The sequence below is a fragment of the Rhyacophila brunnea genome, unplaced genomic scaffold, assembly GCF_057557595.1.
Source record: "Rhyacophila brunnea isolate RB1 unplaced genomic scaffold, BYU_Rbru_1.0 scaffold_20, whole genome shotgun sequence".
Classification (NCBI taxonomy): Eukaryota; Metazoa; Arthropoda; class Insecta; order Trichoptera; family Rhyacophilidae; genus Rhyacophila; species Rhyacophila brunnea.
Genome location: NW_028232860.1, coordinates 10513550 through 10585638, shown reverse-complemented (window position 1 = coordinate 10585638; position 72089 = coordinate 10513550). Strand labels below are relative to the sequence as shown.

Below are 72089 nucleotides of genomic sequence, written 5' to 3'. Positions count from 1 at the left end.
ACGAGTGCATTCGAAAAGTTTCTTGGAAGATTTTATTAGTTGTTTTAAAGACAACCCATCGTTGTGGAAGACGACCAGCCCACTATACAAGAATCGTGATGCCAAGTCCTTGGCGTATGCGGAACTTTTGGAGATTTTAATCAAGGTGGAGCCGCAGGCAAGGGTCGACGATGTTAAAAAGAAAATACAGACATTGAGGTCGGGTTACAGAAAGGAGAGAAATAAAGTAAGGACATCATATCGAAGCGGAGCCGGCACAGACGCAGTTTATCTACCCAAACTGTGGTACTATAAAAATTTGGAGTTCTTGAACGACCAAATGGAAGGTACGTAGGAATGCTTTAAAGCTATTTATTATACACGTGCAGATTTTGAAATTGTCGTACCTAGCTCTGAAAGTGACATCGCATTAGATTAGCTACTATTAAGCAATTAAAACATACAGCTATGAATCATTTCTAGTCACAATAAAATTTCTTATTCTTTGCCGAGGTAGGTAATAAATAATAATAATATATAGGTACGAGGGAATGCTTTAAAGCTATTTATTATACACGTGCAGACTATGACATTGTCGTATCTCTGAAAGTGACATCGCATTAGATTAGCTACTATTAAGCAATTAAAACATACAGCTATGAATCATTTCTAGTCACAATAAAATTATTTATTCTTTGCTGAGGTAGGTAAGAAATAATAATATATAGGTATGATCATGGCGGTGGAAGCGCGGCTTATTGAGTCGTGGTCGGGTCCCAGGTTCAAATCCTGGGTCTGACAAGTACACATTGAATTTCAATTTGTGTATGAGTCAGAGTATGGACCTAATATGTTGAGCAAGTGGCTGACATCCATTTCTCGTAAAAACAAAATCTGTCAATACAAACCTCCACTCCGTGGAGGTCCATATTATGATCGGACATGGTCGAAAGAAGAAGAAAAGAAATGATCATAAAATCAAAAATCGCTCGAGTTAGGTTCCTTCAGAGACAATCAATAAATCGTCAATCATCAATCAAAATTAATGGTACAGTTTGGTTATGAGGAATACAGCGGAAAACACATTTTGAAAATACCCGATATACTGGATTACACCAATTATACCAATATCAATATTAACCGTATGAAGGAATGGGTACTTAGGGGAGAGATAATAAAAAACAAGTTTGAGTATTATGTTGTATTTTAACAATTTACATTTTGTTTTACAGAATCGAGCTCAATATCCAGCATGGTGGACGATTTGGAAAACATGTCTCCTGATGAGAGTTACTCCAACTCGTTAAACAACGAAGATTGTATTGAGGTAAAACATTTTAACTAAATTGTTACATTGGTTTAATTTATCTATTGCTTATCATACTTTCTTGCCATGTGACAACCCCGATAGTATTAAAATATTTTTTTGGTGCAGGTATTTTTAATCTGCCTTCGTCTAAACGTTTGAAAAAATCAGATTTTCTCAGTACGCCTCCATCAGAAATACGTCCATTTGTTCCAACATCAACATAAATAAATTCATAATTAGCATTTGCAATCGCCATCAAAACAATGCTGTGGAAATGTTTGTAATTATAAAAGTGGGAGCCGGCGCCTGCAGGTGGCACGATTGCAATGTGTTTCCCATCAACTGCGCCCAGGCAATTTGGAAATTGCCATTTACTATTAAATTCTTCTGCAATCGTCTCCATTTCTTCGTGCGTATCAGGGAACTGCAACAAAAAATAATCAACATTTTATTTACAGATAGAATATTCGCCTTCAACATCCACGTTGTCGACTACTCCAAGGTCGAATCTCAATAGAGCACCAGAACCCCCATCGTTCAAACGAAAAAAATCGAATGATAGCGCCAACAAAGTGTTAGAATTAATCACCGACAAACTAAGCAAGACTGAAGATGAATTTGATGTTTTTGGCAAAATGATGGCCATGAAACTACGATCGATGTCACAGGGACAAAGATTGCTGGCCGAGAAGCTGATGCATGAAGTTGCCTTTATGGGACAAAGTGACAAAATAATGCCAGCAACTACTGTTCATACTCAACCAGTTTATCGTATATTAAGCAAAAATGTACAAAAGCCGGTATAATAAATTAATGTTTTTTGTATGAATAAATATCTTGTAAAAATATTTGTTTTTTTGTTTGTTTTTATGCCTATAAACCTTAGCTTAAGCGATACAACAAATGGTAAGTATTTGAGCTATGTTAGCAAACCTATATTATTATGTGGCCTCATTTAGAAATCAAATTCCATGCTTGCTTTTCGAAGAATATGACTAGTATTACAATACATTCAACAGGAATAATTAAGCAGCTTGCTTACAGCCTATATGGAGAGTCCTGGCTAGGTACAGCATTCTAATGGTCTATTGAATATTTAGCATGTCAACGATGGCCTTATTTGTGACTATATATATACCTATCTCAAATGCATCTTGTCTGCCATTCTTATGATGTTGCCGTCTATGATTTATATAGGTAAAACAATCCACTAAACGTTCACTTTATAAGACCAACCAATGTCTACTTGTTAATGATATATTTGTAAATTTGCCCAACTTTATTAGATGACGTATAATATAATACACACCTTGAAATATTCTCCTTTCAAAACGTCAATGATGACTTGGCAAGTTTCGGGAATTATCTTGCCCAGAGTTTGTCTTCCAATCGCAGTTCTATAATGCAAGTCAGTGAATGTTCCGCCGGCAGCCAAAAATCGCAGGGTTGCACATAATCTATCATGAGGAGAAATAGCTTCCCTCATCATAGTATTTTTTTTTTAAATAAATGGGGAGACCAAATTATACAGTTCTGTGTATACATCCTCCGACATTCGCAAATAATTGCGGAAATCGCTCGGTTGCAAACGCAATTCTCGTATTAAATTTGTGTGGGATAATGTCGTTCGTTTCCTTATCCAATGTTTCACCCAGTATTTGTGTACCCTTTGCTTCGTTATTACATTATCTGCCACCCAATAACCCAAAAAACATAAAACGTCGGTATCATTTAACGCCATCACGATTTAACTGTCAGATATACGTATATTATCTATGCTGTCAAAGTCGACTGTTTTACTCGTCAAATTAATTATATACTCGTTTCGTTGAACGTCTGTTGGCCAGTAGCAGAACGTAGAAAAATCTGAAGACTTATTGTCGTCGGACTTTTGGGACTATGTACGACATAAAACAGGTATAGTACGCCTAAAATACTATAATTTTGAAAAATCGGAAAAATAGTTGCTAATAGAAGAAAAACAACGCCAAAATAATCCCCATGTCTCAAAAAAGGTGACGTTAATTACTTAACTTAGCGATTACCAAACTGGGAGGCACGAAGTGTTGCAAAGGGATGCGCGAAAATTTTAACACAATTAATGTAGCCACAGGTTTGCAGTTTGCAAATGCATAGTTTATAAAATGGCCGGTAGTTATAAACTATACAAAAAACAGTCCTATAAAAGGTTGTTAGCAAACCTTTCTGCAAATATGGAGACTAATCTTATAATCCCTCACTTCTATACTAATGTGAAGCGCAGTGGCGCACCCAAGATTTAATATTGGGGGGGGCCAAGGAGGTGAATGTAAATTAGTCCCATAGGCTCTTTTTCTTCTTCACAGCTTAATTTCTCGTTTATCGGTCTTTTGTCTATTGCACTCGGTGTACCTATACCATGGTCCCCACATCCTGAAACGGGCCCTCAGGCTAGGATATTTGGCGGGCCCCCTACATATCGCTTAGATTAAATGTAGTGTGAAACACTACATTAACGTTTTTCAAATTGTGTTTTAGTTAAATTTAAGGGTACTTATACAGTGAATTATTGACGATTTTTAATACATCTACTTTAATAATGGGGCTGTCGAGTATCGACACATAATAATCAAAAAATATATTGCACAATTATATAAGTAATTGAAAATATTCATGGCCATGAAGTGTAATAGCGCAATAATGTATACTTTTTTATAGCGCATAATGTATACTTTTTTTACTATTAAAGCTAATTTATGATGTGTGTTTATCTCACTTATCTGGTCAACCCGACACGCCAGGCCCCCAGGCTAGAGCCCTGTCAGCCCTCCCCTTGCCATGACCTACACCAATCCGGAATTCGGGTAGACACCGAGAATTTTTTGACATTTCCCTTAGGTATTGGGTTTCTAAAAAAACCTGACATTAGTGTTTCGAAATTTTTGTGTTAGAAAATAAAATCTAAGAAAATTTTCTAAAAAGGGTGCTGGAGAATCATTACAAATCATTTTTTTGCCGTGTTTTTATTTGTCAAAGCCCAAAGGTATAGTTTATTGTCTTTCAATGTCAATGTTTAAAATCATTCTGATAATTTTCATGTTTGGGGGGTGCCAGGGTCTCTTGCTCCCCCCCCCCCTGGGTGCGCCACTGGTGTACAACACTCCGGAATTCGGGTGGACACCTTGAAATTTCCATTAGAGATTGAGTTTCTAAAAAAACCCGACATTAGTGTTTCGAATTTTTTTTGTTAGAAATTAAAATCTAAGAAATTTTTCTAAAGAGGGTGCTGGAGAATTTCAAATCATTTTTTTGCCGTGTTTTTATTTGTCTAATCTATTGGCTTTCAATTTCAATGTTTTTGGGGGGGGGCAAGGGGCCTTGGGTGCGCCACTGGTGAAGCGCAATGGCTATCTCGTAAAAAAATGAAATAAAAGGGTCAAATTAATCATTATGTTGAAATTTGAGGCAAATTAGTTTAGGAACGATAATTTTGTTGTTAAACTTGTCTATTTAGTTGGAATTTAAAAAAAATTGAGTGAATAAATCAATCCAAGGACCATTCACTGATTTAAAACGACTAATTCATAAAAAAATGGAGCTTATGAAATCAAATGACAAAAAACGAAGTTCTTCATGTCTCCACTTTTAAATGATTTCTATGCCAGATATATTGAAGCAAACAAAAAACTATTTATTGAGTTCTTGGTTAGTTTGCTAATGTACTTTTCACATTATTTTATTAAAAGTAAAAAAAATCGCCTATGGCGCTGCTTTGTTTCGGAACTATTAAATATTTTAAATATGTGGTTGAAAAATCCTGACCCGGGGGTCCGCTTCAGGATGTGGGGTCCATGATAGAATCCATTTGTCAATGAATAAGATGAATTTGGATTGACTACTATTGAAATTGACTGTGCAAATAAACAAGCACATTCGTCAAAAGTTAATATAATATTATTTGTAAAACCTTGTTTATTTTTTTTTCATTTTTGTATTCGTAAGTAGGTACATTGTTGACTATTTAAAATGTGTCTGTATTATTTAATGAAATAAGGGGGGGGGAGGCGCCTAGATTGATTTTTTTAAAAGGGAAGCGGAGTAACATAAAGTTTGGAAACCACTGACTTAACATTTGAATTTTGTCTAAAAAAAACGAAACGTTAATAATTACCGTTCATGGATATTTTGTTTAAAAAAACAAAAACAAGACGTTAATTCTTCTTCTTCTTTAGCCATATCCGCCCCTTAACTGGAGCGTATGGACACCACGCGGCGCCTCCAAGAATCCCTGTCACTCGCCAGTCTTCTTGCTTCGTTCCAGGTCAAACCAGCATCCCGTAGCTCCACCGTATACATTCTGTAGATCGTATTTAGCGGCTTTCCAGGTCGCCGGAATCCGGTCGGCTTGAAGAACAGGCAAGTCAGGTTAAAGTTCTCTTCTGGTATCCGCAGCACGTGGCCGAGCCAGGTCCAACATCGCCTCTTCACTTTCAGCGTGATAAAAGGCTGCTTGGTGCGTTCTCTTATCTCCTCGTTGCTCCTAAAGTTATACCATCGCACACCGAGTACTGGTCGCAAACATCTGTTTTCAGGGCGGTTCTCGTGGTGAAGTTGGTAAGGCGCTCGCCTTCCACCCGAGAGTTCCTGGGTTCGATTCCCGGTTGTGACAAAAACATTTATGTGTTTTTCTCAAAGCCTGGGTGTTTGTGATTGTTCAAAAATTACTAACAACAACCACCTTGTACGAAAAAGCAAGGACATGGTTATTAATAATTCTAAAAAAAAAAACATCTGTTTTCGAAGCTCAGTATACGGTTGCTCTGAACCTTCGTAAGGTGCCATGATTCGCTACCGTAAAGCAGCATCGTCAGAATGCAAGCGTCGAATAGGCGGCATTTGGTTTTGACCGAGTACAATTGTGAGTCCCAGACATTTCACATCGAGTTGAATGTTGCTCCAGCCATTCCTATTCGGATAGCAAGCTCTTTCTGCAAAATGCTATCACCCGTGATGTGTACCCCCAGGTACTTGAAGCTGTCAACGCTCTCAATATTTTGTCCATCGCTAATCAGAGGGAAATCTGGATCAGGACAGGTGCTATTGCACAAGACATTGGTTTTCTTCGCGTTGATTTTCAAACCAACGCGAGAGGAATTGTTATGCAACCTGTCGATTGTCTCTTGAATGCCCTCGATTGAGTTGTCGAATAGGACAGCATCATCGGCGTATTCCAGGTCGCATAGCTTCACCGTGGGGGTAACGGGTATGCCTCGGTCGGGTGGTATTGACTTCCGTAGTATGAAGTCAAAGAGAATGATAAAGAGGAATGGTGCAAGGACACAACTCTGTTTGACTCCAGTCATGACCCCGAACCATTCCGTGACAGTGTCTCCAATTCTGACACAGCATTCGCTATTCTTGTGCAGGCTTTTGATTATGGCAATGATCCTGGGAGGGATCCCATATGCTCCCAGTATCATCCAGAGGGAGGGGCGGTGCGAACTGTCGAAAGCCTTCTCATAATCCACAAAGCAGCAAGCCATCGGACTGTTCAGCTCATGGCTCTGCTGGAGAAGACATCGAAGGTTGTGGATTTGGTCTGCACACGCTCGACCAGGTAGAAACCCGGCTTGGTTTTTCCTGAGGACGTGAATTATTGGGTCTTTTATTATCATCAGAATGATGTTTGCCAAAATCTTTCCCGGAACACTGAGTAGCGTAATGGCTCGGTAATTTTTGCAGCTTAGAGGGTTTTTTAAGAAGTGCGATGATTTCGCCGTTCACCCAGTACCTTGGGCAGCGCTCTTCTTCCCACACCTTTGTCATCAGATGAAACATAGGGTGCAGGATTGCGCTTAAGCTGTTCTTGAGGAATTCAGGATGAATCCTGTCTCCCCCCGGTGCATTTCCATTCTTGAGCCTTGAGTTTCACAGCCGATTTTATCTCGGTGTGCGTGGGCGGGCAATCGGAAATATCGGTCGCTCGAGGAATGTCCAAAAGTAAAGCTCCCACAGATATGTCAAAGGGATCCAAAGGGGGTCAGACTCTTTTGCTCCACTGGGACCACGAATGGCTCCGGGAGTCGGTGGTCGCCTGCCGCAGACTTCGCGGGTGATTCGGAAGAGTTTCCTGGTGTCATTTATGCTTGCTGCCACCTCTGCCGCTTCAATTTGCCGGTTCATAAAATTGCGCTTGTCCAACCACACGGATCATTTGACTACCCTGTTTTGGGTCTGATACTCAGTCCGGGGGTCCTCGGTTCGGTCGGGGTCTGTCTCCTCGTCTCTCAGGGCTTTCAGCCTGGCTCGTTCACCAATTTCATCCCACGTTTCGTCAGACATCCATTTTGGCTGCTCACTCCTTTGGTACCAAGGACGGTACAAGCCGACGACACAATCGCACTCTTTATGAGGCTCCAGTCCTCCTCAATGAGGTCGGATTCAGATTTGTGCCGCTCGTAGATACGATCTACACTATCTCGTACAGCAGTTTTAAAGTCGATCCGAATTCTTCGGCGTCGGAGCTTCTCAACGTCAATTCGTTCGCGCTTTGGAGGCCTCGCCTGGCGACTGAGTTTTACTCGGATGTTTCCAATAAGTAACTCATGATCGCTATGGATATCGGCGCCTCTGTAAGTACGCACGCCAAGAAGTTCCTTTCGGTGCTTCAAGCTGTACAAGAAGTGGTCAATCTACGTCCTCGTGCGTCCATCAGGAGACGTCCACGTATATTTGTGAATGTCTTTGTGGGGAAAAACAGTGCCTCCGCTTGCGAGCTCGTTCAGAGTGGCGAATTCTACGAGCCGCTCACCATTATCGTTGGGGTCACCGAGGCCGTGTCGTCCCATCACCGTGGGGCCAAGCACCGGGTCTGCTCCTACTCTTGCATTATAATCCCCCAAAGTGGCGCACCCAGGATTTAATATTGGGGGGGGCCCAAGGAGGAGAATGTAAATTAGTCCCATATGATCTTTTTCTTCTTCACAGCCTAATTTCTCGTTGTCTATTGCACTCGGTGTACCTACACCATAGTTCCCACATCCTAAAACGGGCCCTCAGGCTAGGATATTTGGCGGGCCCCCTACCTACCGCTAAGATTAAAGGCAGTGTGAAACACTTTTAACGTTTTTCAAATTGTGTTTTAGTTCAAATTAAGGGTACTTATACAGTGAATTATTGTCGATTTTCAATACATCCACTTTAATAATGGAGCTGTCGGCGTATCCGTAGCTGGAGTATCGACACATAATAATCAAAAAATATATTGCACAATTATATAAGTAATTGAAAGTGTTCATGGTCATGAAGTATAATAGCGGCGTAGGCAACTTTTTTTACTATTAAAGCCATTATGATGTGTGTTTATCTCACTTATCTGGTCAACCCGACACGCCGGGCCCCAGGCTAGAGCCCTGTCAGCCCTCCCCATCCATGACCTACACCACTCCGGAATTCGGGTGGATACTGAGAATTTTTTGACAGTTCCATTAGGGATTGGGTTTCTAAAAAAACCTGACATTAGTGTTTTGAAATTTTTGTGTTAGAAATTAAAATCTAAGAAATTGTTCTAAAAAGGGTGCTGGAGAATTTCAAATCATTTTTTTGCCGTGTTTTTATTTGTCTAATCTATTGGCTTTCAATTTCAATGTTTTTGGGGGGGGGCTAAGGCCCCTTGGCCCCCCCCTGGGTGCGCCACTGATCCCCCATTACAATCACGCAGTCTCTTCGGGGGATGGCCGCGTGGAGGAATCGTAAAAAGCATCCTTTATCTGCGCATCGGCATCCTCAGTGGGGGCGTAGCACTGAAAGACGGTCAAGGAGCTACCAGGCGTTTTGAAGGAGGCACGTATCAGTCTCTCCGAGATTGGTTCCCATTTCACGAGGCAACGGGCCGCTCTCTTTGACATCAATACTGCCACTCCCTGGCGATGGTATTGCTCCTGACCTGAGTAGACAATAGAGTAACCCTCAATCAACTTTCTCCCGGCTCCTTTCCAGCGCACTTCGCTCAGCCCTAGGATGTCCACACCGTAGGTGTGCATGATGCGTGTGGCGTGCAGGTCCTTTCCGGGGGTACGCAGGGTGCGAACATTATATGTCCCAATGCGCATACTCGAGTTGTTAGAGAGGATTACTCTAGCTGTTTCATTGTCCATTTCCATGCAAGGTCGTCGTTTTACAGAACCGGTTGTCGTCCGAGGCTGCTGTGTAGGTGTTTTATTAATCTGTTTCGTTTAAGGAGGCAAGGTGATTAGCCCAGCGCTCCCAAGGCCTGAGCCACGAGGGCCCTGAAGGTCGGCTCGACCAGGTTTTTCTGTCGGGGATTTCCTTCCCTTAGCCAGAGGGCCAGTTTTATGGCGCCGGTCACTCACCCTTCGCCCCCTGCTGTTAGCTACAGCTTACGCTGCATTGCCCGGAAGTCGCCGCGGGGAGGCCAGCATATGGGACTTGCTGGCAGTTTGGCATTTCCCAACTTTTGCTATGAACACATCTACTGGCGCCAATGTGTTCACTTGGGGCCGACCAGCCGTTGATTACAAGCGTTTAATTTTTTGAAAATGCAGAAAATTATTGGTCACTCAACGCGTACTATATTGGCACTGTACTATAATTCCACTTTCAAAATATGGCAACACTATGTAGCTGTCAAAAATCAAAATTTGACGTAAACATACCCAAATGAATACGAAAATAGTTTTTGCTTAGAATAAATCGAATGTTCAAGAATACAGACTGCAAATAATTTTACTTGGACCGGGAATTGAAAAACCGAACGGTGAGAAACGATTTCCAGCGGTTGTTTTGTTGGGTAACTGTACTATCGTAGTTTATTTTCTCTACGTTTATTAGTGTACGATTGCTTTAATACAATAGTTTTATAAAACAAATTGTGTTTGTTATTCATGATATATAATTGGTGCATTAAATGATGGTAATAAAATTCATCAATAATTAATTGGTTTGCTTCTACAATCTAATATATAAAAATCAATATTTATTTGTTTGTTTCGTTTGTTTGTTTGTTCGTATTTTATGCGCTGCCAAACCGTTCATCCGATTGCGATAAAACTTTGTCAACTTATTGCTTGCACTTGCGCGAAGAGTATAGGCTATATCTTATATATAAAAATGAATGTCTGTCTGTCTGTCCCGTATGCGTTCCTATATCACTCATCCGATTGCGATGAAATTTTGGTAAGTGGTTGTATGCACACCCGCGAAGGTTTCTGAATTAAAAAAATCATCATCTTCTTCTTCTTCTTCATTCTATTTTCTTTTATTAGTATGGTTCCTATACCATTCATCCGATTGCGACGAAATTTTCATCAGTTATTGTACGTACACCCGCAAAGGTTTCTAAATCAGAAAACTACCTTCTTCTTCTTCTTCATTATATCTTTTTTTATTCGTATGGTTCCTATACCATTCATCCGATTGCGATGAAACCTTCGTCAGTTGTTGTGGTAACACCCGCAAAGGTTTCTGAATTAGTACAACCATCTTCTTCTTCTTCATTCTATCTTCTTTTATTCGTACGGTCCCTATACCATTCATCCGATTACGATGAAACTTTCGTTAGTGGTTGTGCCAACACCCGCGAAGGTTTCTGAATTAGTACAACCATCTTCTTCTTCTTCATTATATCTTCTTTTATTCGTATGGTTCCTATACCATTCATCCGATTGCTATGAAACCTTCGTCAGTTGTTGTGGTACACCTGAATTAGTACAACCATCTTCTTCTTCTATTCTATATTCTTCTATTCGTATGCGTTCCTATTCCATTCATCCGACTGCAATAAAACTTTCATCAGTAATTGTGCCAACACCCGCGAAGGTTTCTGAATTAGTACAATCATATTCTTCTTCATCTTCTATTTTATCTTCTTCTATTCGCAATGAAACTTTGGTGAGTTGTCGTGCACATGTCCACGAAGATTTCTGAATTAGAAAATCATCTTCTTCTTCTATTCGTTTGCATTCCTATACCATTCATCCGATTGCAATGAAACTTTGGTGAGTTGTCGTGCGTATGCCCACGAAGATTTCTGAATTAGAAAATCATCATCTTCTATTCGTATGCGTTCCTATACCATTCATCCGATTACGATGAAACTTTTGTCAGTTGTTGTGCGCACACCTGCGAAGGTTTCTAAATTAGTACAACCAAATTAGTATTATATAAAATACAAAGTTTGTCGTTTGTTTGTTCCATCCAATTAAGATCTTTTTTTACTACATATTAATAACATTGATAACGTTTGCATATTTTGGATTCAATTTTAATTTAGTGGTCTTTTGTTTGACCTTTAGTCCTATTAGAATTATTTTCATATTGCCATATTGTATTAAAAAGATATTTTAATATTAAAAAAATAATTACCTCTTATTATTTTTTTAAATATCTAAGATAAATATAACCACGAAGCGACCCTGTGCGAAGCCGGGTACTTCAGCTAGTAATATATAAAAATTGTTACCCTCCTGATGGCTGAGATATTAGCTAGCATACGCATCAGGTAATAAGAAGGATTCATATTCGAGACCTTCTGCTGTCTTAAATTTTAACTATACAAATATTTTAAAATCGTACAATAAGAAGACATGTTCCACTGAGATTTGGATTCAGAGCGGCATAATGGTGCGTCCAGAGTGCTAACCATTACACTACCAATCATGACGGTTCTTCATCACAGATCGGCGGGATTCACTCTATCAGAGATGTTGAATATCTCCTACCCTGCCCTGCTAAGTAAAAAGACAGTTTTTTTAGTTTTGGTGAGCCCACGATGGCCGCACGACTTAAGCGTCGGCCTATAGCGTCGTGGGTCCAAAAGCGACAAGTCCACAATTCAATATTTTCGGGAAACAACGTTTTTATGTTTCTAGCTTCAATTATTTGTTTTAACATGAGATTTTTTTTCCATTGTATTCTATGTCGAAATTAGAACCAAATGGCAATTTTTTTCAGCCGATAAACTCTTAAATGTAATAAATATAGGCAAAATAAAATTGGACTTAGTGCTACTTGTACTTCACTTTTTAATTTATCCCGCATAAGGCACATATTTCCGTGGCACTGTCATAAGTTTACCAGATGCTACAGCATGGGAGACGCCCTTTTCAATATTGTACGTTCCCTTATTGGTTGACATAAACACGCGGGAAATCAACCAAGCTTTAAATATTATGAAAAACGGACTTGGCGCTTTTTATAATAAATCGAGACTTAAAATATTTTTTTTCGTAGGGTTATGTCGCGTTTTGGAATTTATAGATCAATACATATTGTGTAAAATTATACAAAGAATATGTGCATATTTATTTCCCAATTTTGACCAAATGTGGACTTATCGCTTTTTGTAAGTTTTTTAAGTGGCTGACATCCATTTCTCATAAAAACAAAAATCTGTTAATACAAACCTCCACTCTGTGGAGGCCCATGTGATCATATTAGGGTCGGATATGGTCGAAATGAATGAATGAAATGAGAACCCAGGTTTTAAACTACCCTTTTCCTTATAATATTATTGGATTGTTTTGGCATAATCTCCAAATAGACAGTGTATATTTAGAGATTATGTAAAAACAATCCAATAATTTTACATGAGAAAAGGTAATTTAAAACATGGGATCTCATTTCACCAAAACTAAGGGTTTTCGCTCATGGAGAAACTAAAATCTGACAAACCGGTCGCTTATGGAACTCATAAACTGGCCAATGATTGATGCTTCGCACACGGCGCTACTGAAACCCACTTGCAATAATAATCTCATAACATCAAACTGTCGAACCCATTGTCTTTCCTACTTCATTCTAAGCTTTTTCCGTAACATCTTTACGGGAATATTCTGGCAGCCTGTAACTATACAGGCAGGAGTATTTCTCAACTTCTGTCACAAATTTTAATTTACCTTTTGACGCCTTGACTTGTTGTTGCTTGTCCATTCAGTTCAGTACTACCAATTTTGATAAGAATATAAGATTTTTCATCGAATTTACTGATATTGGCACCACTGTTTTATGAGAGATTGGAACCTGAGAGACTGGGAGACTAGCAGGTCGCGTCTCTTCGGTTTAGTAGCAAACATTTTGAAATTGAGAGATTCCAGTATTGCCGTGAGCGAGCCTCCATTACAATACATTAGCTATATACTGGCTGGAATTTTAATTTGTCTCGTTTTTTTGAGTATTCTTGCGAGCGGAATGCCTAAAATCACAGTCTTCTTACTTAGCAGGGCAATGTACCCTTTGAGACCTCTTTACCCTACGTTTATGTTATTTAAACCACTTAGTATTGAGCCCGCCATATTATAATTCGGTTGTTTGCGAACGATGCATGTCTATCTGTGATATATTAAAACCGTCATTGATAGGAATACTAAATAAGATGTTCTTCTTTTTAAAGGAAAATGAATCAACATAAAATGGAAGGATCACAATCACAAGAGATCGTTACTACTGTGGCGAAAGTAAAAGTTGACACTAAGGAGGAAATTATTTATATTATATCAAAATGGAATAGTGATAATATTGAAGTAAAAATAATTTGCAACGATGGACATTGGAATGGCAGACTTACCGAAAATGAAATTAGTTATTTCTTTTCTAATTTATGCATTAGTAAAGAAGAATATATGATGAGTGCAAAGAAAGCCTTATCGAATAATATCGGTTCGGTAGAGTTCATATATAGACTGGAAAATGATAAATTTTTCTGGGAGAAGGTTGTGAATGTGGAAAAAAACCTTAAAGTAATCCACGGTACCATAAACCTCACGGATGCTAAGTGTAAAGGCGGAATGGAACTACTTGTTGATACACTGCTAACCATCAACCAATCGACAGAAGACAAATTAGCATTAAAAGAAGAGGAAGCCGTAAATCTGTCAAATGATTTAATGGGTCTCGTAGATAAGTTCAAGAACTACACAGAATTAAAAAATAAAATGGAGGAAGAGCTGTTTGAAAAATTTACTACCATTTTGAATTCGAAGAAACAGAAGATAAAGGTTATAGAAGAATTTCTTAAAGAAATCAGGACAGGTAAATGATATTCAATGTTTTTATAAAATTAATGGGTATTTGATAAAAATTACATTAGAAGATAGTTTTGTACGAAACTAAAATGTCACTACAGTCCTGGAAAGTATTTCATGCAATTTCAATGATATCGGTTCCAATTATTAGTTTATTTCAAAATCATATTTCCATTACAAAAATAGATGCATTCTTCGTCACAAACAATTTGAAATAGGATGTTCATTCCTTGTGATGAGAGATGAGAAAGTGCTTTTGATAAATCCATCAAGGTTAACTGTCTGCCAAATAGTTTTGTCACTTATCATTTTGGTGAATTTCAGAAGCCATTGTCCTTAAAGGACCAGGTACACTAATAAAACGGCAGCCCACAGTCAGCATGGGAGATACCAGTGTTAAGATATCTGTTAAAATTCGACCATCGTGCTAAATCTGCTGATCAGTCTATAAGGGCAGAATGGGCTTTCATATTCCAAGTCTTTGATTTTCTTCAACATCTTTAATAATCATGTTTGATTAAAAAGCAGAATTTTTACGGTAATTCGTTGGTAAAGCGGCATCTGCAAAGTGACAACTTAATCCTCTCTCTTTTTATGGAAATATGTATAGAAAGACTTCTTGTATCATCTACAAGTGTTGTCAGTTCATTCATGGATGCAGGCCATCACATCACTCCTTTCAACGAAACTGGTTGAATCATATTGACTTATGTTGATTAAGAACTATGTATACACTTATTTAATTCAATTTAAAGATCTGTATTATGTATTGATTTAATGCTTAGACAGCAGCTCTGAACACATTTTATTTGATGCACTAATGCTTTATTTTGGTTTTGTTTGCTTTCAGGTGGTAAAACATTTAAAACGATGCCGGTGCTGAGAAAAAAGGAAACTGCTCTTCTAGAAATTTCTGATTCTGACAGTGGATAATATTATAAGTCTTTATAATAAGTATGTACAAATTATGTCGGTGGTGAACAATATTATTTAATGCTCGTCTTGAAAAAATAATATATTTTTAATTACAATCATTTAACATAATGTCTAATGGCGCACATGAATTAGGGCTATATGCTTAGTAAGTAGTACATACTTATTTAAATAAGCCCTCGTTTTCACTAGATTTTCGGATAGATAACAAAATTGAAACAAACTGATATCCGCTGTGAAATAGTTACATTTTATAAACAGAAATAGTAAATATAGTTTGGATAAAGAACTATTATAGAATATTGATTATCTACACACTGACGCCAATCTAAAAGGAATGAATAATTTGCAAGCATTTAATCAATTCATTGATGGTGAATTTTTTGAATAAATTTAATGAACACAGAGCGGATTGCCATTTCAATAATACATGAAAATATCACTAGGAATACTTTATCTGCAGTGCATGCATATATTTTTTTTATTCTTTCATTTCAACAGCACATGAGACCCAATGATATTATTGTAGCGGTAGAAGTGAAACCTTGTTTACAATAATCCCTTACACTGCACTGCGTTGAGTATATAAACATGCCTATACAAATTGAGTCAGTTGCAATGGGTGATTAAACATCTCTGAAAATAATTATAGTCTAATTTTGCCCCAGTTAATTCTGTAGTAAGATGGCAAAACACAATATGTCCGTTTTTCTAAGTTATTCAGGAGAGTAAATTTAAACTTCGAAAGACATTCAACCAATGGACATATCACATAATTGACACAGCTTATTTCTCCCAACCTGTAAGACATAATCCTGATAAATCACTTGCCTTTTTTTCAACTTTTTCATATTCTTCTCGGAAATTATTGATGAAATTTTCTAATTACTTCAGTAGGAGAAGATCCTTTCAATTGTTTGCATTCCACTGTTTAGTAGTGAGACCATAATAAAGTAAATGATGAACTGAACCCAATCACAGAAATTATCAAAATCCGTCTGTAAGACATTCCAAGATCTCGGGGCCCCACGCGGCTGCTTACCGTTAGACCCGCCCCTGGACTTACACATATTTCCTACAGATTTTTCAGAATTAGGTCTGAACTTCTTAATTTTCGACTGTTATATGGCACCTGATTGTTTACCTCTGCTCTCTTCACCACTGATATAATAATATAAATGCTCGAGTGATGATCCAGTGATAGAAAAATTGATATAGGTATTTAGTTTTAGAATTTATTGTTTGATTTTAAGACAAATTAAAAATTTATATTTTGTAATTATTATGTACTGCATTTACTAGGTTACATATTACATAAAAATCACAGTTATCCGGATTGATTGGGATTGAAGATAGTCCGGATAATGATAATTCTGGATATTGGAAAAACTCAAATAAAAATCATTTTTAGTAATATTTAATATTTTCACATTACTCCATCATACATCATTTAAAATTAAATGAAAAGAGTAATTCTTATAATCATACTAAACTGTCGAATCATATATTAATTCGGATAATTGAGGTTCTACTGTGTTAAGAGGGAGTGTGCCAGGGCATTAGAAACATTTATCACCTTTTGAATTTATTATTTTGATAGATGCCTGTTTTGTAAAGATTACTCAGTTGAAAATGTCCTTCTGAGGCGGACGAAACCGTCCAGTTATTGATTAGAAGTGAAAAAAGTACTTCAAAAAAATTGCATTTTATTAAATTAAATCAATAATATAATGCATTTACACCATGAATTGACAGTTAACACAATAAAAAAAAATACAATCTATTATGTATGTACATGGCAAATATTACTCTCAGAAGATTAAAGAAAAAAAAAATAAAAAGATGAACAATGTTGAACAATAAAATAATATTTCAAAAACAAAATACACAGCTTATCACTGAAAATGTCTGTGTATCTGGGGAACGCATTGATTTGTCTCACCCCTTGCTGATGGTGCTTGATAAGCCTGACACGAGGAAATAGTTCTGATCCAAAGAGATCATGGCAATGTCATAATATATCATATTTATTAATAATACACTGTTGTGACTGAGGTTAATAAATTGACAGTTTTTTCGAGTCAATGTGACGTAATGTGATCAATAACATGAGTTAATTTTAAATGCATAATAATGAAATAAATATGTACCGTGAAATTAGATAAAACTTTCTGTACCTAATTAATGTTTATAGTCTGAAATTTTGATAAACAGTCATCCTGTATGACTTTATAAATTTAGTATAATGGTCATGATTATTGTTTTTCAAGAAAATATTGTATTTTTGTAATATTAAAAAGTTAAGATACTTTTTTTTTCTCAATATGACAGCTCAGAGGTAAGAGTGATCTAATTGCTAGTTGTGTAATACTATTATGATTAATAGCAGTTATAAAAACCCGATTTTTTTATTCAATAATTCAATGCAAACTTTTCATAACTTAAGCCTCAATTACATTGAGCTTCTTTACGAGCTGTTTATTGGCGAATTTACAATCTGCCTGTAAAGTCGCTCAGTGTAATCATCGAATAAGCTAATAAGCAGGTTGTAAACACTCTACCGAGAAAAGTTGAAAGCCGGTCAACTTTACACGCTACACGCTGGCGTGTGGGCCTACTGCGTCTGCGCAGTACCTGTTCTGTCAAAATAGTCGCTGGCTTGTGGCTTCTCAGCGAATGGAAAGTTTAGTGTGTAATCATCAAATCGCAGTAGCTGAATCGCCCGTTTTTAAATTCGCCAATAAACAGCTCGTAAAGAAGCTCAATGTAATTGACGCTTCAAACACACTTATATAACTTTAAAATAATCATATTATACAGGAAAATGTGTCTTGAAACTGCGATTTTTTGTTTCTATGGATGAAGCTTCCTGTTAAATTTAATAAAATAAATATTATTTTGTTTACACCTTGATAATGATAAAAATAACTTATCATTTTGTATTATTTACATATTTTTTTTATTTTAGATTATATTCTGTTGTTATGAACTGTTTGATATTAAGTCTTTGAGACCTTTGTATTTCCAAAAGATGGATCTTATTCTGTGACATCTACTTATTAAATATGAGTTATAATTATACCCTACCATGGTCTTTCATTTTACAATGTCCTTATTTTTTATAATATAGTATGGTCATATTCACATTATAAGCCCCCCTCCCGTTTAAAAATAAAATTCCTTGATACGATGGGATACAAAAAACTATTTGACAATAATTCTCAATAGATTCAATATTTTAAATATAATTTTAAACTTGTAAGGGGTGGAAATCTTCTTCCTTCCTTCCCTCTTATTTATAATCATGAGTCGTGGGTTTGACGAAGTGTGTATATTTTATCTCTTGACTCTTTACATTACAATAATTTGATACAACGCAAGTATAATAAGTTTGCGGGGTAATTTATACAGAAACTACGGCATAGTCAAACCGTGTACCTAGTTCAATCAAATAGCTCACTTCACTCTGATAGGGCTTGCGGCTAACCGCATTTATCTGTTTTCAGAGTGCAAGCAAGACTACTGTAATGAACTAGATGAATTAGATCTCTTGACGAAGCCAAGCTCGACTCAATTCTAATTGATAACTGAAGGCCAAACATTGCCTTCCCCTTATCTGCCGTTAACGTGATAACGTCTGCGTGCTGTAGTAGGAGCGCTTGATAGTGGGGGCGCCCGGATGATGATGTATGCAATGTCCGATGAGTGAAAGAGAAATTATTCGAAGGCCCGGGCTATAAACTACATATTTAGTTAGAGATTTCAATATTTTTATTCTTTCGACCATGTCCGATCCTAATAGGATCATATGGGCCACAGAGTGGAGGTTTGTATTAACAGATTTTGTTTTTACGAAAAATGGATGTCAGCCACTTGCTCAACCTATTAGGTACATACTCTGACTCATACACAAATTGAAAAACAATATGTGTACTTGCCAGACCCAGGATTCGAACCTGGGACCCATGACGCTATACTGCCTTCATAAGCAAAAAGGCAGCTATTCGCCAAAGTAACATTTTGATATAATTATTTACTATTAATTTATTACACATTAAACAGTGATATATCATTACAAGTAATTTAATATGTACAAATATAACTAGAAATTTTTGTAAACCTTTATTAATAGATTCACTGCTGAGCTGTTAATTAATTTTTAATTAGCACATTTAAATAACACGTTAATTATATTGATTGACCAGGTAACTCAAACGCGCCAGTCGCGGGCTCAGCACCCAATGAGCCATGGAATTATATTAGTTTACAAATACAAGTAGGATATGATGATAATTTTAAAACTTATAAAACATCAGTTTGTTTACATGTTTACAATAGAAGCTTTTGTCAAAAAGTGCATTTCATACTCTATGGCAGTCAGTGGCGAAGGGAAGGGAGATAGGCTGTTAAGATCCGCCATAAATAGTGCACACTAAACTTTGTCAGTCATACATACTTGTTTTCATTGAAATAAGACTACATTTTACAGATGGTGTTGGTTAGTTTTTAAAATTCAATTAAACCATGCGAAAACCAAGCCATAATAGATAATATTCAAAACATACTCGTATATCTATAAAATATCTAAAATTATGCAATTAAATCATACATAAATTTGGATATTTTATAGATAGAATAATAATTTTTATCTATTATAGTTTGGTTTAGGCATAGCTTGTTGAATTAAAAAAATGAACAACAATATGTGTAATATGTATTTTTAATCTAACGAAAACAAATAAGTAAGAATGAAAAAATGTGCACAATTTTGTCATATCGCCTAAAATATACCAATACTATTATGGTTTGGTTTAGACAGGGTTTAATTGATTTTTAAAACCCAACCAATACCATCTGTAAATTGTAGTCTTATTTCAATAAAAATATATACATTTGGCTGAAAAAGGTTAATGTGCACTATTTATGGCGGATCTTAACAGCCTACCCCACCCTTCGCCACTGATGGCAGTCTATGAAATCATTGTCGTAAGAATAATTTCTATATTTTAAGAATTCAGATCCCTAATTGCTTTAACATTTACAATATTTCCATGTATGGCCTGTGTTGATTAATTTTTTACTTTTAATTTAATAGCTAGATCAGTGATGCCAACCGTACTATAATTATAGTACAATACTATAATTTTAATTCTGCGAAAAATGTAAAATACTATAATTTTACGCCAAATATACCAAAATACTATAATTTTCCTGTACTATATATTTTTCAGAAATACTATAATTTTTACGCCTTTGTACTATAATCAGGATAGAAAAAGATGGCAACACTGACCTAGATGAGAAGTCACTCCAATTGAAAAAATTTGAAAATGTGATTTTATTCATCGAGACTTTCCCCGAATTAGCTTATGATAGATGAAATAATATTTTTAAACAACGCGAAAGTCAGAGTTAGCCTTAACGCCATTCACAGTTTAAATAGTATTTGAGGTTATGCGGAAAGAACGATTTTTCGTCGCGTAGCTGCCTGTCAAAAATATCATGCGCCATAGACAAAAACACCGTATGTCATTGTTAATAAGCATAAACGCAGTATACTTTCAAGCCACACTGGGTTTTTGCTTATGAATCTCTATATACTGTGTTCTTGTTTATAATCACTACCGTTTACGCGAAAAAATGAAAAACAATGTCAATTTTTATACTGCTTTTGACTGCATGTCAAATGGTTCAGAATTTCACGTAGAGCATTATCTGCACGCTAACTCAATTTGTGATTTTTGTCGAAAAGCTGCCTTTTTGCTTATGGGGGCAGTATAGGTAGGTACATAATTTATTTTTCTACTCCTGTCTGTAAAATTTGAATATTAGATTGTTGGTATAAAGTTTAATGTGTATCTATATTTTATTTAAAGTCGTTTTTATACAGGGGGTTAAATTGTCCTAGAACCTTGGTACTGTCTATCAGAGGTAAAACTTGTAAGTGCAATAGTTAACGTTGCATGCCTCTATGATTTTGATGCCATTCTTCATGATGTCACTCCATCTGGAATGCACATGCCCTCCTCTATTTGACAGCACAAGTGATCAAACTTCTCTCCGGGGTGGTCGGAATTCTCTTTTATGACTGAAGAGTTATTAAACAATGTGTCTCTCGATGGCGGTTGAAAGACAATCTCAATTAGCAATTTTATTTTTAATTTAGGGTGGCATATTTTCTGCTCTGGTGGCTGTACCCCATTTGGCAGCCCGTCAATCCCCATCAGTGTCGCCAATTATCATTGGCAAAATCATGTCAGATAGGATAAGAAAATAAACTAGTTGGCAGAAAAGAGTGCTAGGTTTTTTCATAATCAAAAATTTATAGAAACTAGCATTTTAACAATTTGTTTACGGGCCGCACAAAATTGTGTTTTTGCTAATTGCTTTTCAAATGCAAATTAACACGTTAATTACAAAATTAATTAAAAGGGCCCGTAAGCATTGTGTTAATAAAATCCGACTATGTCCGATCCTAATAAGATCATATGGGCCTCCACAGAGTGAAGGTTTGTATTAATATATTTTGTTTTTACGACAAATGGATGTCAGCCACTTGGTCAACATATTAGATACATACTGTGACTCATACACAAATTGAAAAACAATGTGTAAACTTGCCAGACCCAGGATTCGAACCTGGGACCCACAACGCTTAAGCCGCACGGCCATCGTGGGTGTTTAATAAGTCAATGAATAAACATCATTTCCACAAGAAAACAAAGAAGAATTTGTTTCATAATTAATACGATATAAGTTATACAAAAATGATGTGGGTACTAAATTTGGTAATCACCAAAATATCATGTTATATTTCGTCTCTGTTCTGGCAGAACACACTAACTGGAGAATACTAGTTTTGAGTAATTTGACTTTGAAGTTGTTAAAATGTTTGAAATGGTCTATCATATGAGTTTATTAAGTAATCGTAAAAAGGATGACTTTAAAATAAAGACTGTTTATTTATTAAGAAGGTTTCCAGACGGTAAAATTTTAAATAAGGAACATTTTGGTATAACTAACTCAATGTCATTTTTTCGAATTAGTGTCTTCTGCCAGAACAGTGACGATTTATTTTTTGTTTTAAGTTCATTAATTGAATTGGAGTTTACATGATAGAAGTTAGTGGTGTCGAAAAACACTGGTTCTGCAAGCTAAATGTCTGTTTAAAAATGCTAGATCTGGCAAGAACACTAAGTTGTCAACGCTGATTCTGCTCCAGACTGAATCTGTCTCATTTAGCTTAACGCTCATAGCTATAATATAAATAACTTCAATTGGGAAGTAAAATATGATGCAAGGAAGGAATTAGCCAGGATATTGAATAGGGACGGCTTGGAAAATGTTGTATTTGGTAATTACAATTAGGTTTAATCAAGAAAATAAAACAATTTTTACGAAACACATCCAAGACTTCTTTATTTGATAAAGTCATTAGCTCAGTTCCATAACAAAAGATAATAATAATAATAGAATAATTGTGTTGTACATACGCTACTCAAAAAGTTGTAGCATACTTATAAATTATATATTTTTGTTTTACATTTATAATAATAAAGACAAGCATAAATGTTATGGAAAACTTAAAATGAAGACCGACCACGTAGAGTCGTAGACGTAGTAATTCACAGATTCTTTTTACAGGCAATTCATATCGAGCCGTGACTATTCAAATACCCACTTACAAATATTAAATAAAAATTAAAACAATTGGAATCGTTCAAATTTACAGCCCGGTACATTTAAAACATTACGTCCTCGTTTGCCTTATAATAATTTATATTATCTATTAAAACTCGACGAGTTTCAGTTAATCTTACGAAGGATAAGCGGCTTCAATTTATAAACAGAGGTATGAGAATAGTCGACTGCCGATTAAAAATATATATCATCGATAGAAAAGATGGCAAAGGATGCGGTCTGTCTAGCGAAAAGAATATTATCGTCTCTCGCCTGTGAAGATTTATTTACTACAATGTTCGTGTGTCCTTCTCGTCTCTTAAGTATAGAAAATTTATTTGTTATCCTAGATTACAGTGCATTTATTATTCTCTCTTAAAATACCTGCACTTACAATATGAGAATATTCCGAGTGTCGCAAGTGAGGTACGAAACAAAATAAAAAATACCCATTACGCGATGTTTCCTTAACATTTAAAATGCTACAAGTTATAAGTAAGTTTTTCTATGAAAGAGCTATGATTTAATATTAAGTGTAAAGCGGATAATTGAAAAAAGATTTGACCACACGGCGGGGTATCGTGAATCGGTAGCAGGTGTCGATTGATGAACAAAAAAAACCTCCGAGAAGACGTCGGATATCGATATCGATGCGCGGTTTTAAAAAGCACACCGACAATAGCATCATAAATAAAGTTTCACAATATCTTTACAAAATAAATAAACCTATAGGCACGAACTATGTTTATGTATATTAATAATAAAATTTAGGCTGACCTAATCGGTAATATTACGTAATTGATAAAAATCCTGCGACTTTTTACAAAGACATAGCGACGTACGCTTAATCAGAACCACGGGCCGATAAAAAAATCTACTAACATTTTAACATTATAAGCTTTCACACGCCCAGAGGTAACACACACCATTCTCATATCAATATTCAAACTGTTATCGTGAGCTCATCATCACATCTGGCATTCGCTGACCGTCCGTTCAACCGACGTCAGAACACTCGACATATTACTTGTTAAATTACATTATTAGATGTTTGTTATTCATTTTATTAATCTGAAATTACACAATGATGATAGATTAAATAAGATATATACACATATATACCTTGGTCTGGATGCTGTTCTATTATTAGAGTTGTAAGTATCAAACACTTCTGATAATTAATTAATAGATCTACAAAGAAACAACTCGAGAAATAATTAAAACAGACTATAAAACCTCTCGAATTGAGCCGTACATCTCGGATGATGAATTCCAAGCGATGTCTAATAAAAATTAATAACATTATTGTTACACATCGCACGTGAATCATTTTACATTACGATTAAATACTTTCTCCTCGGATAACCGGAGCCCCGATTTGGATCATCTGTAGAAAATTTTGATTAAAAAGACAACGGATAGAGAGAAAATTAACCAGAAACGGAATGCTTACATGAAAGAATCATTAATTATTTGCTATTACATGAATAATAGTTATTTAACCTACTGTACACAAATCAAAAAAAACAATACTACACCAGATTTGTTTTAAATAAACTAGCGATATTTAATTCCCTATGACCACATGATCCCTCTTGCTTCAGGAACGGAGTGCATTTCAATGGTTCCCATTCAGATGAAATTGCTGTAAAAAAACAAACAACCAGTTGTTAATCATTGACAGCATGGTATCAGAGTAGTTTGGGTAATGTTCTTAGGGTCAAATGCTTAGTCATACTTAACTGCCACTTAACGTTAATAATAGAAAGACAAGATATTAAGTATAGTTTTTCATTTTATTTTTATATATTTCGCACACAAATAAATGAAATTTTCTTGAATTCTGTATCCTTGACTATTTTGACAGATGACACATGTATTTCTCAAGTATGCCACTAATTTGGTCTTAACTTAACTTAACTAACGCCATTTAATATGTTTCTTAGTTTAATTTAATGACACTTCTGCATTTGGATTTTATTGAACAGTACATAATTTGAATGTTTTGGCTTGACTCGTCTTCTTTCAAACAATAAAACATTAATAAGCATAAAGGAATATCAATATTTTGGGTGGAACTATACTGCCGTACTAAGCACAGATGCCGTATTGAGGTATTTTCATGTTTTGATCAATTTGGATTCTGCAGAGTTTTTGTATAAGATCGGCAAATAAATTCAAGCCGTAACTGCTATAGTTACAGAGAAAATAGAAGTTTTTAATAGCCGTATTTAAGGTGATACGAGGGTGGGTCAATAAGTCCTTAGAAAAGCCGACAGGTGGCGCGACTAGTACTGTAAGCGGTTTGTTTTCTTGCAGCGGCACTACCGATTCAGTATGCTGCGAAGTTTCAATCAGATTGGTCGGGTTGTTGTGTGTTTCTCGTACATTTAAAAAAAAAATTTGCTTGTGGAAAATGGAAAAATGGAGAAAATTGAGTTTAGAGCTGTTATTAAACATTTTAATATAAAAGGGTTAACAGCAAAGGAAATAAAAAATGAGTTTGATTTAGTTCACGGCATATCTGCTCCTTCACTTGCAACTATTTATAACTGGTTAAATGAATTTAAACGTGGTCGTACATCAACAAAGGATGAACCACGCTCAGGACGTCCTGTAGAGTTGACTACACCAGAAATGATCAATAAAATCCACGATATGGTGTTAAGTGACCGAAGATTAAAGTTGAGTGAGATAATTGAGGTTACAGGGATCTCAAAAGGTAGCGTCATTTCTATTTTACATGACAAATTGGGCATGAAAAAAATTTCTGCAAGATGGGTGCCGCGTTTGCTCACAGTCGACAATAAACGCAATAGGGTGGTGACCTCTAAGGCTCTGTTGTCGCTCATGCAACGCAATTCGGATGAATTTTTTCGTCGCTTTGTGACTGTAGATGAAACATGGATACACCACTATACTCCCGAGACGAAAGAACAGTCAAAGCAGTGGATTGCGAAAGGCGAACCATGTCCAAAGAAGGCGAAAACCGTAAAATCAGCTGGTAAGGTTATGGCTACTGTATTTTGGGATGCACGTGGAATTATTTTCGTTGACTATTTGGAAAAAGGAAAAACAATAACAGGGGATTATTATGCATCTTTATTGGACCAGCTAAAAAACAAAATTGAAGAAAAACGGCCTCATTTAAACAGGAAAAAAATCCTCTTTCATCAGGACAATGCCCGTGTTCACACATGTTTACGATCAATGGCTAAAATTGAAGAATTGAAGTTCGAATTGGTCGACCACCCACCGTATTCGCCAGATTTAGCCCCCAGTGACTTTTTCCTTTTCCCAAACTTAAAAAAATGGCTAAGTGGACAACGTTTTTTTTCAAATGAAGAAGTCATCGATCGGACAAATGCTTATTTTGAGGACCTTCCGAAAACTTATTTTTCTGACGGTTTAAAAAAAATTGAGAAACGTCTAACCAAGTGTATTGAGCTCCAAGGAGATTATGTTGAGAAATAAAAAAAAAATACAAAAATAAAAACTGTTTTAATGCTTTTTTCTAAGGAATTATTGACCCACCCTCGTACATCAGTGAAACGGCAAATAATTTTCAACTATAGGCGCGACGAAATTTTGGACTCGCTCGCATTCTGAGAGAGAACGTTGAGCTGGAAACACGTCACTTTGTTTCGTCATGGCGACAGACGTATTAATTCTTAAATTGTGTAAAGATGATTAAAAACGTTACCCATTTACTTTAAAAAGAAAACATGTCAATAAATATATTATTATTGTTACTAATAGAACAATAAACAGAACATAAAATGGACGTATGTTGGATTTATATGACAAATTATATTTCGTTTGGCATGCGTCATTTGCACCCGTGACCCGCAATCCGCGCATCGCCTAGCCATGATCTTTTTAGACCGTGCCTGAACTGAGGTACAACCTTAAGGAGTTTGGGAAAAAACTCAATAAAAAAATAAGCGATTCAAAGGATTTACAATGTATCTGACATAGATTCTTGACTTTTTCGGACTTACGCCCAAACTGGCCTAGTATCACTGTTGTTGTGGCCACAAGGCTTTAGAAATGATACTGTGTGTTAAAACCATGACTGCAGAAGCCGTATTCGTCATTTGACAGTTCCAGTGTAAATTTAGTGATTTTCTGACCGTGTATTTGGTTTCTTTTTGAAGATAATTGCAGTCTAACGTCTAAATAACGATTGGTATGGGTTGGTTTCCGGTAGACTCTGTGTCCTAGAGAGCCATCCAATTTTCTGATAACTTCCACGTCAAGAAATGGTAGAGCTCCATTTTGTTCAATCTCCATCGTGAATTTAATCATCGAATATAGATTGTTTAAATGGGCCAAAAACTCACTTAGAGCTTCTATACCGTGAGGCTATACCGTCTATACCGTCATAGCTTCTGGCCCTATCAGCAAAATCTAATATTCGAGCCGGTATCCCTGGTCGTAACGATTGACAGATTACTCTGAGCAACGTTTGCTCTTAGCTAATCGGATTCCTTTTGACATTCTTGGAGCAACGTTTACATTCACATACCTACACTACATTTTCAACATAAAACATATCATCTCTTGATAATGGCCTCTGCAACGAGCCCGAAAAGTCGAGTAAAGAAGGAAGAAGGAGACACGGTGGAAACCCAAGAATATACTACGATAAAAAACAACCGTGAAAGCCTCAAACATAATACTAAAGCTATTTTGGAAAATCCATCAATGTCTCAGATGTTTCAATTTTTTCTACTTCAGGAATAGTTTCATTTACATACGCAATAATAACATCTGTAGAAGCGGAAAGAAGTTTTTCCATGTATAAAAATTTGCTAAGATCAAATTGTCAACGATTCACTTTCGAAAATTTGTAGATTTTTTTTATTAATGTAATAAAGCGTTTTCTGTTTGTGAATAAATAATAAATTAAACTGTTGAAATATATTTATGATTTATTGTAATAGGTGCTTATTTAAATTTTTAGCACCTATTTTTGTTTTTTAGCACATATTTATGAAATTTTAATCACATATTTTCCAATTACAGTAAAATCTCAGTTAATACGAATTCCATGGGACCGAAAATCGAAAAAAAATTCGAATTACGAAATATGAATAATTGTATGGGGGAAAACTATAAAAATTTAGATTTTTTTTTTTTTTTTTGATTTTTATTAACCTTTCTAACGCGGCAACTGACTTTAGTCAGCCTATACGCGCAAGTCATCCGCGCGTCAGCTGACTAAAGTCATTTCGATTTTCGTTTGCCTAGTACTGCTTTCGGCCAGGCGCGAAAAAATCTAATATTGATTTAATTTATTCAGAAATCATCCTTCTCTTGACATCTGTCAATGAATAGCCTAAACTTTTGTTCTATCTAATTTAAATAAATATTTTTCGGGAGCGTGTCTTGGATAAAAAAATATCAGTCATCGGGCCAATTCAAACTTGCCGGGTATATTAGTGTCTTATCGCTTCTTAGTGCATGTGCGCCGAAGATATTTGACTGACGCGTTTGTAGCGATACGAATTCGCGATATAATATGTTATATTGTTTTTTAGTGATTGAAAAACTATTTGGTGCATAAACTGTTATATAGAATATGAGAAAGTTACATTGATCAAAGTGAATTTACAAAACATTTTACAAAAGGAATGCTTTTTGAGATTGCATTCATTCGTCTACCTGCTAGTATATTATCCGCGAGTTAATAGTTTCGGAAAATAATTTGAACAAGGTGTAATTTAAATATAAGAGTCCGCGATTCAATATTTCTCTTTGTTTATTGTTGATTAACATTTTTAAATACTATTTTCTGATTATACTAATAGGTAAAACGTACAAAAGTTGTTTATTTACCTTAGTTATCAGTCATTTATAAAGAAAAGATATGTTAAGTAAATAAACATTTTCACACAATTGAAAATTTCTGTATCGGAAAAATTAAAAACATTTTGTGATAGCATATTGTGTGTGGTCGATATTTTGTCATTATTTTAAAATGGATATCCCTGGTAATTTGAGCGATGAAATGGGAGAAGCAATTCATGATCCTGATTCAGATTATGAATTGAGTGAAAATGAGTACTACGATGATTCAGATACTTCCAGTGCCCCATCAGAAAGTGCTGCTGCCGCCGCCTCTAATTTAAATGTAAATCGTAATGTTGACGATCTGTCTTCGTGGACTACTGGACCTTTCATACCAGTTGTTCACGAATTTGATGATTTCTTTTCTGGAGTCAGCCCGCACACAAATTTATCAGATAGCTCTAAAGAAATAGAATTTTTTGAGCATTTTTTGAATTCAAATATAATGGACAGAATCGTAATCGAAACAAATAACTATTATACAGAAGACATTAGAAGACAAGAACCATCGCCGAAATCACGAATGCATAAGTGGGTCAACACAGACGTCCCAGAAATGTACATTTTTTTTGCTGTAAGTATGTTGATGACTAGATATCGTCACATCACAATAGAGGAACATTGGTCAACCGATCCACTCTTATCCAGCCAAATGTTCGGGAAAGTAATGCCAAGAGACAGATATACTTTGCTTTTGAGGATGTTGCACTTTTCGGATCCCAATACTCAAATTCCTGGAGATAAATTACATAAAATTAAAATTCTGATCGACCATTGCCGAGAAATATTCAAAAAAACAATGATGCCGCACGAGAACTTATGTATCGACGAAAGCATAATTGTTTTCAAAGGTAGATTGCTGTTTAAACAGTACATTCCTTCAAAACGCCACCGTTTCGGCATAAAAATGTTCGTTCTTTGCGATGTGATGACTGGTTATATATTAGATTTCATAATATATTGCGGGGAAGGAACAGATATTGTCGATGAGCAGGGACTTGGCATTTCGGGAGCTGTGGTAACGACATTAATGAACGAATATTTCGGTAAAGGTCATACTATGTGGACTGACAACTGGTATTCAAGCCCAGACTTATTTAAACATCTTCACGAAAAAAAAACAAATGCTTGCGGAACAGTCCGAAAAAATCGAAGAAATATGCCAACATTTAGGAAGCTCAAGAAAGGAGAAGTGGAGTCAAAAAATAGTAGCTCGCTATTGGCTATAAAATGGCACGACCGGCGCGAAGTCCATATGTTGACTACATTGCACAATGATTCATTTACACCCACAGGAAAATTCAATAGGCAGACCGGAGAGCCTATACTGAAACCTACATGTGTTATCCAATATAATAAATGTATGGGATCTGTAGATAAAGCTGATATGATGTTAAGTACACTAAGTTGTATGCGAAAATCAATAAAATGGTACAAAAAGGTGGCTTTCCATATCATAGATCTGTTTTTATTAAATTCATATATTCTGTTTAGTACTATCACAGGCAAAAAAACAGGTCTAGCTAATTTTCAGTTAAAAGTAATCAGGCAAATATTTGAAAAATATCAAGTTCCAGCCACATCCCGCGCACAGCAACCCGTCGACCATCCACTGCGCTTATCAGCTAGAGCGATGGCAAAGCATATGCCGGACATAATTCCTCCCGCAAATAAACGGATAAATCCTTGCAGAGTTTGTCATCTTTGTGCGAATACAAAAAAAAAGCCGAAAACCAAAAAATATTCCAGATACATGTGTTCCGAGTGTAACGTGCCATTATGCGTGTATCCGTGCTTTAGAGAATACCATGAAAAGGTGAACTATTAAAATATTTAAGTGTTTCAAAAATACTAAAATGACCTACCTACATATCAGACGATGTTGAAATTTATAAATTAATAACATTTGAAACTATGTGGATTATGTGTTCTGTTTAGTGAATAGTGTATTGTCATGTTATCAAAATAAACCATTAATATTATCAAGTGGGGTGTAAAAAAGGATTTCTCATAATTTATTAAGTGGTCTGGGATTACGGTTGCATTAACTCTGAAGTTTTGAACATAATTCTGTCATCGACGCACTTGTCCGGAGCCGACACGTCAACAAAATGGCGACTGAAACGTAAGTCACACGCTTTTTGTATAACGCGGCTTGTTCGTCATTCTTTATCATAATCAGGGCACAAATGTTTATTTTTAAGATCGTTAAAAATATTACTACTATTCATAATCACCGTTGAACACTTAAAATATTTTTGATGACTGTATTTGTACATGTTTGACTGACATTTATTGTGATTTATCACAACTTGAAATCATGACGCGCTCTATTGTATTAAAGCGGTATTCTTGACGCTTTGAAAGGGTTAATTTTGTTTCCGATCATGTATATGCCTACCGAATTCGGTCATAAAATGTCAGGATTATTTTTATTACCTTCATAAAATAAGTCATTTTTGATGTTTTAAGAAAAGTTTGTCACAATTTTCAATGACTGGCTCATGAAATAGTGTACTTTATTTTGATTTATTGAATATTTTTATATGCCAGGACTCTGAAATCATTTCGAATTACGAAATTCGAATTAAAGGTATGGTTTTATATGAAAACAATGTTCAAGGGACTAATAATAATTTGTTTATTTTAATTGATGATGAGCGTGGCGACAAATATCTGCATAAATGAAAATATCTCAGTAACTTTAAGTACCGAATCTCCAACTAGACGACATTCACACCGAACAAATAATGTTAAAGATTAATAATACTTGATAACACCCAAAGATAAAGTTGAAAATATTTGTTTTTAGCAAGGAAAAATAAGAAAAAGAAGAATGTATAAGAATTCAGAAAATGAAAGGGAATACAAAAAAATAAAAGGTTATACAGTCTCACGCCACGCCGTAATAATAGAAAAGAGTGGAGATAATTGCAAAAAAGTGACATACAGTGAAACCCTGATTCTATAGTTTTCATGGGATCCTAAAAAACAATAAATGCGGGATATATAAAAAAACTGGTTTTTTTCGACGTCTTGAATTATTTTCAGTTTCTCAGCTAGAGTTCTAGTTGTCTTCATGGGGGGCATTTTAGTTGCGATTTGTGCAAACAAAGCGACGCGACTGAAAGATCTGTATGTATCATAGACAATTCTACGAAAGCGGAATGAAAAATATTCAACAAAAACAGTCAATCGGGATAATATTTGTGACGGGGCCATAATATTTAGACGATAGATCGAGGAACGGTTAATGCGGGATTATTTAACATTCTTCTTATGGGTGTTTGGCGGGACTTTCAAAAATGAACGATCCGTGCGGGAAAATGATTTATGAGAGAACGGTAGATCGGAGTTCCACTTTATCCATATAAGTATCAACCAGATAAATAATATACATGTACAATAATTACTAATATTTTAGATTTTGACTAATTTTTAATTACTACTCCTATTAACTTATATGATTGCTTTTCTGTTATATATTACATTTATTTCAATAAATTGTCATACAATTTAATATTGAAGATCATAAACCATTATATTTCATTATCCTAAACAAATCCTAAATATTATTCTATCCCATTTTATCCTCAATTCTCATATTATAGAAAAGATATTAAAGAAAAAAAATGTAGATACGCCCATATTACCTTAGTACAGCCTAAGAAAAGTTATGTATGAAGGAAGGCGTAAGTACTTTTTTTATACGAAAAATCACAACAATCACAAACAAATCTTAAACCAAAATTAAGCATTATATGCTTATAAAATAAACAAAAAGTTCTAAAGTATACGCATGGAAGTAAATGTTAGGGCAAGCGATCGTTATGATTGAGATGTGTCACCTTAATGAATTGTGGATGGATGAGGGGGGGGCGTTCAGCAGCAAGACTTGTTGGCGGTGCCGATGGAGCTGCCCTGGTTGATCTTGACGCTGGCTTGCGGGTCGTGCGAGGCCTGCGCTGACGGTGGTCCCACACGCTGCATGATCTCCGCCGCCATCGTCATGAATGCCTGCTCCACGTTCGTCGCGTCCTTCGCCGACGTCTCCAGGAACGGAATGCCCAGCTGTTCCGCGTACTCCTGCACGTAGACAAACCATACCCACATATTTATTAAATTAGCTTTAGATTTTAAGCCTCGTGAGAATTCTGGTCTATGAGGTAATCTTGCATAAAGAGTAAAGTAAAATGGTAGTCTGTGTTATATTAAATTTGATATCCATTTTCATTAGAGAACACAACTCTAAATATAACTGTAAATATTACAATATGTATGTATGTATTTATAATTCTAGTTGATTGAATGTTTCGAATGTGATTTTATGTCAGGAATAAATGAGTTGCCTAGAGTCATAACTCACATTTTGCAATTTTGAGTTAAATAAACCAAGTGATTCTAAAGGCATTAATCTATATAGAGAATAGTTTGATATAAAAAATCATTTTAAACCATGTGAAAATTGTTGACAAAGTTAACTGTTGGTGCCATAACTCACATTTTTCAATGAATAGTGTGAGTTCTATTATCAAGGCCTTTCTAACCAATCAAGGAGCTCTGTTTCTCATATTGGGCTGTGTCTGCAGCCTTAGAGCCTGTCCACAGGCGCATTTTTGCGCGCGAGTAACAAGTTGCGCGTTCTCCAGGTACATGTGACCCAATTCAGCTGTCGACAAGCGCTCGCGCGACAATCGCCTGCAAGCGCTAGACTCTGGACGATCGCAGCGTTTACAGCCATTACAAAATGAATTACGACCGCTTGGCACTCGAACGCGAGACTTTTTATTGCTACTCCAAAATAAATTACGTCACCTAGCTTGTAAAGTGCCGAGAATAGGTATTGAAAGTAATCACGAAATACAAAATCTCATAGAAACCGGCTAACACAATTGAGTTGTTGTACTTATTTCTACACTCACGCTTGTTTTTTTATGCCAATTTAAAAATGAATTACGTCAAATAGTTGTTTCAAACGCGCAGACTACGCCGTTTCTGGACAGAAGACATTTCTGGTTCTCGAGCGTAAATCGCGATGGGACTCGCACCTTGAGGACAGGCTCTTAGGAATACATGTATTTAAAAAAAATAATGTAAATCGACTCACTCGTTTAATATTCAAGTGAGTTAGATACTTTTTTCTAATTACAAAATACAGTGATCTGTTGGTTTTTTGCGATTATCTGAAAACTTGATTTTTGGAATAGGTATGTGAGTTACATTTATTATTAAATATATACAGCAGTATAAAATAAATGAGACTGTTAATAAAAATTACCTTAGCCGTTGTGTAGTCCACAACTTTTTTCGTGGTGAGGTCGTTCTTATTTCCTACCAATAATTTATTGACATTATCACACGCGTAGCGGTCAATTTCCTCTAACCATTGTTTTACGTTGCCAAATGACTCCTGAAAGGGAAAACACACACCAGGTTTATGATGAATCTTTAAATACAGTCATATTATAACAAAATCAATACAGATAGTATAAAAAGATGTGTAAACGCCATCGATGTATATTATCAGGATACATCATCACATAATAATATTAATAATGTTTGGGCAATGGGTATACGGTACTCTCTCAGTAATCCGCCACTCCAAAAACCAGACAAGTGTCCAATTAGTGAAAGCAGCGGTGCATACATACAAAATATGGTAAAAATTAAAACAGGTATTTCGTAAAAATAGTTTTTTTTTTGAGAAATTTGTACTAGCAAATTACGGTTTTATTTATAATCAAAAATATTTACTAAATTATACATATTTATAAACTAAGTTTATTAACTAAATAATAAACAGTAAATGACTTGACACAACCAGTTGTTCAGTGAGACAGATATTCTTGAATGGTTTAGGATTCCTGGCTTTCCCTATGACCAAAAGCTTCATTTTGTGTCCCGGTTGCATTGGAGCACGGCATAATTGTGTTGCGGTCCTTGGGCACTTTCCTCCATGGTACATTACAGTAAAACCTAGTTAGTAAGAACACTGATAATTCGAAATTATCCCGAAAAAACAGTCCCTTGAACATTATTTTCATATAAAACCACATCTTTAATTCGAATTTCGTAATTCGAAATGATTTTAGAGTCCCTGGCATATAAAAATATTCAATAAATCATAATGAAGTACACTACAGGAAGGGATAATATCCCCCCAGTTTACCTAATCAACTGCGCAGATGAGCTTGCATACCCCTTATCCATAATCTTCAAAAAATCTCTCCGAGACGGCACATTTCCGCGCAAGTGGAAAGAAGCGTTTGTGAACCCAATTTTCAAAAACGGCTCCACTTCGAGAGCAGAAAACTATAGACCAATCTCGATACTATCAGTACTCAGTAAACTTTTCGAACGTATAGTATATAATCAACTTTACCCTGCTATATGTAAAAACATAAGCGAAAAACAACACGGTTTCATGCAACGCAGGTCGGTAGTAACAAATCTTGCAATATTCTCTAGTCATCTTCTTAATTCCATGGATAAAAAATCGCAAGTATCTACACCGATTTTTCTAAGGCCTTTGATAGAGTTAATCATACTATCCTGATCCAGAAACTAGAACTACTTGGTATTCAGGGAGATCTACTCCGCTGGCTTACTTCATACATTCACAACCGATGCCAAGCAGTAGTTATTGGTGGACACCGCTCAAACTTTATCTCTATTCCCTCAGGCGTTTCCCAGGGTTCTCATCTGGGGCCACTTTTATTCAACTCATATATCAATGACATCGGCAAGTGTTTTCAACACGCAAACTAGATTTTATATGCAGACGATGTAAAGCTATACACCTACGTGAATAGCCTTGCTGACTGCCATAGACTGCAAGAAGACATAAAACGCCTAACATCATACTGTGACCAGAATCTCCTTACTCTAAATGCTTCCAAGTGTCAATCTATTTATTTTACAAGAAACCGTACACCAATAAAATTTCAGTATGAAATTAACTCCGCGCCAATCCCATTCACTCCGGTAGTCAGAGACCTGGGCGTCCTATCGGATATAAAACTAAACTTTAATGCTCATATTGATCACATTGCACAAAAATCCTCAAAAGCATTAGGTTTTGTTTTGCGTACAGGTAAGCCATTCACCAACACACACGTCATAAAACTACTTTATTTCTTCTACGTACGCAGCATCTTAGAGTTCGCTTCTACTATTTCGTCACCCACATCACAAAAAATCAGACTTGAAAAAGTACAAAAACGATTCATCAAGTACCTAAGATATCACAAATCATCACCTCCAACCCAAGTAACACAACATAATTCCACCAGCACACATAACTACAACATCAACTCCCTGGAATCACGACGCACTGTCCACGACATTAAATTCCTACACCAAATCATACATAACGCCATTGACTCGATCGAAATAGTGCAGTCCAGCATATGTTTAAATGTACCCCAGAAACGCACGCGCTCTCAAAAATTATTCCATATACTTAAACACAACACTAACTACGCTAGTAATGCTGTATTCGTTAGAATGATGACTATGAGGTACAATAATCTTTTCAGCGATACAGACATTTTACACCTAACATTTGACACATTCACAAAAACAATTTGTGATAAAACATACAAAACTAACTTCACACTACCGCAATAAATTCCAAAACCTACTCTCACCCACATATACACACGCACGTAAACACCTACCTTATATTATATACTTATTTTAAAGTTGTTTCTTCTCTCTCATTTTGTTTTAATTTAATATAAACGTAATAATAAATGTGGAAACCCATTATTGGTCCTTGTATATTATGTAAAATGTTGTAATATGTACTTGCAATGTCGACTGTGAGGTTTCCCAAATAAAATAAAAATAAAAAAAAATAAATAAAAAATGAGCTAGTCATTGAAAATTGTGACACGACTTTTCTTAAAACATTAAAAATTACTTATTTTATGATGGTAATAAAAATAATCCTGACATTTTATGACCCAATTCGGTAGGCACATCTATGATCAGAAACGAAATTAATGAAAATCAAAAAAAATGTTATTTTTCAAAATTTTAATATTTTTCCCCCTTACATTTTGTAATTCGTAATTCGATTTTTTTTGCGATTTTCGGTCCCGTGGAATTCGTATTAACGAGATTTTACTGTACGTTCTTCGCGATGAACGTATGTTTTACGAACGAGAAGTTTCCAAAATAAACCCGTCTCATCTGCGTTGTATACTTGTACGCGGCGGTTACTGAATTTTGACAATCGAATACTGGTGAACTATAGAGCTTGATTTTGCGCTTTCAACTAGTAAAAATAACGGCGGATTAATAGGATAATTAAGCAGCGGATTACTGAGAGTGTACTGTAATAGAATTTCATGCAGTGACGTCTCTACACAAAGTGCCACCCTTAGGCAGATTTAGAATGCCGCCCCCTGCAATTTGTTAGTTGCCTACCTACCTATGTTATTACCTATTTATTTTCGGCTATCTTAGTACAACAATATTTTAACAAACGACAAATACATCATCTGCTGCAGACTAGAGCATTTCCACGAAACATACTCTCAAACAGCAGTGTATTTGGGTACGTGGAGGTCTGCATCGCTGGCAGGTTTGACGCCCCCTTGTGATTTTTTTCCCGTGCAATAAACCACCATTGAGTACTACAATACAAAAATAGGATAGGTTGCCGGCAACGTTCCCTCTAATTTTTCTATTGTGTGTGCGGATCAGTAACGCATCTGAGCAGTGGTGTAACTAGGGTTGGTGTCTCCCGCCAGTGACAGGCTGTCACCCGATGCGGTAAATTCCCCCCCCCCCACAAACACACAATTTTTCATTAAAACTTAGTCGAACAAGTCGCACTTGACCTTCGCCTTCTGAGAAATGAGTCGATGAATTGTGCATGTAATGGTTTCGTGCATTCGAGCAAAACTAAAATCTGGCAAAGGAAACTTTTTTTACAATATTTTTGTGTGAGGAATGTGCAGGGATGAAAACACGTGTGCGGACACGTTTTGGTAGGGAGGTAGGGAACACACCTTACAGGGAACATTGGTTGCCGGGATTTTTTATGCTTCAATTTTTGTTTTAACCAAGATGTCAGCACTTTCTAACGAAGCGACCGCATCGCCTGCTTCATGGAAAACCGACCGCCACTGCTCTCAAAAGTTGTAATATTCGTATACGTTCCTTTATTTGCCGCCCATAAGCGACGCATAACCTGTCTACCCTAGCGGGATGTCACTGACTTCAGGTGGTCAATCACAACGATCCAAAATTTATGTAGGCCTAACTGGAAGAGCAATTGGTCAAAAAAAATACATGTTGTTTTTAATCCAATCCATAAATATTCCTTGCAAAAAAGGTTTGTATATACAACCTCCACTCTTCAGGTCTCATATGCTCCCCGCTTATGAATGAACATGTTACACAATTAATAATTTTACCACCTCACTACTACTACATTGTGTCCTCTGCAGGGGCAGCTCTACCTTAAGGGTTTGTAGGGACCAGTGATGCCAACCGTACTATAATTATAGTAAAATTATGTCAAATATACCAAAATACTATAATTTTAAAGGATTCAAGACGAAAAATGTTCCTGTACTATATATTTTTTAGAAATACTATAATTTTACGCCTTTGTACTATAATTAGCATAGAAAAAGATGGCAACACTGGTAGACCATCCCCACATCCTTATCATGTAAAAAATACACAACCAATATTTGTCATTGTCATAATATATGTACTTAATTACATGATTAAATGAACTGTTTAATTTATTTTATTCATCTTAACGCTTCGCAATTTTATAGGGATATTTATTATTATTATACAAATTAATAAAGCAATGATTATAAATTATGTATTATCACAATGATGATGACGCAATATTAAAATACTTAATTAAATTGAATACGCCCTATTTCACGGTGACACCTAGGTACAAATTGAGAAAGATATGGCGTCTATTTTTCGCATACCGGGGGTCACTCAGTCCCATCCAGTCGCCGCGGTACAAATATCGTTCAATAAAAGATGTTAATGCACAAACGTTGGTATATGCATACCGGGGAGCGAATCAAATGACCCCCAGGTGAGTAAAAACCCTACCACCTAGAAAGTCGTCAAGCTGCCACTGGTCCTCTGTAGCCTTTCACATAATAATCAGTGTTATTTAATTATAAAAGTAGTATCCGAATTCTAGTCTACTAAAAAGTCTAAATTCCATAACATTGGCCTTAATACTAATTTGACCCAAATCAAATATAAAACATAACAAACTATGATAATTATTAACGATAGCAAAAAAATAAAAAAATATACTTAATGAAACAAATGCATTGAAACTTTTGATAGAAATTATCATTGGTCAGTTTGTTATTTTGACATTAGTTATTGTCAGTGTTTACATTAATAAATTTCAATAACACAACAATTTTGACTGCAAGTATTGTTTTTTTTGTTTGAATGAGATTTTGGCAACGAATTAGAAATGTGTTGTTCTATTAATAATGTGACATGTTGTACATTCATTTGTACATACACGCTGAGGCAAGGTTATCTATAAGTTCAATAAGGGGACGGAACAATGTTCATTTGTAAGAGGTTACAATCAGTGCGAAAATACAAGACAATTAAGAACAAAGTAGCCGATTATCTAGAAATTTAACTGCAATGAATAATAATGCCCGAGATATAAAGTGTTTATAGTTTTAAGATAGTAATGATGTGAAATCACTTCTTAACATTGTAACAATTCTTTGGCTACAGCATGCGTGATGACAAAAGTGCACTGCTGAAGCTTATCATGAAAGGGAAGATAGAGAGTTGAAGATACATTTATTGTAAAATACTCTCAAGTCAGTGACTCGATCAAGGCACAAAAGATCTTTTCAGTAACGTAATGAATCAGATAGCCAACTTTTGTTCTGAATAAGTATATAAAAAAAAAGAAAGGCAAGGTACTTGTGATTAAACAAAATGAGCTAATGAATTACACCCGATCCTATTTTTGCACGGGGGATACGTACCAAAGACTACCGTGCAAAACAAAACCGTGTAAAAAAAGATCCAGTTTTCAATTTAAATTAAATTTAGCATAGAGAAATACGCTACATGACAATAAACGTGCCTGTTTACTGCTGTTTTTCGCTGGAAATATTTAATGACGCTGACGCCGAAGCAAGCGGCACATCTCTCTTATCGAACCCGAAGTGGCTGACTAGTGGTGCCATATATGCCAGGCATCCGGTGATAACATATATATGCACCAGTGGCGTGCGGTCCATTGCAACGCAATTTTTTGATAAATATGTACATACATACGTATTTTTATTCTTTTTAGTTATTTTAAACCGTTTTAAAACAAAAAAATCAGTGTAAATAAAAAATAATCAGTACTTTTTTTACAGTGTTATATCGAAACCGTGCAATATGAGGATCGGGTGTATTTCGAACTACACTGAATTATACTCAGTTTATGTCAAAATTAATAATAAATTGGTGGGATACAAAACAATGGTTCGGTCTACAAGAAATATGTGATTGAGGTTCGCAGCAAAAATTTTTTTTGGGCGGAAAGATAACGGTTAGTACAGTTTGATTACAAAGAGACATGTTCCGCAGTAAGTAGTAAATGGACATCAGTTCAGTTAAATTTCGCAGTATTTGCCATATTTCTACTGATACATATCATGTACAGCAGGGGGGGGGGCAAACTGCGGCCCGCCGGGTATTTTTTTGCGGCCCGCCATCGTTAATATTGTACTTCTGATTACGAATAAGTTTTTTATAAATTTTTAAAAAATATTGACAAAAGATTATAATTTGTTTAGCAATAGTACCTACGCGATCCATTTTCAATAGATATTGATAGTGTACCGACAGAGCTACAACTTGAAATTATTGATCTGCAGTGCGACACTGATTTAAGAGATTTGCATCGTCGTGACGAAATCTCCAAATTTTACAATGCCCTTAAGGCGAAGTCTTCACTGAGCCTTTTTTAAAGAGGCACCTAGCGGAAAAATACGAAGCTTGCAATTTGAAACATTTTTTTGATAATTTACAATTTCAACTGTATTAATGAATAAATATGTATCTGAAAACATTAAAAATAAAAATATTTTTTATTTTAAGTCAAAGGCAAACTTACAATTGTAAAAAATGTAATAAAATGTGAATTTGTTCTATCGGACCGCACCCTATTATTACATATATTTTATGGTCATATTTATTATTAAAATTTAGTTTATTAAGTTTTCTAAGCATCACCTAAGCGATTTTTGACTAATTCGTAGTTTTAATATTTTTTATATCTATTTTAAAAAACATCGATTTTTATAAAAATATAAATGTGTATAACTTGAAATCCTTTTTATTTATATCAAATCAATTATTTTTATAAATATAAATAAAATATTTATATTAATATAAATAAAAAGGATTTCAAGTTATACACATTTATATTTTTTATAAAAATCGATATTTTTTAAAATAGATATAAAAAATATTAAAACTATGAACTAGTCAAAAATCGCTTAGGTGATGCTTAGAAAACTTAATAAACTAAATTTTAATAATAAATATGACCATGAAATATATGTAATAATAGGGTGCGGTCCGATAGAACAAATTCACATTTTATTACATTTTTTACAATTGTAAGTTTGCCTTTGACTTAAAATAAAAAATATTTTTATTTTTAATGTTTTCAGATACATATGTATTCATTAATACAGTTGAAATTGTAAATTATCAAAAAAATGTCTCAAATTGCAAGCTTCGTATTTTTCCGCTAGGTGCCTCTTTAAAAAAGGCTCAATGAAGACTTCGCCTTAACTCAGACAAATTCGACCAACTTAAAAATTATGCAAGAAAAATGTTCGTTATTTTTGGATCAACCTATATATGTGAACAAACATTTTCGATCATGAACCTCAATAAAAATTCTTTATGATCAAATATCTTCGATGCCCGTTTACAAGCAGTTTTGAGAATATTAAACTACAAAATTAACACCTGAATTTTAAAAAATGTACAACAGTTTCATTCTTCTCATTATTTTTTTTGTAATGTTTATTTTTCGTGATAATAAATAGTGTATATCTAAAAATGGTACTTTACTTGCGGCCCGCCGCTCATTTTGAATTCTTGAATTTGGCCCTCCATCCAAAAAGTTTGCCCCCCCCTGAAGTACAGTATACTACTAGTAATCCGCCGCTCGATTATCCGACAAATGCTATAATCCGCCGTTATTTTTACTAGTTGAAAGCACAAAATCAAGCTCTATATTTCGCCGGTATTCAATTGTCAAATTCAGTAGTCCACCGCATACAAGTATACAACGCAGATGAGACTGGTTTATTTTGTAAATTTCTCCTTCGTAAAACGTACGTTCATCACAAAGAAAGTAATGTACCAGGGAGGAAAGTGCCCAAGGAGCGCATCACAATTATGCCGTGCTCCAATGCAACCGGGACACACAAACTGAAGCTTTTGGTCATAGGGAAAGCCAGGAATCCAAAGTCATTCAAGAATATCTGCCTCACTGACCAACTGGTTGTTTCAAGTGATTTACTGTTTAATATTTAGTTAATAAACTTAGTTTATAAATGAGTATAATTTAGTAAATACATACTTGATTTTTGCTAGTACAAATTTTTCAAAAAAAAACTATCTTTACGAATAAATACCTTTTTAATTTTTACCATATTTTCTATGTATGCACTATAATCCGTCGCTTTCACTAATTGGACACTTGTCTGGTTTTTGGGGTGGCGGATTACTGAGAGAGTACTGTATTGCCAAATTGAACACATAACTATGGCTAAACAGACGCTTGGATTGAAAAAAGGAATCGATAGTCGATTTATAGATATTTTTTAATAATATTAATTTGGCCAGTGTTAAAAAGGAAGGTTAAAGAAGGAGTGCTATACATTATTTTCATCATGACAACTGAACGCATTTACTGAACAAATGAAGCATGGTTAAGTTGGCAAACTGCACAGATATGAACACCGCCAAGTTTATGATTTTCCAACTCAAACAACGGCTGCCACATTTTTATATTCATTGTATTGATGCTGTTTATAAATGATTTTATAAGATTTTTCAACTAATAATAATGCTGAAATGTGTATAATTGACTGCTTATCTACTCATTGTGACAAGATTGTCTTTTCATACGCTCAGCAAATTGGCAAAAAATATCTCATCGTAGAATTGTGAAGTTCTCTTCCAATGAACCTGCAATGCAAAGTCACTTGTAGCTAACCTACTTAGTAGACCAGGGGTGCCTTTTTTTGCTTTACATTCATATTATATGTTGATGTGATGTATTCTTTGATAAGTATAATAGTGTTTGAATAATTTTGCAGTATGGAAGACGAATGAACAGCGATGGGCTAACCTGGTCCGTGCAGTCGTATACAACGATGATCCCGTGCGCCCCCCGATAATATGAGGATGTGATGGTCCTGAATCTCTCCTGACCCGCTGTGTCCCATATCTGTAGTTTTATAGTCTTTTTGTTGAGGTCAATTGTCCTAATTTTGAAATCCACTCCGATGGTGCTGATATAACTCTCTGTGTAGGAGTCGTCAGCGAACCGGAGCAGCAGACATGATTTGCCCACACCCGAGTCACCGATTAGCAATAATTTGAATAAGTAATCGCTGAAATCAAAGAAAACGTCCATTAGATAAAAATTGTAGATAATTAAAAGTTATTTTACGGTTCAGCGAACCGTATGCAGTCTCAGATCTAGGTGAAGGTCTCTATTGGTAAGGAGATGTCTCATTTTGAGAGAGGCACTCTTTACTATCCCAATTCTTGTTCTTATTTCCTCAGACTTTACATGATTCTGTGTAGCAATTTCAAACCGGCCTTAAAGGTGGCAGAGTATCAATCAGATTGTAGTACCCACAGCATAGCATTGTCACCTTGCAAAAACAAATTATTGTGTCATAAAGTTTTACGGATGTAAAAAAATAAGATAGTTATCTTGTTTTATATTCATAAAATATTATAACGCCTGTACACATGCATGAATTTACAAGCACCAATAGCATGCAAATTAAACTATCGCGATAATCACCAATCTCATTCTTCAAGCGTATGCGGAGACGCGTTGTTGTCATTGTATGATGCCATTTCACTAGTTGTGAAAATTAGTAAATATTAAAAATGCTCTGCGTGAGCAGTTCATGTTTTTTAGGCAGGTTCGCTACTATCGTTCTACTGCGCATGTCATGCAAGTTGCGTGAAAATTCAGAAGTTATAAGGGGTATAATACCCCGTTTACACGTGCATGGATTTACTGTTGACAGTATGTATTATCGGCACCAATATCAAGAACATGCACATGTAAACACGAATTATCGTGCAAGTTGCAAGATTACATGCATGGATAAAAAAAGTTCAGGAGCTTCTGAATTTCCACACAATTGGCACTTGCTTGGCGGTTGCACAGTAAAACAATAGTGGCGTACCTGCCGGAAGAAATACGAACTACACTGCACAGAACATTTTGACGTTTACCGATTATATACGAATCTGTCCTTACCTGTTCTGAAGTGACAACATCGCGTCTTGCTTACGCTTGAAGATTGAGATTGGAGAGACATACTATTACGTGTTAACAGTAATTATCGCGATTGTTTAAGATACACACTATTGGTGCCTGTAAATCCATGCACGTGTAGAGACGCTACATGTAAAGGCGCTATTATGTCACACAATCCATAAGCGGAAAGAAATAATGATATTCCATTTGGTGAGGAGACAAACTACGCTGTGGGTACTATAGCAGTCGCACATATAGCGGTTATAGATAGCTGAGCAACAAATTTATAGACTGTTTCTTCCAATAATACAAAAGTCAATGGATTCAGGTAATTTCCATAATATCCGATCTCTAATTTGTAGTAATAACCAAGCGTGATTAAGGATTATTTTGATATCTTCTCCGTCCGTAGTTGAAATTCACTACACCCTATATCAATAATGCAATGCATGACTATGCAGTAAGTAATTTAGTTTATTAATCGATCGAAAGTGACTAATGATAAATATTATGTTAGTCAATCGGATTTAGGTGTGACTTACAATGCTTAAATTAAATGTACCAACAAGACATATTGTCAAGGGTAAAACAATTTTAAATTAATGGGATTACACTGTATTACGAGTCTCCGCAGACAGAGGGATATTTAAATTCGGCAACTGTTATCAGATTTAATTAATAGATTAAGATAATAATTAATTAAGTACATATTGGATGCGTTGTTTCTATTAAGAATATTGATTTCTATATTCATGATTTATGACAATTTTATTGTACAAAGACTTTTGAGTAGAATTTTGTAAAAATGTTATAGTAGGTAGGTATTTCAGAATGGATATTTTTCCTACCATTTTCGGTCCTAGAAAAAAAACATATTGACTGCTTAATCTACAAATTGGACAAACTGTTCAGGAAGGAGAAAAAACATAATAATTGAAACATCAAGCGGAATTTAACAATTCCAAAAATACACTTGGATTTTTTTTTTACAGTTAAACTGCACTATGAATTAATACACTATTTTAACTTCCCTTTTATATATTATAAAGAAAATTTATATAAAGAGCGGAGTTGTTCCATTTGTGATATTGGAAGTTTGGCACTTGGTTGTTTTGTTTGAAGTACGATAACGTATTTATTTATAGGTTTATGAGTTTGAAATTTCGTGTGAGTTTAAAAAACATGTTTATAACAAAATGCCATCAAAATCTTACTTTTGGTAAAAAGTGCAGTTGCTGGTTTGTAGAGTAAGCAGTCGATACCACAGACTGAAGGGTATAATAAGAGTTTTTTATGGCGGAGCATTTGTTAGCCATCTGACCAACCGATTGGGTCCTTGATCCAACATTGAAAAAACAACATGTAATTTTTGGCAGACATGGGATCGAACGCACACCAAATGGTATCAGAGACAGGTGCTCTACCAACTATGCCACCGTGGTACTATTCTTTTGGCTGCCGTAAACAGGTCAAATATAATTTGCGAAAAAAAATCAAAAAACTATGACATCTCTAAAATCTCAGTTGCAACACTAGACAAAATTCAAGGTAAATCGATGGTAAAATCATTAACTAATATGGTAAAATGTTTTAGGAACATTCCGATAGATGTCAGTAAGCGTCTTATTTCGAAATTATTTGTTTTGACCGAATTATTAGCACTACCGAGATACCTCGTATCTGGCGTAGCGAACTTGGACCATTTGATGAGATATCTCGTATCTGGCAGTGATCGGGTAAATAGCCTTGAGAGAAAGGGAACAACTATATTAATGATTTCAATTGTAAGACTATTTATTATGTAAATTTGAATGTCTCGCTTGCACCTGAATGGATGGACTACAGTATCCTCAGGAATTGCTTGATCGGAGTCTAGTATATTCTAGGATCGTGAATAGAGTGGACATTACGGGCCTGATAACAAAGAATTTTTGGGTATATAATAGATGACGTGGATGAAATATCAAACTAACGTCTTGATATTGCATGAGTTGAAAGAATGATTAAACATATTAGGTATTATTATCCTTATTCAAGTAATTAGTAAGTGTAAATCACTAATAAAAACAATGCTTGAAGATCAAAGTTCAAAACGATGGTGCAAAAAAGTATTGGCGATGACAAATCTAAATCATATTTCATTGGAAATAGATTAAGACAAATTAACTTTTGATCTGAAATGAACTCTGTATTATAGGGGGTGGGTATGTCAGGGAATAATATAATTTCTTTGTAACGAAGTACTATGGCGATTGTTTATCACAAAGAACATCCCTATGTTGCTGAAAGTGTGTTTAGATTTTTATAAAAGTTCGTACGAATGAATTCGTGGACGTATTTGGATAAATTAAATCTTCGCCGAATTTTAGCATCGTCTGCCGGACTGTACCACGTATATGTAAATACGCATTCGACATGTCAATTGGCTGTCAATAAAATCTGTATTCAATTGAAAAACTTTATAAAGAGACAATGACGATTTAGTCTGCGGAAGGAATTTCTTAATGATAACCGAAATAAGGCATGATATATTTTTGTAATTTATTAAATAAAATAATGGAAGAATGAGTCACAAAAGAATTTGAGTTGACAACAGAGCGTTTGATCGAAGAGATAAGCTAAATATTAAACTTTGCGGTCCTATGAGGACCAAATTATTTGCAATTTCTAAGAAAACTGCATATCATGTCAGTATGGTGCGTAATATGTTATTAGTCAGCCCGTCAGTACAAAAATTGACAATCGGACAAGCCTGTTTTTGTTTGAAAGAATGCATTTTAATATAGTGTACTTACTATTCGGGATTCATTTTTATTTTCCTAAGGTAGTGGTGGAACTATAAACAATACTTCAAAAGAGGTATGCGAAACTGATTTGCCTTTTAAAATACCACAGAAATTATTATATTTTACGTAGAACAATGGCCGCCGCCTACCGAACACTCGATGCAGATTGACGTAACAGCAGCCAGTCGTGCCACTTGGCAGACTATTTTGTTGCTGTCACGGATGTCGTCTCTCTTTACAGCCAGCTTATTTTTAAATAATTTTTATCATTCCGATATCTGAAATAATAAAAAAATAATACCGTAAAGTCTTTAAAATATTTTTATTTACATATTTTATATTCTATGATAATTTTATAAATGATGACATTTTAATAAACCACTATTGCGGTAGACTGAAATATAGTGTGACGTCACCGATAGTTTTTCAGTGCCACCACACTAGTGACTAGTGACCTGTCTAGACAATACGAGCGGTGGATTCAAAATAATATTATACCACTCGTACACCGATTGGATTCTAATTGGACCCGAAATATAAGAAATAATTACAAGATAAAAAGATTTTTTTTAAGTATACAACGTTTTTAAATTTTCTGTTGAATTACTATGCTCAATATGCTCAAACTTGTACTTGATATGAAGTAAATAAAAAACAAACACACAAACAAATATAGAATACTGAAATGTCATTTTGATTTCCATAGTAACGCACGTGTATATTAATAATTTAGTTGCTAGGACCACCCACTTAGCAACCAATAATAGTGGATTGGATTACGGATTTCTTCCGAAATAACTTTTCATACAAAACAGAATTAACTAAAATGAATTCAACTCTACTTAAAGATGGCTAGAAGTATTAGAAGAATGCATTAGCATCGTGTTCTGATATATTCTAAAAGTTTCAAATGTCTAGCTAGTCAGGAAGTTAGTTAAAAATCGATTGCAAGATTTGTACCGGATAAACAACCACCGGACAAAATAAGAATACGAGCTAATAAAAACGTAGTAGAATGGTCGAAGATAATGCACATATCAATATTTCGGAACAGTATAATCGGTATACTGGGACAGTATATATCGGGGACAGGTACTTTAAAATAAAAATAAATAATTCCATATATGCAATTTTATTTAGGTATGGTCCCAATATTTAAGCTTGATTTGATATAAATAAAAAGGATTTCAAGTTGTACACATTTATTTTTTTTATAAAAATCAATGGTTTTTAAGATAGATATAAAAAATATGAATTAGTCAAAAATCTAAACGGTGAAAAATTGAAAACTTAATAAACTAAATTTTAATAATAAATATAACCATAAAAATAGTGTAATACTAACGTAACCTATGTACCAAATATGTGACAAATTCACATTTTTTTACAATTGTAAGTTTATCTTTGACTTAAAAAAATCTTTTTAATGTTTTCAGATACCTACATATTTATTAATTAATACAGTTGAAATTGTAAATTATCAAAAAGGATTCTCAAATTGCAAGCTTCGTATTTTTCCGCTAGGTTCTCTGTTGGCATATATTAGGTGGTTTTAGCTATCTGTAGTGCGGACAGGTTTGGAGTGATCTTCTAAAAAAATTGCCTGTGCGATAAACTACCATTCAAATATGCGTTACTTTACAATGTGTACCTATTACAAATGTAGAATAATGGTTTTGTTGTCAGGATTTTGTATGCTTTGATTATATTTTCATAAATTACAATGTCGTTTATTTCTAATGAAGCGACCGCGTTGTTTGGTTCATTGAAAAAACTGCCACTGTTTTTAAAACTTACAATATTTTGCATTCGTCCCTTATGCAGCGCTTTTTCGCTTCACTTTTCTTCAACATCTTTAGGACGACCCTTTACTACTAACTATACTATATTAATTATTGTTTTATTTGGTACTTGTAAGCTACCATGCGATCATCGTAAATTATTTATAGCTTTACGCCTGTCTATACCTAGGTGCCCAGTGACGTCCCGTGGGGGTAGGCAGATTGAGCGTCGCTTGGGGGCGGCAGTTACTCGAAGGGCGGCAAATCGAGATTTGGTGTCTTATAGAAATAGCTAAAAATATTTTGTTTAAATGTTGTACCTACCTACAATAATAGGTTTGTAAAAATGGTGTGGAAATAACAAATCTGTGTATTGCTAAATGGTACAAACCAAATGTGTCAGAAATATCAACCAAATACGATATCAGACTTTGATGATTTGGATAAGTGCCTAACTTAATTATATTTATTCGCTTTTTATATCTAAATTTAATGTTGTATGCTTTATTGGTGTATATTTTGTTAGTAATGTATCAATACAACACATTTCTTAGATACTGGAGTCATGAAAGGGTGATAAAAATACTGTATAAAAAATGGGGCGGCTTTTTGGCGCTGCCTAGGGGCGGCATTTTGCCTAGGGACGTCACTGTAGGTGCCTGCATAATATTATGTAGGCATGACATGTGACATTCACATGCAATTCTCGTTTAATTGTTGTACCTACCACGAAAGAAATACAATGGCATGCTCTCATAAATAATTAATACATAGATTGAATTAAAAACTAATGACAAATAGAGCAAGTCTGTCTTATTGAACTAGTGGAAATATATATCGTTACGTAACTTTACGGCTAGGATCAAATAATGACAAAGAAAATAAACTTCGCGTAAGTAATGAAACTTTATTTTTCATAACTCCGTATGTAGGTGCGTTTCACCAATGCGTATGCAGGTTTTTAAAACTACTTAACATTAAATTTGAAGCCTATCGTTTCATACCTCACAACTTTAATTAATAAATCAACTTAATCTAGCAAATAATAAAAAAAATCTGTGTGTGTACTTATGTACGCGCGTTAGAAGTTATACTTCTTTGGCGTAACAAAACAATAACATAACCTGTGATAAACTAGATTCTTCGACTAGCTCTTAATTATCTTGTTAAATTACACACTCAATAAAAAGGACCGCTTATTGGAACGCCGTTGGTTTATTTTTATACACTTTAACTTGTATTACTAAATTATATAATGGTTTATCGTTGTTTTTATTTTTAAAGTACCAACTGTCACTCTGACGTTTAATCATTTGTTTACGTAAGGAATTGCAAATAGGCGACAATAATAAATTCGCTGCCTAGGCAACGGAACAATTCTAAACTATAATATAATACTGTATAATCGTCACGATTGCAGTATCATACTGTGGCGTAAAGGAAGTGCGTTCAGCTTATAACAGAACAATCGGTGGTTCGAATCCAATCGAGTGCGTTTTTTTTCGTGTGAAAAAATAAATTATGTGTTACATGTCAAACGCCAAAAATACACTCTGATCTGATTTCCCAAATGCGCCAATACAATGTCAAATAGGTACCTACCCGCCTTGTTTCATTACTTATTTAAATTATCAATATAAATAACGAGCTTCATTTACCATCTTAACTTTTGCTTTGGAGAATGTAGTTATCAAGGCCGACTATTATAGACAGGCCGAGGCACTGAATTACGAGTTATGATGGTAGTGCTAGTTATTGATTATTTTCAAAAACAATGCGGTGAAATGTTCGCACCAAGTGAAGATTTTAGATTGTATATTTTGTTCAAATAAATTCATGTATTACCATTTGTTTCAATATATGAAAAATAATCATCATTTTCTGGAAACAGTTTACCATATTGTAGGCCTACCTATTCAAAGTATGAGCAATTAGTACTACGCCTTGATTATTTGTAGTGGCCTTAGTGTGTTATTAAATAAAAATCTATTTTCAATTTTAATACATATTATATGAGTTTGTAAGATTAGAATGTTATTTGACACTTTAGTGATTACATATTTAATTATTGTCTTATTGTATCGTTAAAATGGACAGATTCATGACGAGATTATTGCCATTTAAGGCTACCCAATGATTTGGAATATTTATATTAAATAAATTAAATTTGAACTTTATGTAGATAAATGTAATTGAAAACAAATTGTTCATCCGGGCACCATGCCTTCATATTTCTACTTGAAAATATAATGGATAGGTAGGTGGTAGCATTTTTCTAATTCTCAGACGCCTGGTCAGTTTTGCGCCAAGGGCGGTTGCCTCCCGGGTGCTAACCCAAAATAATTTTCTACGATATTGTTATTATTCTTTAATCTGAGGATATTATAAAAGAAATTAAAAAAATTAAGTGAAGTATGTAATCACATTATTTTCGTTACTTATTTAAGTACATTAAATAAAACATTTTTTTTTATAATAATAATGATTGCTGCTGGAAGGGAAATTGTGCGCAGGTTATTTTTTCTATCGAGGAAACATAATCCTAATAAATGATCAAATTTAATATGCAAATATTTACAGAAACGTTTTATGCATATTATGTTACGATACTGACACATTCTATTGAGACTTTGAAAGAATACTTTTCGGTGTTTTCCACCTTTCGTTAGTACTTATTTTATTATACGTATATTCTAGAATCTAGATAATATACAAGTATTTCAACATAATATTATTGTAAAGGATTGCTGATGGTGGAAAGCTTGGTTCACTTTTATTTGAAAATCAATAATTATTGTGTAATGTTTCGATTTAAGGGACAAGGAAATAAAAAAGCTCGAAAAGATAGTATACATAGAAAGAAGTGGAACTTTTATGCGATGTTTGGAGATGGTCACGAAAGAATATATGGATAATTCGACGATAGCTGGTTTCAAACAACTGGTTGAGCCTGGCAGACATATAGTTGAAAGGTAAGAATCTGGTGCGTGCACAAGGGAGGGTTCTTTGGGTCTGAGCCATTGCCATTCTGCATCTTTAAAAACAGACACAGGCGGTCCGACGATCGCTTGTGAAAGCAATATGTCGCAGCGACTAATTGGAAGTATCCTGATATAGCTGCAGGTGTTCATTGCTAGAATCATTGGGACATGGGGAATGTACCCGGTGGGGGTCCACTATAGAGACGGCGATATGTGGTTAGTAGTAGACGATTTAATTTAATATTAGAGTCAAAATGTATTCAATAATAAATTATTACACCACAGATATTTTTTTCGAAATGGAACCCTTCGCCATCTATATTTTTTTTTCTGTATTGGTAGAAATAATGACTTATCAATTACATACAAACGCTGTTAATCCTTTGCTGCTTACCCTGGCAATTTCCCTTAAGGCAAGGAAGCTCTCGTGGTGCAGTGCGTAAGGCGCTGGCCTTCCACCCGAAAGTTCTGGGTTCGATTCCCGGTAAGGACACAATATTTATGTGATTTTCTCAAAACCTGGGCGTTTGTGATTGTTAAAAATTACTAACAACCACCTTGTACGAAAAATGAAGGACATGGTTATTAATAATTAAAAAAAAACAAATCCCTAGGTACCCATTTTTTTTAAAACCATGTTCGATCCTAAGAATATCGGAAGATGGACCTACGGGAGGTTTTATTAATAGATTTTTGTTTTTACGAGAAGTAGATATTAGCCACTTGCTTAACCTATAAGGTACATACTCTGATTCCAAAGATCCATTGAAAAACAATATAAGAATATTTGCAAGACCCGGGAGTCCAATGCAGGATTAACTAATGACATTATAAGCCGTAACCGCTCGGCCATGTTGGGTGTACGCCGTGAAGTAGGTACCTATCCATTTACTGAATCCCATCCATTTAATGCAGTTATTGTATCGCAGCGGAAACACGGAATTTTTATTGTGGTCTTGTACTTATAAAATTCCATTTTTTTGTGTAATTGTGGTCTCGTAATAATGTAATAGCGACTATAATACACGTGCATGGATTTACTGGCAGTATGTATTTTAAACTATCCTGACAATAACTGTTTACACGTAAAAGTACTGACTGTCTTTCCAATCTAATTATTCAAGAGTAAGCGAGACGCGATGTTGTGATTGTATGATACTATTTGACAGGTCGTAAAAATCGGTTAATCTCAAAATGAGTCTCTCCGCGGTGTAGTTAATTTTCTTGCCGGCAGGTGCGCAGATCGAAAAAATCCCAACTTTCACAAGAAAATTCAGAAGCTTCCAAACTTTTTTGATTCATTCATGCAATCTTGCAACTGCAGGACATGTTTGCACACACATTTTCTTGTTATGGCCGCGATAATACTTGCACGATAATTCTTGTTTACATGTGCATTTTCTTGATATTGGTGCTGATAATACATACTGTCAACATTAAATCCTTGCACGTGTAAACGGTGTACAATACCCCGTTTACACGTGTATGGGTGTACTGTGCACGGTAAGAAAATGTATGGGGAAATATGTATTATCCTGCAGTTGGCAAGATTGCGTGCATAAATCGAACAAGATTGGAAGATTCCAAATTGTGATGATTTATTGCGCGCAAGTAAGATTATTTTAGATCTGCGCCTGCGCAGTAGAGCGATAGGGAACATGCCGGTAAAAAAAATTAACTACTCATTTTGAGCTCCGATTTTCAATACGACCCGTCAGATAGTAGTATAAAATGACAACCTCGCGTCTCGCTTACTCTCGAAGAATGAGATTGGAGAGATAGTCAGCAACATTACGTGTAAACAGTTATTGTAATGACAGTTTAAAATAAGCACAATTGTCGCCAGTAATTCCATGCATGTGTGTGTACAGGCGCTATAAGTCTATTTTATTGTGATTTTTCTTTTAGATTTATTTGGCTTATCGTGATTTGCGGCTCTATATTCGCCGTTGTGTTCGTTTCGTTGGAAATTTGGGGAGAATTCGTTGGAAAACCGACCATTGTTTCGATCGAGTCCACGCAGTATCCCATTTGGAAAGTGCCATTTCCCGGCATTGCGCTGTGCAATATTAACAAGATTAGCTACAAGAAAGCTTACATTTATGCATATGAATTGTAAGTAATAACAATGGTCAATGACATACTATGTAAAAATGTCGAGATTAAGCCCCCCTACCTATCGTTAAGGTTAAGACCAGTGTGATGCTCTACAGCAGTGTTCCCCAAAAGTATTCTGCGGAACCCAACGGTTCATCCACGTAAAATTAAAGGTACCTATTCCGTGTATTTTAAGAGTTGTCGGCACTCGTCTCGGCATCATAATATGAAGTACTGATCGCAACCACATTTTGTGGTAGCCAAGTAACATGTGACTCCACGCCATATTGGAAAAATAGCCATTTTTGTTATAATCAGGAAACACACTGACTATAATTATAGAATAACACAGAATTATAAATTTAAGTACTTACATCAGTCACCATAATTTACACCAAATTTCATCGCACAACCACATATGTTCAAATTTAATATATGTGTAAATTAGCACCACAGGCGACACTTTTTTACTATGGCCCTGTCAGCCAACTCTCCTCTTGGGGGCCATGGGCAGGATCATTTTGTGTATAGTGCCAAAAAACTTAATATTCCACCCAACACCAATGTCGAGAGTTTTTCAACCCTATATATATATGTGGTGGATATTTTTGTTATTATTTCACTTTTATCCCTTTTCACTCATTTGATATATAGTAATAGTTTAATTTCTCTGCTTTCTTAATATCGAAAATACCGGTATTTCGGTTTCGGATCCCGGTTTTCAGAATACCGGTATTGCATTCCCTAGATATGATAAATACTTGTCGTGTCTGCTACGTTACGTGTCTGAAATGTAGGATTCCTGCAGATATAAATGAACTATTACAAGTTGTACACGTATAAACATAATAAACATACAAGTAGGTATAAAAATACAAATTGAATAGTTGTCCAGCATACTTGAATGCATAGTTAAATAATGTAGGTACAAAATAATATAATTTCAGGTCTCAGAAGAGCAACGTCAGCATTGAAAGTTTATTGCCAAAAATAATATATTTTGGTCGAAATATTGACTTTTACCCTGACGATAATGACCAATACATGAAACTAATGGATTTCCTGTATACTTACGATGTCAATAAAACCACTGGACTATTTGATACATTCGAAAGAATGAAAGAGGTATGCAATAGTATGTATTAAAGGGGAGAATAATAGCGCCTGTTCACGTGCATGGATTCACTTGCAGTAGTATTGTGTATTTTAAACTATCGCGATAATTACTGTTTACACGTAAAAGTGCTAACTGTCTCGCCAATCTCATTCTTCAAGATTAAGCATCGTTCCATTGCCCAGGCACAGATATCGAACAAATCCCACCTGCTCGCGAAAATTTAGAAGCTTCCGAATTTTTTTAATTCATGTCCTGTCAGCAGTAAATCCATGCATGTGTAAACGGGGTATAAGGCGGCTAGCATCTGCTAGCTCTATCTGGTGACAAAATACGAAATATGCAATTTAGAATTTAGGTAGAAGTACATTTTAAGTCATTTAAATATTAAAATAAATGATGCTTATGTACATAATATTCTATATAAATCATAGATTCTAAAAAAACAGTTTGTTCAATCTCAATTAATCATAAAAACGTTCGTTTCTCAATGGCTTTCATTTTATTGATATTATGGTTATTTTTATCAACAATATACATTTTTAAGCCCCAGAAAAATTATATCACCGTCACTGTCCGGTGACACCCACGGTGGTCGCGCGGCTTGAGCGTTGGACTATTACGCCGTGGGTCTCAGGTTCGAGTCCTGGGTCTGGCAAGTACACATATTGTTTTTCAAATTGTGTGTGAGTCAGGGTATGGACCTAATAGGTTGAGCAAGTGGCTGAAATCCATTTCTCGTAAAAAACAAAATCTGTTAATACAAATCTCTACTATGTGGAGGCCCATTCCTATTAGGATCGGACATGGTCTGTCCGGATGAGTGCAGTTTTTCATTAACCTACCGATCCATATGTCGCCTGAGGTTGTTCTAAATTTTTCCAAAAAATAGCTACCAACATTGTAATTTAAATCCGGGTAATGATACTGTTTCAACACTATTGATTTGTTTTTAAATGTCATGCTGTGAACATCCAGAATTTGTAATTCGTAAAGTTCACTGTATAAATAAATTTGAATTTGAATGATTTATGCGTCAGGAGTAATCAAATTGTTTAGTTATGGCGTTATTGCACTTACTAATAATAATTGTTTCGCCATAACTAGGGTTATATTTATATAGCTACTTATAAGTTATTTTTCTTTTAGTTATCACCGTCTTGCAGTGAACTGTTGGTAAGATGCCGTTGGGTTGGAAAGATCAAGGACTGTGGAGAACTTTTTCGGACTCGTCGCACAATGGAAGGATTCTGTTGCACTTTCAACTACAGAACGACTGCGGATCCACATGAACAGTTAGTACCTATTCATGTGGCTTCTTTTGCATCCATTCACTTCTCGCGCTACAGTATAATGAAGAAGAAGCCGGCACTTAGGATTATCATATAAGCGCAAAAGACATAATTATATACCCTTTCTGCTATTTTCTCGTTTTTGCATAGGGCCCTGATACACCAATTTATTTTTATTTATTTAGAAAAAGAGTATTACAGCATTACAGCGATTGGACAATGCGCCATAATACATAATAAATACAAAATTATAAAAATATCTTAATTACTTACAAATAACAACTAATATAACAAGAAAGTAGAAAAAACAGCATGTGCATATGTAAATATTAAAGAAACATGATAATATATCTATACAATTATAAATTTAACCTATTTAACACGTCCACAAACATTATATAGTTAATAAAAAATAAATCAACCTTTATGGTGCCATCAAATAAGTTAATCGCACGATACACAGCATCATGAAACATCACATGCGTCCTGCGACGGGGTATCATGAAGACCGTAGACTGTAGAGTTACGAGTGATATTGTTGGGAACATGAAAAATAATATTTGCCAGTATATACGGATTGTAAATGAACCCTCGAAGAAGTAAAAAGAAATGCTTTAAAAGAACAATCACTCTTCGGGTAGACAGGGATTGCATTGATAGCATACCCAGAAGAAAACGAGTCGGGAAATTCATTTTATTATCATTATCATAAGGAAAGAACCCGTATGTTCTTAAGTAGAGAAATCTAAGAAATCTATTGTGGACTCGATCCAACTAAATTATTCTATTAGGACTCCAAATAATGCTGGCATATTCAAAAATACTCAACACAAATGATACGTATAATGTACGTAGAACTCGGACGTTTCGAATGATTTTGAAACCCTTTAAACCAAGCATTTTGCTAGATCTAGTACTGATGTTAAGAATATGCTGATTGAAAGTGAACTTTGCATCATACAATACACCAAAATCTTTTATCTCCGTTACCCTACTCAATATCTGTACCTCAGAGGCAGACGGATGCAAGTGCCAAATACCCAATTGTTCAGGAGAGCCAAAAAACAATTTTTATTTTAAACGAATACTCATAACTTCTAAGAAAATATACATATACTGACCATTATTTTTTTTATTCTTATTCAATTAAAGTACTTCTGGAATATGTAAGAAAGGAATAACTATAACACAATTTTATATCTAAAAAAAATAAAATAAAAAACGTAGTGTGGATTTGCATCATTCTGCCTCTAAAGATATTTTGTTAAATGTGGATTTGCATCTTATTTACCTAGCCAAAATAAAACAAATTATAAGTTAAAAAATTTATAGGTATATATATAACAAAGCAAAATTTAATTTTTTTATGTATTCATCATCATTACCAGCTTGAATCTATTCACTGCTGGATGAAAGCCTCGCTAATCTCCAAGTTGATTCCACTGCTCTCGTCCCTGTGCGTTGCGTTGCCAAGTTTTTCCGCAGAACTTTATCATTTCATCGATCCAGCGGCCTCTAGATCTACCTTGCGGATGTTTTGTATCTCTTGGATATCACTGGATGAATAAATTTGTCCAACGATTGTTCTTTCTTCGACCTATGTATCCAGCCCATTTCCATTTGAGGTTTTTAGCAAACTCTATCACATCATTAATCCTTGTCTGTTCCCTTATCCACTCATTCTTCTTTTTGTCCGTTTGCGTTATGCCCAGCATGCACCTTTCCATTCCATGTTGTGCTACTCTAAGTTTCTAGATCTCTCTTTTACTTAGGGTCCATGTTTCACACGCATGTGATTACGGGAAGTACACACTGGTTGAACACTTTGCACTTTAGGCACAGTGGGAGGTCATTTTTGAAGAAATTATTCAGGTGGCCAAAAGCACTCCAGCCTAGCTTTACTCTGCGAACAATTTCATCAAATATACATCCATATATAGACACTTGTTGTGCCAGATAGATGTAGTTTTTCACCTGTTCGAGCTGAATGCCATTGATGAGTATCTCTTTTTGGCCCGCAAAGCAGTTGAACATGCCTTTCTTCTTTCATACATTTATTTTCAAGCCTACTTTGTTGCTTACTCCAGCGAGTTCCTGAATTCTGCTTTGGAGGTCTTCTGAGTCTTGCAAACTACTATTTATTGTCATCGGGAAAGCGCAGATGACTCACGTATTCTCCATTTATGGGGTCCGCGTCATTCCAGTCAAGTTCTCTAAATAAGTCTTCAACTGTAGCTGTAAATAGTTTAGGTGAGATTGTATCACCTTGTCGGACTCCTTTGCTGATAGGAAATGTGCGATGGTTTATGGAGATGTTGTTGCGCTACTGTATATATTATTGAAAATATTTATATAGCGCCCGGGGATTCCTTGATTTCTGAGTGTATCGAGTATTGAAAATTTCTTTATGGAATCGAACCCTTTCTCATAGTCTATAAAACCCATGGATAGTGGCAGCTTGTATTCCTGTTACCGCTCTGATTTTTCTGATGACTTGGATATGGTTCATGGTGCTGTATCCTTCTCTTAAGCTCGTTCTCCTGGCTGGTTCTCGTCTAGATTATTGGATTTGCATCCTTCTGCCTCTAAGGTAGGTATAGCACATTCATTATTCTATGCATATCTTGGACTAGGACTTCCATCTCTCTGCCTCTAATAAATAAAGCCTTTAGCATGACGATTCTTAAAAAAAATCATTTCCCCCAAAAATGGAGTTGCATCCGTCTGCCTCTGAGGTACAGATATTATACCAGACAATGTGGAAACACTTAGGGCCGGCCCATAATTCTCGCCCATTAGAAAACTATATGTTGGCACCCCACAACCTTTAATGTCGAATTCACAAGATTTAAAAATGTTACATTTTTATTTTGATTTAATTAAGATTTGTAATTATTAATGTCATAAAAGGTTAAATACAAACGCAATTTGCAGCATTCACACTGGGGATCACGACGAGGAAATCTTGACGTTGTCGGCGACAGGAACTTCGATGGGTTTGTCAGTCGTTGTGGATCCACACCTTGAAGACTATTTCTATACACTCCGTAGCTCCGAAGGGTTCAATGTGAGTAAGTCTGGATAGTCTAGTCTAGTTACATATTCATTTTACACAATACCTATCAGAATTTTACGAAAAAAGTTACACATTATTGTGGAACAAATTTTATCTATGGTGATGACATAGGCCATGTCCACCGTGGCTCCCACATCCAGAAGCATAGACATTCCGAATGTTTTTAGCCCACGGCCCACTAAAGGTCTTCCCAGAATTCCGCGGCACACCACACGTAAAACCCTTTGGAAGAATCTTTGGTGCCCCCCTACCTATCGCTAACGTTAAAAACAGTGTGATACTTTAAAATAGCGTTTTTCAAATGGTCTTCGTTTTTTGTATTTATTAATACATCCACTTGAATTATGGTTAGTTATCGGATTAATAATAATAAATTATTTGTCGAGCAACAATAATAGTAAATTGCATTCCACAATCGTATGTGTTAAAATATTAATGTTATCGAAGTAAATTAGCGCCGCAGGCTATTTTTTTTTGCTATTAGAGCAAATTTTTAATTTGTGTTTATCTCACAAATGTTTTTGAGACGGATCCAAAATTTATTGCTTGTTTTCATTGGTGGTCTGGTAGGTCCTTCGGTACATTTGTAGAGATCCTTGTCTTAACTCCTTCTAATTTATCAGGTCACGTCAATATATTTTCATTCTGACCTTGCATTACTTTATGAAGTTCATGCAGGTGCTCAAATGTATTACCAGCTATGTACGCAAATTTGGCTATTAAGTAAGTATTCTATAATATGCTAAATTAATTGTGTTTTTTTTAAGCAATGCTCCGCCGCACATCTAGCATCGTCTCGCGGCACATCGGTTGCCGAGCACTGATATAAAGCACTAGTTATCAACGTTTGAGAACCCTTTTATAATAGCCTTCTAATTTGTGATGATTTGATGAATCCCAAAAACCTTGCATTATTGAAATATTAATATTCACTTTATGCAGATTAAGTACCTACGATTGTATTAATGTTTTCTGAAAAGCTAAGTAAATTTAATTGGTTTTGAGCAAAGATATTAGTTTATTTATTGTTCATAATGTCTTCAATGTCTTTGAAATTTGTTCGTATAAAATATTTTGTATTATTATTTTATAATCTGTACCTATTAGCGATGTCACTCTGAAGCGGGCGAAACCGACAAAATATCATAATCTAAAAAATAAAAAAAAGTGCAAAGCACATTTATAATTTGTAATGTAAAATAAAATACGTATTTTTTTAAAACTTTAAATGCTTTGAAATGATAATCAATTGTTGGAAAAATACTTAGTCCTTAACAATGAGTATTTTATTTTATATTTAAATCTTAAAAATGCATTATAACCTATTTATCAGTGGCGAAGGGTTGAGGTAGGCTGTTAAGATCCGACATAAATAGTGCACACTAAACTATGTCAATCAAAAGTATTTGTTGTCATTGAACTAAGACGACAATATTGTGTAGACAGTGTTTGTTAGTTTTTAAAATTCAATTAAACCCTGCCTAATCCAAGCCATAGTAAATATTAGTAAAAAAATATTCGCTATCTATAAATTATGTAAAATTATGCCATTTAACTATGCATAATTTAAGATTTTGAATAGTTAGAAGGATATTTTTTTATCGACTAGGGTTTGGTTTAGACAGGGCTTAATGAATTAAAAAAAAACTAACTAACACCACCTCTAATGGTAATGGTAAAAAATAACAACGAAAACAAAAAAGTATGACTAAAAAGTGTGCACTATTTTTCTCGGATCGCCCATAGCATACCTAAACTATTAAGGTTTGATTTCAGCAACATTGTAGTCTTTGTTCAATGAAAACAAATAGGTTTGATAGGCAAAATTTATTGTGCACTATATCGGATCTTTTAACAGTCTTCCTCCACCCTTCGCCACTGCTAATTATGTGAAGTATTTTTTTAACGTAATTTATTATATTTTATAGGAATGGGCCCAAATCACATTTATTCATGCGATTTGCGCTTATATGGATTAACATCTTTATCATTATTCTTTCTCATGTCCCTCCTTGATGAGTATTGTGATACATTTCAAATGTCCTAGTATGTCTCTCCGGTGATCCTTGAATTTTGCATAGCTGAAGGTATTAAGAAATCCGTACTGTGTTTCAGTTTCAGTAGAGACTAGTAGAGACTAGGGAATCCAATCCCGAGCCAAAATTCTGATCCCGGGATTTCGGGATTACAATTTGACAATCCCGGGATCCCGGGACTGGTCCCGTGATTGGCATTATTTCCATTGTTAATATAAAATTTTTATATTTACAAATAACATTGATAAAATAGGTCAAAAATAAATCTAGTATAATTTATACTATTTAAGACATTTATTGTTAATATTGTATACTTCAATCTTGGAAATACGTAAGTTTAATGGAGTAAATAATATTGTAATATAAATAATAATGTGAATTTAGTATGAGATTGCTGTTTCTGATAGTAAAGACTTAATGAATGGGTCAGCGAAATTTAAAATAGTAGTAAACATTGATAAAAAAATCAATCCCGAAAGTTTCGGGATTATGTTTATCAATCCCGGGATTCATAGGTATCGAAAATAGCTCGGGATTCGGGATTCCGGGATCGGAATCCCTAGTAGAGACCATCGTGTGGTGACCTCCCACTTCCGCGTCGGTCTTCACTGTTTCCACTGGCGGGACATTTTGAAATTATTAACACATTTGGAAATTATTTTTACCATATAGGTTCACCTATTTAACCCATCTGACTATCCTGATGCATCGAGCGGTGGACTGGTGCAAAAGGTAATCGAACCAAACTCTGAAGTTCTTCTGAATATTGAAGCTCAAACCATTCGCGCGGTTCCAGATGTTAGGAGATATTCAGTTGAAAAGGTAGGTACCTACCTGTACCATTATTATAATATCAATTCGATTAAACACGTGATTTGTTTCCTTATTATATTATTGGAATGAACATTTTTCTGTCATATTATAAGGCAAAAATATCAACGCAATTTAAGCATTTTAGAAACCATGGCAGTCTTATGCTTACTTCCACATGTTTGTCGCTCGGACAGACGTGTTTCGCAACTTTACTCGCATTGCACACCGAAATTCGACTCGACATCAACATCATAATATACATCATAATTGCCAGACAGGCCCTTCGGGGTAGCGGCGGTATACTGGGTTTGAGAGTGACTGGGGCGCTATAAAATAGTATGGACTCTAAGTCGGCTCTCACATCTAAACTCGCGTCGTCTACCTCACAGCCATAAATCAAACCTTCCAAGAACATCGATCCGGTGAATACCGTGCAGATCTACCTAGCGACAGTCGCACGTAACCTTCGAAACGTAATAGATATTTGGATGCGGCGATCGGTGAGCCGGTATAGGAATGAACAATTCGTAGGTGTTTGTGTGCGTCCTGGCGTCTTCGAATAGCAGCCCAAAAAGCGCGCAACTTGTCGATTGCAGATGCTTTTTTTCGAACTAAACAGTCGCATTCGACCAATCTGCGGAGCTCCATTTAGCAACGCGTGTTTTGTGAATAACGATGACGCCACATCGATGTATTCGACACGTTGCAGTCAAGAAGAGTTTTGATGTGAGAGCTTGCTAAATGGGGTACAGTACAAATGACTTTCATGCTGCGTGCTTCAAAATATGTTGCATGCGAAAGCAGACTTTTTTTCAATCAACAATGTTACGTGGAAGCTGTGTGTGAGGGCACATTAAGTTACATACGTTTTGTGAATGTCAACAAAATAACGTCGACATATTCGATGTGTTGCAGTCGTGTCAAGTTTGCATGTATGACCCGCTTTAGTGTAAACCCAAAAAACATTTTGTCTATTGTGTGGCGGTGTGTCAAAAGATTTTTGACGAGCAGGGGCCTTATATTCTAACTTGTGACATTAACTCACCCGACGACATGACGTAATTGTGACGTAAGCCAATACACGGTCGAGGTAAGCCGCCCAACGCACACGGCTCAAACATGCTGAAACACCTATTTGTGTATGGGGACAATGATAACGCCAGTGTTTGAGCAGCGTTAATTTCTCGAATGCTATTATCACTCCGGTAGTACTTCACAATGATGTCATATGACGTCATGTCGACCGGGCGACTACAACTCGTAAGTTCTAACATAAGGTCCCAGATTTCAAATATTCAATTTATTGAATTACAGCCGCCAATAATGGACAGGCCACTAGATACGCTGCCACTATAGGCGTCGGCTTATAATGTCATATGTCCCAGGTTCGAGTCCTGGATTTGGCAAATACACTTATTGTTTTTCAGTTTTTGTTTGGAGTCAGAGTATGGACATAATAGATTGAGCAAGTAGTTAACATCCATTTCTAGCAAAAACAAAAATCTGTTAATACAAAAACTTCCATTATGTGGAGACCCATATGATATTATTAGGATTGGACATGGTCAAAAGAAAAAGAGAGATAATTAATGTTTAACTGTTTTAACCTATAGCGTGGCTGCAGGTTTGAGGAAGAACTGTCTGAGTACTTCAACGGACACTACAGCTATAGCAACTGTCTGGTGCAATGCAAGCTTAAGAGTATGCAGGCTCTGTGCAAGTGTAAGCCGTTCTTTATGCCAGTGAACCCCATCGGAACATTCTTTTGTACGCTGGCACAAGTTGCTTGTCTCAATAAATACAGAGGTATCAAATTAAATCTATATCAATTATCTAATCTAATCAGACTTCTAAAATGTTAAAAAACGAGCTTGAGAGATAATAGGTTATGTTATAAGCAGTGGCGGCTCGTCCATAATTTATGTACTGCAGAACTGCAGCACCCCCAAGCAAATTGAGAATTTTTTTATATTATAATATACATAAATTTATTTGTAAATTATATGAATATATCAATAGTATTTAAGTGTGAATTAAGCTCGCCCGCGCACCGATACATCCAATAATTATCATACACGTCGGTACTGCAGTACCTTTTTCAAACATAAATGCTCGAATGGGCGAAGGTGGGGTGCGGGGAGCAAGGCACGCAGCTGGGAGCTTGATTGGTACTGCCAGTCCGACAATATTTCGCTGTTTCTGCGTTCATACGTGAGCACACGCGCGACAGCGGAGGAAAGAAATACAGCTTTAATGATTTATTAACATTGTTAAAATTTATTTCTGCAAGCAATTTATGCAAAGTTCTTAATTTTAATTACTTATTAATACAATAAATATATTTAATTTTGATGTTAATAGTAAAATATAATCCAAATAAACATTAATTTTTATTTTTAATCAACCGCAGCACCCCCAGATATCTTATCCACGAGCCGCCACTGGTTATAAGTTATTGGTGATATATCGAATCGAAATATAGTATGCTTTAGTTTCACAACGTTCATTCCGCCTGGAATCTTGCACTTGTAATCTAACATAATATTATATTATACTCATCTTTATAGGTATTTTATACAATGTCAAGTAATCAATTCACCAAGAAGCAACTGAAGCAACCCCATCCCCTGCAAAAAAACAGTTATAATTATTCACTCCTCTCTCCTGCGATTTCCCCGTTTTCGTACGGAACAATACCAGATAATGGCGAGAGGTGGGGGTAGGGTGTTATGATCCCCCATAAATAGTGCACAATGCACATTACACTTTATTAGTTATACGTATTTGTTTTTATTGAACTACTCGTAAGACTATAATTTACAGCGTGGGTATTCTGCGAATAAGCATTAAGTCAAAAATACTAGTTTTGAGATAATCGAGTTTGAAAGTTTGGACGGTCTTAACTTGTTTTATATATATAAAAGGCAAATTCCTTTCTGCGATATTGCTTTGAGTATGCCTTAGTGCAGTTTCGCACGCAGAATTTTGTGAATATAGCATGAGAATGAGAGAAGCAAATGCACTAAGTCCTTTTAGTGCCTTTTCTCTGAATTGATGTATGTCTTTTTGACTTATAACATTAATTATCTTCGCCAGTTTTATAGATATGACTGTGTGTGTTTTTGTAGACTATAGAGCGTACTCTTAATAAGATTACCTCATCATTAAGTCAAAACAGCAAAATTTTGACTTAGTGCTTTTTCGCAGAATACCCACGACTGATGGTGTTGGTTAGTTTTTAAAATTCAATCAAACCCTGCCTAACCAAACCATAATAGTTTTGCTATATTTTGGGAGATGCGACAAAATTGTGCACACTTTTTCATTCATACTTATATTATGTTTTCGTTGGATTAAGAAAACATAATAATTATTACATATACCTATTGTTGGTTCATTTTTTAAAAATTCATTAAGCCCTGCCTAAACCAAACTATAATAGATAAAAAATATTATTCGAGTATTTTTTGACTATTATTTATTATGGCTAGGTTTCGTAGGATTTAATTGAATTTTAAAAACTAACTAACACCATCACTGTAAATTGTAGTATTATTTCAATGAAAACAAATACGTATGACTGACAAAGTTTAGTGTGCACTATTTATGGCGGATATTATCAGCCTACCTCTACCCTTCGCTACTGGTACCTGGCGTGTATTTAGTCATTTTGAAGGTACATTTTTTTCAGAAAAATTTGGAATCGTTCTGAACACAGAGGAACCAGTTGAGGGATTGGAAGAGGAACATGAGAATGCATTGACGTGTTCTGAATGTTTTCCGGATTGTTCTTCTACAACATACAAAATTCACTCTACGCGTATGCCCATCTATAAATCACACTCAGATGAAACTAGCGATTTCTTGTAAGGCTCACAATAATAATAAAGTGTTGTAGTATTAATATATATGAACTCTGAAGTTGGCAGATACCCAAGGAACGTAGAAAATTTTTGATCTTAGATGACGCCATTGCTAATTGCTGGCAATGCTACTCAGTGGCGCACTCAGGATTTAATATTGGGGGGGGGGCATGGAGGAGAAAGTAAATTAGTCACATAGGGTCTTTTTCTCCTTCATATAATTATCTTTACATAATATGTTCACAATACGCGGCTGCATATTTGTACAGTTTCTCCTAATTGTTACTAAATTGGAGGCATAGTGGCGGTAACCGTTGAGCGTGTCATCAGCGACTGGCGGATTGGAAGTGACTAACAGCGACCATGCTGGACATGTGCGCCTAGTATGCTAAAACATTACTCAAATAATATCGGCTGTGCTACCCGCTTGGTCTAGAGAGCTACAATATTTATGCCGAACTCCACTGAAAAAAATGTGTTGGTTTACACCACCACCGACTGTAGTGGGTGTAGTCATTATTTTCGCCAAAGGTTTATCATCAATTTTTAGTTTTTTAATATTGAGGTTCCAAAATATTAATTGAAAATGGACAAAAAAAAGTATTATTGCATATAACTTATACACAAACCTAATCAACACAACACAGCCTAATTTCTCATTTATCAGTCTTTTGTCTATTGCATTCGATGTACCTACACCATGGCCATCACATCCTGAAACGGGCCCTCATGCTAGGATATTTGGCTGGCCCCCTACCTACAGCCAAGATTAAAGGCAGTGTGAAACACTACATTAACGTTTTTCAAATTGTGTTTTAGTTCAAATAATTAAGGGTATTTATACAGTAAATTATTAGCGATTTTTAATAAATCTACTTTAATAATGGAGCTGTCAAGTATCGACGCACAATAATCAGAAAATATATTGCACAATTATATCATTTAAAATGTTCATGGTCATGAAGTATAATAGCGATGCAGGCGATTTTTTTTACTGTTAAAGCTAATTTATGATGTGTGTTTATCTCACTTATCTGGTCAACCCGACACGCCGGGCCCCTTACAGCGTAGCCCCCCAGACTAGAGCCCTGTCAGCCCTCCCCAGCCATGACCTACACCACTCCGGAATTCGGATGGACACCGACAATTTTTTGACAGTTCCATTAGGATTGGGTTTCTAAAAAAACCCGACATTAGTGTTTCGAAATTTTTCTGTTAGAAATTAAAATCTAAGAAATTTTTGGAAAATAGGTGCTGGAGAATTACAAATCATTTTTTGCCGTACTTTTATTTGTTTAAGCCTACGGTATAGTTTATTGGATTTCAATTTCAATATTTAAAATCATTCTGATAATTTTTATGTTTTGGGGGTGCCAGGGCCCCTTGCCCCCCCCCTGGGTGCGCCTCTGATGCTACTAATACCAGGGTTGCTGCAGCAGCAGTCTCTTCCCAGATCTTTTCCCTCTTGGTGGTTTACTAGTCATACTCTTCATTGCAATGTTCATATTATATTATGTTAATTTAATGGTGACCTTATTATATTAAGGGTAAGAGTAATGCCTTTTAGCGGAAACTAAATTTTACTGATAAATTTCATTTTGAATAATCGCATTCAAATTAACCACTGCTTAAACCTTAAGCGGTTTCGTTATGTTTAAGAGAGTTACCTGACTACCTAAAATGAATTGGGAAATCTTTGCTTTAAAGTTTATATGAAGTTATCATTGAAGAAAGGGTTTATAGTGTTATTGTGTAGGTATCTAAGATTGATTTAAGTAAAGTAAGTAAGATTAATCTCCGACGATGGCCGCGCGGCTTGAGCGTCGGCCTATAGTGTCGTGGGTCCCAGGTTTGAATCCTGGATCTGGCAAATACACATATTGTTTTTCAATTTGTGTTCGAGTCAGAGTATGGACCTAATATGTTGAGCAAGTGGCTGACATCCATTTGTCGTAAAAACAAAATCTGTTAATACAAATCTCCACTCTGTAGAGGCCTATATGATCTTATTAGGATCAGACATGGTCGGAAGATTAATAGTAGGTATGCATAATATGTTTCAGGGCTGGTATTGATTTGACAAACCGTAGTATTCTGCACGTATTCTATGGAGACATTGACACAGATTTGTTTAAGATGGATGTTATATATTATTGGTTTGAGATAGTCAGTGAGTAAGGAATAAATTTGACTTTAATTGCATGCATACCAATCGTAACGTCACGCATAAACGAAGTGATAAGCATATATCCGCAAATAAATACATACAATAATTATACTATTAATTGTTTGTATGGTTTTGCACCGACATTTGTTTGCACCTTAACGCATGTCGCATGTCTACCTGCAACAATTATTATTACTATCAAATTTAATGTAATTTGTACTGATATGCGCTTTAATCATAACAATACTCCACATTTTTCTTCTCCTTCCTTCATCCGCGTTTCATGTTCAGGGTTTTTGAATAGAAGTCGCATTCATGGGCCAGTGTTAACTTTGCATCGTCACCTTTTGAGTCGGAAGGAAATGTTCTCGTGTCCAATTCTTCATATAACATTCTATTAAATATTTTTAATTACTATTTAATTACAGCATTTAAATAACATGCTAATTATATCGAATGGCCAATTAATTAGTATACAGCAGGTGTACCGTCCGCGTGGAAAGGATTAATGTGGAATTATTCAGCAACTGATCTGGTTTTCGGATCCTTTTGTCATTGTTGTTTTGGCTGTCCGCTTCTGAAATCATTTTTAAATCTCTTATGCCACTCCAATACACTCAGCGACTCAACCTTTTGCCACTTTCAACAGTTCTAAAGTTTCAGTAGCACATTTCACGCCAACGTAGGTACCTTCTAAGACATAATATTATGTTACCATCCCAGTAGTTGAAATTTGCGCATAGTTTAGTTCAAACACAAATACGAGGGTGGGTCAATAAGTCCTTAGAAAAGCCGACAGGTGGCGCAACTAGTACTGTAAGCGGTTTGTTTTCATGCAGCGGCACTACCGATTCAGTATGCTGCGAAGTTTCAATCAGATTGGTCGGGTTGTTGTGTGTTTCTCGTACATTTAAAAAAAAATTTTGCTTGTGGAAAATGGAAAATGGAGAAAATTGAGTTTAGAGCTGTTATTAAACATTTTAATATAAAAGGGTTAACAGCAAAGGAAATAAAAAATGAGTTGGATTTAGTTCATGGCATATCTGCTCCTTCACTTGCAACTATTTATAACTGGTTAAATGAATTTAAACGTGGTCGTACATCAACAAAGGATGAACCACGCTCAGGACGTCTTGTAGAGGTGACTACACCAGAAATGATCAATAAAATCCACGATATGGTGTTAAGTGACCGAAGATTAAAGTTGCGTGAGATAATTGAGGTTACAGGGATCTCAAAAGGTAGCGTCATTTCTATTTTACATGACAAATTGGGCATGAAAAATATTTCTGCAAGATGGGTGCCGCGTTTGCTCACAGTCGACAATAAACGCAATAGGGTGGTGGCCTCTAAAGCCCTGTTGTCGCTCATGCAACGCAATCCGGATAAATTTTTTCGTCGCTTTGTGACTGTAGATGAAACATGGATACACCACTATACTCCCGAGACGAAAGAACAGTCAAAGCAGTGGATTGCGAAGGCAAACCATGTCCAAAGAAGGCGAAAACCGTAAAATCAGCTGGTAAGGTTATGGCTACTGTATTTTGGGATGCACGTGAAATTATTTTCGTTGACTATTTGGAAAAAGGAAAAACAATAACAGGGGATTATTATGCATCTTTATTGGACCAGCTAAAAAACAAAATTGAAGAAAAACGGCCTCATTTAAACAGGAAAAAAATCCTCTTTCATCAGAACAATGCCCGTGTTCACACATGTTTACGATCAATGGCTAAAATTGAAGAATTGAAGTTCGAATTGGTCGACCACCCACCGTATTCGCCAGATTTAGCCCCCAGTGACTTTTTCCTTTTCCCAAATTTAAAAAAATGGCTAAGTGGACAACGTTTTTTTTCAAATGAAGAAGTCATCGATCGGACAAATGCTTATTTTGAGGACCTTCCGAAAACTTATTTTTCTGACGGTTTAAAAAAAATTGAGAAACGTCTAACCAAGTGTATTGAGCTCCAAGGAGATTATGTTGAGAAATAAAAAAAAAATACAAAAATCAAAACTGTTTTAATGCTTTTTTCTAAGGAATTATTGACCCACCCTCGTACTATGTAATTTATCTACAATTATAATAATAACCTATGCTATTTTGGAGTCACATGTTTATGCTAAGAGCGTACTTCAGTGAAACGGCAAGTAATTTTCAACAGTAGGTGCGATGAAATGTCTCACTAGTCGCCAATTGGAGACGGACAGTCGAGGTGTCCGCACGTCGATTTGTTTTGCCATGGCGTCGGATGAAAATATTCTTAAATCGTCTAAAGATGACTAAAAAACTTTATGTATGTACTTAAAAAAGAAAACATGCCAATGAATATGCTATTATTATCAGTAATATAACAATAAACATAACATTAAATGGACGCATGTTGGATTGTTGTGACACATTATATTTCGTTCGGCATGCGTCATTCGCACAATCCGCGTATCGCCTAGTCACGATCTTTTTAGACTATGCCTCAACTGAAGTTATAGCCTTAACGGCCCACGTGCTCGTCGTAGGTCAAAATTGAGTTTTTATTGTATTTTCAAACCATGATCCTGGACACTCCTTAAACGTTATAGATAATCTATTCATATAATTTGGAAGCCTAATTATCCTTTATAGTTATTTTAAACATTTGATGACTGCATAAAGTATTTTTGTTACATAAAATAGTATTCTTTTAAACCTCTCGCTCTAATGTTTTAGAATATAGTCATATTTCGGTACATAACTGTGCAGTGGTGTTAAGATTTTTTACATTTATTAATTTTTAAACGCATTTATAAAACCATTAGTATAATTTATTACGAAATAATTTTTGTAAAATATTCACGATAAAAAATTATATTGATAATCTCTGTGATCCCAAATTTGACAAGAATTAGGGATTTTATTATTCAAAAAATCGGCAAGATTAACACATTTGAAGATAATTCTAAAGATACTTATTATAAGCTATGTTTTTAACCATTCAAGTGTGATAAACATTTTATGAATAATGATTGCTTTATAATAATTATTGACCTAAGAATAAGGTAGTGTTTTTTTGAAATACGCCATTTCTTTTGTCATTCCCCAGTGGTTAAGCTACAACATACGGCCGTAGCCGTAAATTGACAAACTATAATTAAAGTAGGAAGTAAAATGATATTGACGCGCGTGTTTGAACATGTACCGTTTAAAAAAAAATTTAAAAAAATTCGGTTAGGTACATGTTCAAACACGCGCGTTAACATAATTTTACTCCCTACTTTAATTATAGTTTTTAAATGTATGGCTACGGCCGTATGTTGTAGCTTAACCAGTAGGGAATGACAAAAGAAATGGCGTATTTCAAAAAAACACTACCTTATTCTTAGGTCAATAATTATTATAAAGCAATCATTATTCATAAAATTTTTATCACAATTGAATGGTCAAAGACATAGCTTATAATTTATATCTTTAGAATCATCTTCAAATGTGTTAATCTTGCCGATTTTTTGAATAATAAAATGCCTAATTCTTGTCAAATTTGGGATCACAGAGATTATCAATATAATTTTTTATCGTGAATATTTTACAAAAATTATCTCGTAATAAATTATACTAATGGTTTTATAAATGCGTGTAAAAATTAATAAATGTAAAAAATCTTAACACCACTGCACAGTTATGTACCGAAATATGACTATATTCTAAAACATTAGAGCGAGAGGTTTAAAAGAATACTATTTTATGTAACAAAAATACTTTATGCAGTCATCAAATGTTTAA

At 35.2% G+C, this 72089-nt stretch overlaps 3 protein-coding genes across 4 annotated transcripts in view; 2 read left to right on the top strand and 1 right to left on the bottom strand.

Annotated features, from left to right (window-relative positions):
* Positions 1 to 2129, top strand: part of LOC147071173 (uncharacterized) — a 2270-nt gene extending 141 nt beyond the window's left edge. Inside the window, exons 1-3 of the mRNA XM_085948272.1 lie at positions 1 to 326; positions 1212 to 1306; positions 1747 to 2129. The exon at positions 1 to 326 is cut by the window's left edge and continues 141 nt beyond it. Of these exons, the coding sequence (XP_085804398.1) occupies positions 1 to 326; positions 1212 to 1306; positions 1747 to 2094 (769 nt within the window). The 3' untranslated portion in view covers positions 2095 to 2129. The remainder of the gene's footprint in view (positions 327 to 1211; positions 1307 to 1746) is intronic.
* A 7783-nt stretch (positions 2130 to 9912) lies between these two features.
* On the top strand, positions 9913 to 17061 carry LOC147071172 (DNA repair protein XRCC4). 2 transcript variants are annotated; one of them, XM_085948034.1, is made up of 3 exons: positions 9913 to 10043; positions 13677 to 14314; positions 15158 to 17061. In XM_085948034.1, exons 2-3 carry the CDS (start codon positions 13681 to 13683, stop codon positions 15238 to 15240), a joined length of 717 nt encoding a protein of 238 aa, XP_085804160.1. In that variant the 5' UTR covers positions 9913 to 10043; positions 13677 to 13680; the 3' UTR covers positions 15241 to 17061. The 2 variants fall into 2 exon arrangements, with proteins under 2 accessions (XP_085804160.1, XP_085804161.1); XM_085948035.1 differs by having other exon boundaries at positions 9913 to 10076.
* Positions 17062 to 22631: 5570 nt separating this feature from the next.
* On the bottom strand, positions 22632 to 47294 carry Rab1 (RAS oncogene family member Rab1). Its single transcript, XM_085948273.1, has 5 exons — positions 47125 to 47294; positions 43175 to 43439; positions 34052 to 34183; positions 32622 to 32859; positions 22632 to 24565 (listed from the first exon to the last, which is right to left on the bottom strand). Exons 1-4 carry the CDS (start codon positions 47136 to 47138, stop codon positions 32656 to 32658), a joined length of 615 nt encoding a protein of 204 aa, XP_085804399.1. The 5' UTR covers positions 47139 to 47294; the 3' UTR covers positions 22632 to 24565; positions 32622 to 32655.
* Positions 47295 to 72089: the final 24795 nt, after the last annotated feature.

Bases quoted from the DNA above. Each gene is read 5' to 3' on its own strand.
- LOC147071172 (XM_085948034.1), top strand. From the start codon at position 13,681: ATGAATCAACATAAAATGGAAGGATCACAATCACAAGAGATCGTTACT. The intron at 14,315-15,157 runs GTAAATGATATT...GTTTGCTTTCAG, and splicing joins TCTTAAAGAAATCAGGACAG to GTGGTAAAACATTTAAAACG.
- Rab1 (XM_085948273.1), bottom strand. The intron at 34,184-43,174 runs GTTAGCCCATCG...TTTCCCTTTCAG, and splicing joins TATACGACTGCACGGACCAG to GAGTCATTTGGCAACGTAAA. The intron at 32,860-34,051 runs GTAATTTTTATT...GTCTACGTGCAG, and splicing joins TGGACTACACAACGGCTAAG to GAGTACGCGGAACAGCTGGG.